Source organism: Rosa rugosa, chromosome 5, assembly GCF_958449725.1.
Source record: "Rosa rugosa chromosome 5, drRosRugo1.1, whole genome shotgun sequence".
Classification (NCBI taxonomy): Eukaryota; Viridiplantae; Streptophyta; class Magnoliopsida; order Rosales; family Rosaceae; genus Rosa; species Rosa rugosa.
The window spans coordinates 34,486,226-34,552,504 of record NC_084824.1 but is presented as its reverse complement, the minus strand read 5'-3'; the positions used below and the strand labels follow the sequence as shown (position 1 = coordinate 34,552,504).

Here is a 66,279-nt window from a genome sequence, read left to right as displayed (position 1 = left end):
TGTTGGACGCCTAACACATCTTCCTTCACTCCGTTCAGCTATCTCTCTCCCTCCGTATACGTCCATCCATTCCATAACTTTGAAATCATCAAAACCCAGAATCAAATTCATAATTCCTTTACTCTCTAAATTTCGATTCCTCTCCATTGTTCAAGCATTGAAGACAAGAAGCAAGCTCCATTATCTCCAACACCTCCTTGTCGTGGTCCTCATCAACGTCCTCCATCCTTTTGAAGTCTTTTTTTGCGTTCTTGAAGTTCTTCAAAAGTGTAACCATGTCCTTCTATCATTTGTTTTTGGTTTCTTTGTTTTGTAACGTTAAAAACAATTATACTAGCATTCTAGGTTTTTGTTTTAAATCGATGTTTCGATATTTTGTGAGAATAAAGAGTATGTTTTGATGTTTAGTTTCCAACAACCATGAAGCATGATAAACGTTTTAGGTTTCTACAGACATAAATTGCGATTTCTATATGTGATGAATTTAGATTGTTGATTTTGTGCTTCAATCCCACCGTTTATGTGTTTTGTGTTCTTTGGTTGCAAACTTAGAATATTGAGCATGTAATTGAATCCAAATTAAGATTTGCTAGCGTTCTAGGTCTTAATTGCTAAGTGGAAAACCTATAATTCCTTAGGTAAATCAATAATGAGTCTTGCATGCTTGATTAGCATTCTAACTTATGTGTTTGGCTTAAATCAGTCAAACTTTCATTGATCTTGGTGCGTTAAATATGTTTTGTTAGTGAGTAGCGTTCTATGACTAGCATTGCATGTTTAATAGAGTTAACTATGGTGCGTTCATCTAGTTAATTTAACTAAGGAAAGTAATAAGGACTTTGTATGAGTTCATCTCTGTTCTTAATTAATTTCTTTCATCTACATATTTTGATCCATGGTTTATGATTAGATTATCTGTTTTCGTGTTAATGGTTGTTAACTTCATCTTACATCTTTTCTATTCCCTACTTCTACCTTGATTCATGGTATTATATAGTTAGATTAGAATACAAAATTTAATAAATCTCTCCTTATATTGTAGTTTTTGTAAATATATACTTTGTTTTATTTTTGTACTTTGTGAATAATACTAATCTGTTTAACGTTTTTGATAGGAAGTATACCCCAATCCCCGGCTTAGAACGATACCCAGCTTACTCTAACTAGAATCTGATGCAGGCTTTTAAATTGGCACTCACTTTGAGCGTACCACCCCCTCCTTACTATGTCCTCTTGATCATGTTGACTCTTAATCCTGAACATTATATTGTGTGTGACTTTTGCTCTACATGGTTGCTTATTGGTTTTTACATCATTATTGGAGCTCATGTATATGTGAGATGAAGCCTCTTGGTTTTGTCTTTTTGTATTCATACTATATATTAATCAAGTCCATCTCTGTATAAGTTCAAAAGTTGATGCTATGATATGTGACTTTCCCCGATTCACTTTGAATGTTTAACTTTTGGTTTTTCAGGTGTTGAGGGTTGCAAGTTATTGATGCGGCTGAAATAGCCTCACAATTTAACCCTGCAAAATTGTAGTTGTCAGTATAGGATAAGCAGGGATCGTTCAATTCGGGGATTGTAGGGTACACCTACACAAAATAGTAACACAAATCCTTTTCCGAATCATAATCGAGATAATTCATAATCGATCTCCAAAAATCATCTTTGCAAGCAAATCCACGAGATAAATCGAAATCAAATTCCCGAAAACAAATCATATGCTCAAGTTATAATAAAATGATAAATAAATAGGTAAATCATTATTTCAAGAAAATAATCGCATGCATCATTACTTAAAACAAAAGTCCGTTCACAGTACTATTTAGGCGACCATGCATACAGGTTTCTCCGTCAAGTAGTAGCTCGATACGTCGCCTAGTACACAATTATATTTCATAAACAACGAGTCGCAAAATAAATACGATTCTAAAATGAAACCCTCGTAAATCAACATCTCAATTTCTTCTCGGATTCAACCCAAATGATACGTTCAAAATGAGTGTCAATTTAAACCCTGCATCGAATTGTAGTATGAGTAAGTAGGGTATCGTTCTAAGTCGGGGATTGCGGTATATTTCCTGTCAAAAACGTTAAACAAATTAGTATTATTCACAAAGTATAAAAGAAAAATAAAATAAAGTATATAATTACAAAAATTATAAGATAGGGGATTTCGAAAGTTGTATCTAAATCTAACTACTAAATATTATACAAGTGATCAAACAAATCTGAATCAAAGTAAAAGTAGATGAATGGAGGAAGTAGAGATATAATTAACAACCATTAACACATTAAACAGATTATCTAACATAATTTTCGAATCAAACATGTCATAGAAAAAAATCAATCAAGAACAAACCATGAACGCATGCATAAGATCTTTTTACTTCCCTTAATTATATTAACTAGATGAACACACCATAATTAACCCTATTAATCATGCAAAACTAGTGAGTGATCAATTCCCCAACAAAACACAATTAACGCATTAAGAACATGTGGAAGTTTGATTGATTTAAGCAAAGACAACAAGTTAGAACGCTAATCTTATCATGCAAAGCTCATTGTTGATTTACCTAAGGAATTATAGATTTTGCACTAAGGAATTATAGATTTTGCACTTAGAAATTAAGACCTAGAACGCTAGCATATCTTAATTTGGATGCAATTACATGGTTATAATTCTAATTGCGCACCAAAGAATATAAACACATAAAAGGTGGGATTGAAGCACAAAATCAACAAACAATCATGACATATTTGGAATCGAAAAGTATAATTTGAAAAACCTAAAAAAAAACATGCTTCATGGTTATTGGAAATCAATCTTTAACATCCAAACTTTAATCTAACAACAATTCGAAACATCCAAAATAACAAATCAAAAATCTGTTTTGAATTACAAGAAAAGAAAATCGAAATTAAACTAGAAAAGGACATGGTTACACTTTTGAAGATCTCAAGAACGCCAGAAAGCTTCAAAGGTGGTGGAGGATGATGATGACTACGGCAAGGAGATGTTGATGGAGCTTGATCACGGCTTCTTGACTTGAAGAGAGGATGACAAACTTTTGAGAGAGAAAAAGGGAGGATTGCGTATTTGATTCAGGGTTTGATGATTTTTTTGAGTTGTGGAAGAGATGGACGTGTATGGAGGGAGAGAGATGGCTTAATGGAGTGAAGGAATATCTTCAAAAATGTCCAACATAGGTGTGTATATATAGAGGAGCTCTAGACGTCAAACCCTAACTCTCCGTCTTCAATTCTGATTCTCCTTCCTTCTTTGTGTGGATGTAGACTTCTTTTTGAATTTTCTCATTGGTCGACATCATCATGGCTGCAATATATCCACAAAATCAGATCAAATATGGAGTAGAAACCTTCCCAAACACGTCCCAAAAGATATTAACATCCGAAACTCTCTTTATTTGCACAAAACCGATTTCCGGGAAGACTGACCTCTGTGCACTAAATTGGCCATAACTTCTTCTAGAAAACTGATATTGACGAACTGTAAAAAGGTATCGAAACTAGACATCCGTAGATTTCCAACCATATATAGATCGAAATTTTCGGATTTCTGAGCTGTTCTCGGCGCTCTGTCGAAGTTGACTGATCTGCACAGGCAGATTCCTAAAAACTCTCCCTTTTTGGGATTTCCGAAATCTTCTTGAATCTTCTGCATATTGCACGGAAAAACCAACTAGAATTGTTTTAGGATTCCTCCAAGACGTCAAGAAGGGTCTAGAAACTCATGTGCAAGTCACATGCTTCAATCTTTGGGCCAGGCTTCTCAATTGAACATTCTTGAGTCATCTTGAAGTCACAGCATCTCCTAGCACCACCAGGACTCCTAGTGTCATCAGGTTTCCTAGTTCAACTGGGACTCTATCATTTCTCATTTCCAAACACCATTTTCCCGAGCTCACTCCTAGTTGCATTAGGATTCCTACTTCAACTGAGATTCCTTCTCCTGGTAGGATTAGGAAAGCTTCATTTCTCCATTTCTGATCATTTATGCGCCTCATTTCCTCCTTGCCTTCATTTCCTTCATTTCTTGCTCTTCTTAGTTCATTTCTTGCCTTTGGAGCTCAAATGTACCTAAAAACACAAAACTAAGTCAGAAATGATATTGTTAAGAGAATAATTAAGTAAAATGTACAGAGAAATGCACTAAAAACATAGAAAATATTCGTCCGATCACCAAACTTTACCACTAACATCAATTCGTTAATTTAAAGGTTCTAGGGCAGAACAGAGAGAAATCAGACGGTCGGATTCTCATAGATCGATAACTGAAATTCTAAACTTCAGAAATTCACAATCGATATCAAACTTCTCCGATTTCCACCAAAATCATATCTACAAGTTCTTCAACTCACAATTAGTTTATCTGGCCAAAAACCAAAAATTAGAACGGGCCCTACGCGCCTCCACACACCACTAATAGTGGCCCACGCGCCGCTGGCCAACTCCGAATTGGGTCACCAAATTCCATCCACATGTTCATCTCAACAATCCTAACAACTTACTCAACTATGACAAAGCTCAATTTCAATTATATTTATCAAAATTTACCTCAAAAACCCTATTTCTTCTCACCGTCGATTCACCGTATTCCGGCAAAATTGAAGCTACCCACTAGATGGCTCGAACCACAGAGAAGAGAGCTTCAAGATAAGGGTGGTGGCTTGGGCGGAAATGGCCGAAAAATGGGGAATTGCTGGAGACCCGAAACGTCCTCTACAACTTTCATGAAGGAAATTTTCTCAAAAACTAACCCGAACAAAAAATCAACTTTTAGGGCCCATAAAAGATCGAAACAGAGTCAAAAGTAAAAGTAAATGTAGTTTATCGTCCTAAAGATTAATAAACTGGCAACTTGCGATCCGGGATGTAACAGCGGATGTGAGATGGAATGCCAATCCTCATTACAGAGTTGATGAACTGAATGAGTGCCTCGCATTCCCTGCGGGATTTGTTAACTGGGGGAACCGACTTGAAGATAACGCCGATGGGCAAAGAGTATTCTGTGGACAAAGGTCCACCTGCACCAAGCCATTAAGACACGCGTGGTTACCAAACCGCGGCTGATTATGCATAGTTTTGGATGGGTACAGTTGACATACACATGGGAAGCACGTGATAGCAATACAACCCTAAAGCCTATCTTATAATCTCTGATTGATCGATCCCTCTCTCTCATCGTTCTCCTTATCTCTCTCCTCCACCCTCGAAATTGATTCACCGGTATCAGATTGAGGTAGCAAGTTCCCGCTGCGATGGGAGGCACCTGATCGATATCCTTCTCCTTGTCATCGTCATCTCGCTCATCGATATCCTTCTTCTCCAATTTGATTCACCTCCCCTATTCGTAAATTGGAAGGTGTTGATATATGTTGTGGTTTCGAATAAGTCACTCGATTGGCGGCGGCGTATTGAGTTTGGGTAAGCTGCTTGACTATACTCTCCCAATCACAAGGTGTTCATATATTGGGGTTTCGAATTTGAAGTTAGGGTTCCAAAGTTTGAACCTTTAACCGGTAATTATCTCATCTAATTTTCAGGTGTGATTGCACCTGGCTTCTTATGTGAGTTGTTCTCAGTTCTTTTGGGCTCGGTTCTTATGTGATTTTGGTTTTCTTTGAATTGATCTCTTTGTCCCTGTTTTAGGGGTTTTCGAGTTTGGGATTTGAGTGGTTGATTGGGAGGGGTTGAAGGTGAGGTTTCGAGTTTGGCTTTTAATTGAGAGGAGAGGATATTTAGTTTTTGGGGTAAGTTGAGTTTTCGTTCTTCCAAGGTTTGATTTGTGTCCTTGTTTTATAGTTTATTGATAGGAGCATAAATGCCATGTTTATAATGTCTAACTCCTTATATTGTGCTAAGTTATTTCCTTTAACCTGATCAATTTAACTTAGTTTGTGTTTTATAGGTAAAATGGAGTCTCAAAGACCAGAAATGCTACAAGAGACGCAGAAATGAGCAGAAATAAAGGAAAATGAAGAAATGGAAGTTCTCCCAGTTTGATTAGGAAAAGAAATCCCAGTTGGAGTAGGAGTCTGAAGCTGACTTGGACTAGGAGTTCTACTTGGACAAGGAAACCCAATTCTACTCAGATAAGGAAACCTAGTGTGACAAGGAGTCCCTATTGGATAAGGATTACTCAAGAAGGTTCCGGAAGAGTCCAAAATATTTTGGCAAAAGGAAGCAGTATTTGACTAGGAAACCTACTTGCATATGGAGTTCTACTTGCACTAGGAGACCTGTGGAGGCTAGGAGAGCTAAAGGAAGGATCATGAAGCATCTAGAAGTGGCGTGAAGGACATGTGAGAGGCTTGTGACGGCAAAGAAATCCTAATTGGACACAAGTTATGCTTTAAAGTCAAATCCATTACAGATTCCGAAATCTGCCTGTGCAGATCAGTCAACTTCAACGGAGTGTCAAAAATAGCTCAGAGCTTGAAAAATTATGATCTTTATATGGTTGGAAAGCTACGGATGTCTAGTTTCCAGAGATTTTTATGGTTTGTCGATATCAATTTTCTAGAAGAAGTTATAACTGATTTAGTGCACTGGGGTCAATTCTGCTGGAAATCTGTCTTGTGCCAATGATGTCCTAAATCAACACAAACTAGGAGAACTCAAGTATGAACGAATTGGGAGAGCTTTGGGGCATCTTCCTGTATAAACCTAGTGTTTATGACATCTCATGGTGAACAATTTTCTCAACAATTTCGATTTCTCACTTGTTCTCTCTAGTTTCAGGTTTTCACAATCTTGAAGGAGCTTTGCCGTGCCATCCTCTTCCATTGCCGTGTTCTTCACTTGTTGCGACACCTTGGAGCTGCTTTGGATCTTTGGGACGTAATTAAGGGTTGTTCATATGCTCTACTATACATATATTCACGGTTTGGTGTAATTGTTAGATAGATTTTCTGCTTTGGATTTTCTATGTGTGAACCTAAACTTTTGAGTATGCTATCTTATTTTTGAATGCAATTTTGATCTTTTCATTGTTTGATGTGTTTATGTGTTCTTGATCTTGATTAGTTGCCGAATATATGGATTGTTAATCTGATTTTGTGCTTCATTACATGTTAATGATTCTCTTGGTTGCAAACATAGGAAGACTTGCATGTAACTTGCTAGTAATTAGGTTTATGCTTTGTAACCCTAATTCAAATAAGTAGTAAAGGCTTGATTTGAGTCAAAATCAGATTATGCATGGGATTTTGACTTGCTTTGAGTGCTTGGATTCGCATGTTTATCAATTCTTTCTTGAACTTAATGATTTGAAAACGAATTTTCAACGCAGTTGCTTTGATTGTGTGATGTCGGGTTTTCAAAATAGATTGTCTTGGTGCTTTGCTAATTCAATTGATTAAAGAAAGAAAGTTAAAAGGGACATTGGTTGCTTTGATCATTGTGTCTTGGTTGATGTCGTTCCTTGGTGATTAAGAAAGATTAAGATGCATGAATGGATTGATCTTGAATGGTTCTTGATAAATTATTTTCAAAATTCTTCTTTTCCCACCTATGTATATAAAAACAATTTTATTCTTTTATTTGTTTTCTGAAAATTTATATTTTGATCTTTAAAACCCCCCTAATCTTTTATGTTTTGTGTTCTTGTAAATATGTAAATCGGTTTCGGTTTTTAGTATGCATGTAAATCGTAAATAACATGTTAATAATCTGAAATATATTTTAATTTCGTGAATAGTATTTTGGTGTATTTTAGGAACATGTTTGGTGTTTTTTAGGGATTTTTGGTGGTGTTCTTTAGGGATTTTGTTTCCTACATGTATTTAATTAGTGTATGATTAGTATTCCTTGTTGTATATGGATTCCTAACTTGACTATGACTTGTAAAATGTATTCTAGTAGGAGTAGGATTTCTAAATTAGTTCTAACTTGTATTCCCTATATATTTCGAATTGTTGTCTATAAATACATATTATTTTCGTTACCTTTGTATATTCTTCTTCTCTATTTTCGTGTTACATTTAAGTACCCTGTCACGCCCCGAATTTTGAATAGTAAATTCAAATCCGAAACATGAATAATTACAATTACAAAATCCAAATCTCGAAACTTCGAGTTCATTATTACAATTCACTCTCACAAGCAATATTGTAAAGCTCAAATGAGCATAACACACCTCACAACTTACAATTGCTGTAAAACTCTAACAATTGCACTAACCGCACGATCACCGTCCTGGTTCTCCTGTCCTGTAGGAATACCCGCTACACAATTTGAATAGTGTACCGGGAGTTGCAACAACACAAAACCCGGTAAGCTTTTTACAGCCAGTATGAGTAAACAAGAAAGAATTGTTGATTTATTTCCTTACAATTATTATAACTCAACACGATCACCATAAAAGGAAGGATACTCTTGAGGCTCTCTTTTAAGAACTCATTCTTAAAAGACTCAAGTATCCTCAACACTTCTCACATAAGACCCCTCACAGTCTCAAGTAACCTCAACATTACCCTCACATCACTACTCAACAATTGGCAGACAGACTCATTATATATATATAGACCCTTATGAGTTACTCTCAATTTCCCTCATAAGGTTACCACATATATATAGACACTTATGAGTTACTCTCAATTTCACTCATAAGGTCACTCCACATTTGGCAGACAGACTAGAGCTCTAACTGAACGTAACCACTCGTCCGGCCACAGACGTGATTACGATTTAATACTATTAATAACCACCAGCCCGGTACGAGAGCGTGATTCACTAATAGATGCCATGGTCACCTCGTGACCTAGTGATCTCCACAGATCACAACAATTTATTGTTCCTCAACAATAAAACTCAATACCTCTCACAATATATTGTTTCTCAACAATAACTCAACACAACTCCAACAATACATATTATTTCACGTAATAATATATATACAGACATTCACACAGGAATGTCTAATACACCAACAATAGTTCATATGATTGCAAAATAAAGCAATTAAATATATTGGGTTCGTAGTATGAACCACGTGAGGTTTACTCACCTCTAATTCCCGTTGCGTCTTCTAAACAGCTCAACAACGATTTTACGAATCGTCCGCCAAATCAATCCGCCAATCACCTAATCAAATGTGACTTGAATTTAGCTAACAATTCCAAAACATACTTAAACGACAATCCAACGGTCGGATTCTAACTTATATAAAAATCCGACGGACGGATTCTCACGAATCGCCTCCCGAATCACTGTTTTGCAATTATACGAAGATCCAACGGTCGGATCTTCGCCCATGACCACACAAGGTCATTGGGACAGTCATACGATCAACATATCAAAACTACAAGTCCATCAGACGGTCCGATCTTCACAGATCATTAATCGAACAATCGAAATCGTTCGAAATCGTAAAATTCATAACTAAATCATACGATATCCGAAAATTGCGTATAATATATCGAAATGATCGTATTGAAATATAGAATCTAAAAATGCACAGAAACTATATTTTTGACCCCCGGAGTTGGCCGGAAAGGGCCGCCGGAGTTAGTGGCAGAGCCGCCGCCGACCACCGCCAATGGTGTCGGGGCCGGGCTGCTCCTCTTCATCTCATCAAGCCCAACCACTTTCCTAACTAGCATGAAGTCTAAAAATGACCGGAAGTGGTCGAAAATTACCTCAAGAAGAAAGAGGCCGAAATCGCCCAAAATCGCTCAAATCTGAAATTCGTCTTCCTCGGGTTGAATCGAGATGTGAAACTTGGTGAGTTTATAGAGCATGGCAAGGCGAACAAAGCCCAGTTGGTCTCCCCTCCTACCTTTGCCGGAGTTGGCTGGAATTTGAAGAAATGCATGAAAAATGGTCTGACCTTCTTTGCTTCGATTCGTTGTCTATGGTGAATGATAGGATGCAAGACATATATGAATGGAAAGCTGGTTTCAAGGCGAAGAGATTGATATCAATTTCATGGCCGTAGGTGGCCGGATGAAGTCGTGGCGACGCCGTGAAGCCAAGGCAGCGAGGAGGAGAAAAATCTGGAAATTTTCGGGTTTCCTTATTGAGAAATCTGATTTTTTGTATTTATAGAAAATTCTCAATTTTAAAATATTCATAACTTATTCATACGAACTCCAAATAATGCGTTCCACATGTCCGCGAACTCGTATCGACGAGCTCTACAACTTTCATGAAGGAAGTTTTCCCAAATTTTGAACGTATAAAAAGTCAACTTTGTTGACCCCCTAAAAACGTTCGTTTTCGAAAATAAAATCGTTCGAACTAATTCCACAACTTTTCCAAGCTTCGTACTCGCTCCTACTATCGTGAAATCATTTCTAAAAAACCATGGAATTTAATTTGGATTTTTCGGGGTATTACAATCTACCCTCCTTAAAGAAATTTCGTCCCGAAATTTGAGCGTAAGTCAATTCCTCTCGATTAAGGTTGACCTAATCATAGAATCTCCATCTTTTCCAAATCTGTAGTAATCTACAAAGCCACAATCCTTTGTATAAAAATACATTCCTAGGGCCACTAAATCCTTTCATCACAATGTAAATTCACAAAACAACTGCTCAACATCACTCCACATCAATTACACAAAATCATCACGTGGATCATCTTATAGATCCTTACATAGATCTTCACATAGATCTTCACATAGATCATCACTCTGTACTGGCATACAAGCACAGTAAACACTCCCACAAAGTGTTTCGCTACTCAATTAGCATCACGGTAAATCTCTATAGTAAAACTCAAGCATGCACCATTCTTCACAACAATAGAGATGCATCACTCAAAACAAATCATCCCCAAAAGCACGCCAATAAAATATGTCACCCAGTGACGATGACTTGGGCTTGTTCAATCCTTGGGCTAAGCATTAGGGCTGGTCAATTGGGCCGAAGAAACCGAACCATCCAAATTTCGAACCGGCCCAAACCACTTTGGGTTTAACATTTGGGCCTACTATTCGGGCCGAACAATTGGGCTTACTATTTGGGCCTACCAATCGGCCCACCAACTTCCAGCTCGGCTACGGTATGAAATTGTACATACCGTATATACGTATACATACCGTACAGATCGTGTATACGTATGCATATCGTACAACTGTATATACGTATGCATACTGTACAGACCGTATATACGTATGTATACCGTACATACCGTATATACGTCCGTATATCAAGCATATACGAGACCCAAAAATATTTGTAAGAGGTAGGGTTCGAACTCCCGACCTCAAACACGAAGGTTTTGCTCCCAACCACTGAAGCAAGAGCTGCCTTCATTAATATATGCTCACGTGTTATATTTATTATGTCATAAGCGACATAAATAAAATAACGGGGGAGGCAAGGTTCGAAACCTCAACCTGCCGCACGAAACCTTTGTCCCCCAACCACTGGAGCACAAGCTGTGCTTAATATAATGTGTACAAATTTTATACTTATTATGTCATAAACGAACATAATAAAAATAAACAAGAGGCGAGGTTCGAACCTCAGACCTCTTGTACACGAACTGTACACTCAACCACTCGAGCACGGCTGCTCACGTTATTATCCATACCAATCCTTTTATTTAAACCAACTGTTTCAACTGTTTCAACAATTCGGCCCAAAACATCCAAGACTGTTGCAGAAACCCAGCCCAACGTATCCAAAACTGTTACAGAAATCCGGCCCAACTCATCCAAAACTGTTTCAGAAACTCGGCCCATCATGTCCAAAACTGTTTCTGAAACTCGGCCCATCAGGCCTCCACCCACAGCTACAGTGATGCCTTGATCCGAGACAGGCCCAAGTACGGCCCACTTGTGTCACGGCTTATCCCTTCCGTGATTTACGGCAGTCAAATCTGCTTTCGGCTAAAGCTGTCTGCCACAGCATCTCGAGGTTCGGCCTGTCCCCTTACACGCTCTCCACGCGCCAACAACTTTTCCGGGTTTTCGGATGACTTTAATCCAACGCGTGGATTCAAATTCTGAGATCGTTCATCCAACGGTGGAGATCTGCTCACCTTGTTCTATAAATAGGTGCATTCTGGGGAAAAACTGTTCACTCCAAAAGAAAAGAAATTTTCTTCCGAGCTCAAGCCTTTCTCTCTCAACTCTTCAGCCTTTCTCTTCTCAAATCCTTTCTTCATCAATTTCAATCCTTCTCTTCTGATCTTCTCTCCCATCTAGTTGATTCAATCCCATCTTTCCTCTGAACTTTCAGATCTTCAATCTTTTCCTCCAAATCTTCAATCCTTCTTTCTCAGATCTTTTCTTCCATTTGAAGATTCGATCTCATCTTTCCTCTGAGAATCTCAGATCTCCAATCACCAGTTCAACAACTCCAATCCTTCTAACAAAATCTCCCTCAAACACTAAACCATGTATTCCTCGATTTCCACATCCTCTCACCCCATGACCCAAGAGCCACGAACTCTGCAACTAATGGAGCTCCAAACCCCGCAACAAATGGAACCACAACAACAGCAACCAACAGAGGAGGGAGGAAACACCCAAGCAGCTGGAAGTAGTGCCAACATGGATTTCTGGCGAAGCCGTACCAGGTGGATTCCTACTCCAGAACAAATAAGAATCCTCAAGGATCTTTACTACGTCAAGGGATTTAAGTGCCCAACTACAGAGCAGATCCACGAGATCTGTCTCCAGCTGAACCAGTATGGGTATGTTGAGGGTAAGAACATTTACTTTTGGTTCCAGAACGTCAGGGCTCGAGAGAAGCAGATGAATAGGTGTAATCAGGCTGCTCCAGTGCCCATGAGAACTAGTTCTCTTGGTACTGGTAGATCCATTGATCTCAATTTTGGGTCCACTGGTTCTACTGGTGCTGGTGGATCCATCGACATCAATTTTGGGCCAGCTGGTGGATCCATTGACATCAATTTTGGGTCCACTAGTTCTACTGATGATGGTAGATCCATTGATCTCAACTTTGGTTCCACCTATTCTACTGGTAATGAAGGATTTCTTGATTTAAATTCTGTTTCATATTCTTCCTCACACTTCAACACTAATACTAGTACAACTCTTTTGGCACAACAGGAGGACAAACATCCCTGCAACAACGAGGAGGAGATCACCAGGAGGTTCAAACTCTTCCTCTGTTCCCCGTGCACGGCGAGGACGTCTTTGGTAACCTGAAGGCTACTTCCGAGGAAGGTAGCGCTTTTGGTTACTATTCTGGTGGCTCAGGCGGTTACCACAGTGGCTCAAACGTTTCTCTTGAGCTCAGCCTCAACCCATCCGGAGCTGCTGACTAGGCTTAGTATAGCATAGTCCTCGTTTCCCTTTTTGTAATATAAAATCAATAAGATTGTGTGCATGTTTTCTTTTTCTTTTTTTGTTTAACCACAACAACACCAAGGATCGAACCTTGGTCACTTAATACTCATTTCAAAACCATCGAGACTCTGCTGCACACATCTTTCAAAATGATTTATCACAAACAATCATTCAAAACCTAGCAATCAATTAAGTCACACAGAGGTCAAGCTAGTATCCTCTGAGTCAAACCAAACACAATAATTTCGTCGCTAGAATTAGGGATTAATAAAGCTAAACACTTCCTGAGTTAGCTAGGAAAAACCCACATCTTTAGAGTTACACTTACAACTCTAAAAAAAATCTCGATCACTCCATCTATCAATTGCTTCAACAAGCAATATGTACCATCTTAGCATCCACTAATCGATACTGGTACCACACTCAGTATCTCACCCACGAATCACCTCACTGCTCATTTGGTGGTAAGTCAACATCTAGTGGGTCAAAATTCTGTGATTATAGCACTTCACACTAACCACGTCATAATCCATAATCTGTCCTCACAACAGTATCTGGCCTCATAAATTAGTTATACAACCCTAGCACTCCTAGAGTTGAAAACAACGTTATTACCTAAGCTCATACATCAACACAATGTCTCTTCACAGTCAATCCTATCACGAGGTCATATCAATCTTCCCATAAGTCAACCATACACAAAATCCATCATAGTAACAACGAATTATGCATTACTACTCAACAATAGTCAGTGAACCAGCACTCCACAATAATTTCCAATACCATCCGCAGATCTCAAACCACACCCCGACATTTAGCTAATATATAGTAGCTATCCTAAACACCAAACAACTGTGCATGAATGAATGCTCCATTATAACACAATTCCATCACTAAGCAACCAATAACTGCTAAGTATTCTTCAACTCAAAACATCTGCATATCCAACTAATGGAAAGTATCACAACTACTAGTCAAATACTCGTAACGACTTTAGATACAAGCATTGGTCAAACACCATGACCCCAACAACCAACGACTACAATGCACATAAGGATACTGTTTTTCGTGAAAACCATCCTCAATAACTCCACCAGAGTTTAATCCAAAGGTTCCCATTCCTCAAAGGTGATAACTCAAAGAAGCTACACAAGCTCCACCACTTCACTTACAAAGTCAACCTATGCCATGATCACTTGACATACTACCCTTATTAAAGGTAACATAAGTATCTCCCAAATTACATCACTACACTCGAACACCAATATAGTCTTGAGAATTCTGTCTCATAATCTCTCACACTCCTATCATCTTGAGTTGGTGAGATCAATTCTCTTTTCAACTATTCCTAGGGTCTCAATCTCTTTCACCATTTCAACCCAAGAATAACATCCATCACATCAACTACAGGTAGACTAGGCAACTCAACCTCTAATGCCTCCACCTCATCCTCAACTGTCTCCATAGAAAGGTCATGTCCCTACATCAGACTCGACCTCTACCTCACCGACTCATCAGAGTTAAATCCAGAGGTTCCTATTCCTCGAAGATCACAACTCGCGGAAACTAAACTTATTCTAATACGAACTTAGTAGACAACTCTACCGTCCTACGGACTTACACGTTGTCTAGACCCCATACTAAGACATACCCAATGATTTTACCAGTACCGAAGAGTATATGATGGGGATCCGCTGCAAACGGGCCATCACTCGGGAGGTACTGATTATCACCAAATATGTACCTTACGCTCTGATACCAAACTGTCACGCCCCGAATTTTGAATAGTAAATTCAAATCCGAAACATGAATAATTACAATTACAAAATCCAAATCTCGAAACTTCGAGTTCATTATTACAATTCACTCTCACAAGCAATATTGTAAAGCTCAAATGAGCATAACACACCTCACAACTTACAATTGCTGTAAAACTCTAACAATTGCACTAACCGCACGATCACCGTCCTGGTTCTCCTGTCCTGTAGGAATACCCGCTACACAATTTGAATAGTGTACCGGGAGTTGCAACAACACAAAACCCGGTAAGCTTTTTACAGCCAGTATGAGTAAACAAGAAAGAATTGTTGATTTATTTCCTTACAATTATTATAACTCAACACGATCACCATAAAAGGAAGGATACTCTTGAGGCTCTCTTTTAAGAACTCATTCTTAAAAGACTCAAGTATCCTCAACACTTCTCACATAAGACCCCTCACAGTCTCAAGTAACCTCAACATTACCCTCACATCACTACTCAACAATTGGCAGACAGACTCATTATATATATATAGACCCTTATGAGTTACTCTCAATTTCCCTCATAAGGTTACCACATATATATAGACACTTATGAGTTACTCTCAATTTCACTCATAAGGTCACTCCACATTTGGCAGACAGACTAGAGCTCTAACTGAACGTAACCACTCGTCCGGCCACAGACGTGATTACGATTTAATACTATTAATAACCACCAGCCCGGTACGAGAGCGTGATTCACTAATAGATGCCATGGTCACCTCGTGACCTAGTGATCTCCACAGATCACAACAATTTATTGTTCCTCAACAATAAAACTCAACACCTCTCACAATATATTGTTTCTCAACAATAACTCAACACAACTCCAACAATACATATTATTTCACGTAATAATATATATACAGACATTCACACAGGAATGTCTAATACACCAACAATAGTTCATATGATTGCAAAATAAAGCAATTAAATATATTGGGTTCGTAATATGAACCACGTGAGGTTTACTCACCTCTAATTCCCGTTGCGTCTTCTAAACAGCTCAACAACGATTTTACGAATCGTCCGCCAAATCAATCCGCCAATCACCTAATCAAATGTGACTTGAATTTAGCTAACAATTCCAAAACATACTTAAACGACAATCCAACGGTCGGATTCTAACTTATATAAAAATCCGACGGACGGATTCTCACGAATCGCCTCCCGAATCACTGTTTTGCAATTATACGAAGATCCAACGGTCGGATCTTCGCCCATGACCACACAAGGTCATTGGGACAGTCATACGATCAACATATCAAAACTACAAGTCCATCAGACGGTCCGATCTTCACAGATCATTAATCGAACAATCGAAATCGTTCGAAATCGTAAAATTCATAACTAAATCATACGATATCCGAAAATTGCGTATAATATATCGAAATGATTGTATTGAAATATAGAATCTAAAAATGCACAGAAACTATATTTTTGACCCCCGGAGTTGGCCGGAAAGGGCCGCCGGAGTTAGTGGCAGAGCCGCCGCCGACCACCGCCAATGGTGTCGGGGCCGGGCTGCTCCTCTTCATCTCATCAAGCCCAACCACTTTCCTAACTAGCATGAAGTCTAAAAATGACCGGAAGTGGTCGAAAATTACCTCAAGAAGAAAGAGGCCGAAATCGCCCAAAATCGCTCAAATCTGAAATTCGTCTTCCTCGGGTTGAATCGAGATGTGAAACTTGGTGAGTTTATAGAGCATGGCAAGGCGAACAAAGCCCAGTTGGTCTCCCCTCCTACCTTTGCCGGAGTTGGCTGGAATTTGAAGAAATGCATGAAAAATGGTCTGACCTTCTTTGCTTCGATTCGTTGTCTATGGTGAATGATAGGATGCAAGACATATATGAATGGAAAGCTGGTTTCAAGGCGAAGAGATTGATATCAATTTCATGGCCATAGGTGGCCGGATGAAGTCGTGGCGACGCCGTGAAGCCAAGGCAGCGAGGAGGAGAAAAATCTGGAAATTTTCGGGTTTCCTTATTGAGAAATCTGATTTTTTGTATTTATAGAAAATTCTCAATTTTAAAATATTCATAACTTATTCATACGAACTCCAAATAATGCGTTCCACATGTCCGCGAACTCGTATCGACGAGCTCTACAACTTTCATGAAGGAAGTTTTCCCAAATTTTGAACGTATAAAAAGTCAACTTTGTTGACCCCCTAAAAACGTTCGTTTTCGAAAATAAAATCGTTCGAACTAATTCCACAACTTTTCCAAGCTTCGTACTCGCTCCTACTATCGTGAAATCATTTCTAAAAAACCATGGAATTTAATTTGGATTTTTCGGGGTATTACAGTCCTTATCAACGGTAAAGTCACAAAAATGGCTTCCTACCGTAAAGCTGCAAAGGCACTACCTCCACTCCAGCCCCGATTATCCTAACCTGCAGGATTAACCCCTACACCGTTTGAATAGTGTACCGGGTTGTCACACAACAAACCCTGTAAGCTTTTGCAAGCCTGTATGAGTAACTCAAAATAGTTAACACAACTCACACCAGAAATAAGGAAAACAACTCACGCTTTGATTCCTTAAAAACACGAAATAAAGGAGAATAACTCACACTTTAATTTCCTGTCAAATCGAAATAAAAGAAAGCAACTTACACCTTGGTTCCTTTTAAAACGAAACATAGAAACCAACACATTCCTTGGTTTCTATCAAATGTGACATAGAAAACAACTCACACTTTGAATTCTATCAATCGTACCATAGAAAGCAACTCACACTCGATTTCTATCAAAATAACATAGAAAGCAACTCACACTTGATTTCTATCCATTGTACCATAATCGTACCATAGAAAGCAACTCACACTCGATTTCTATCAAAATAACATAGAAAGCAACTCACACTTGATTTCTATCAATTATACCATAATCGTACCATAGAAAACAACTCACACCTTGATTTCTATCAAAATAACATAGAAAGCAACTCACACTTGATTTCTATCAAAATAACATAGAAGCAACTCACACCTTGTTCCCTAAAAGCACGTAATGTCATGAGTTATCAATAACCAGTTCCCGTTACCCCATGAATTACCTATATGGCAGACAGATTAGAGTTCTATCTAAAACGTAACCACTCGTCCGGCCAAAGGCGTGATTACCTACTGATAATCACACAGATTTCCGTGGGTCATCACACAGATAGCAAGTATCCTACAAATCATCACACAGATTTCGCGGGTCATCACACAGATAGCAATTATCCTCCAGATCATCACACAAATTCCACGGGTCATCACATAGATAGTAATCATGACAAAGATTCATCACACAAATTTCAACGATTCATTACACAAATCGCAACGCTTTTCAAAACAATCGAAATCAACATTTCCATAATCATTGTTTTCAGAAAAGCCATAACACAAAACAATAAAAAGCATCAATTCATGCATATTGTTTTCATATCCAAATCTCAACGCCTTTCAAAACAAATCGAATCAACAATTCCACAATCATTTGTTTTCCGAAAAGCCATAACCCAAAACAATAAAAAGAATCAATTCATGCATATTGTTTTCACACCCAAATCTCAACGCCTTTCAAAACAAATCGAATCAACAATTCCACAATCATTTGTTTTCAGAAAAGCCATAACCCAAAACAATAAAAAGCATCATTTCATGCATATTGTTTTCATAAATCCACAAACCACCAAAACATATATATTTTACGTAAATATATATATACCTAGTCATTCGCTCTGGAATGCCTACTAATACCAACTATAGTTTATAGTTACTAAATAACTCTCAAAACGATAAAGGTATTCCGTTCATTAATGAACCTTGTGAGATTACTCACCTTGAAATTCCCGTTGCGTCTTCAATACAAAAAGAAACAGCCTAACCACCAACTAACCGTCCAAGAATACTTCGTCAAGTACCTAAGGAACGTACAGCCTTGATTCAGTCAATGAAACACAAGGAATAACGTTCGAAACCCTAAATCGAACCAAAATTCCCAAAGTTACGCCAATCGAGGAGAAACCACATCCGAGACTTCCCAAAGTCTCCGGAATACTTCCATAATCGATAAGTCCAATTCACAAGTCGATCGGATGCTTGGATCCTCACGGATCGAATAAATCAACCAGTATGAAACCGTAAAAATCATAACAATTCCATTCGAACTCCAAAATTTACATATTATATATCGAAACGCTCGTATCAATGAGTAGAACATATATAATACCAGAAACAGTCCCCTAGATGGCCAGAACGCCGCCACCGGCCAAAACTCATTATTTCCCAAAACTCCCAACATCAAAAATGTTCATCTAAGCATGCTTGTGAATTTTCATAACTAGCTCGAAGTCAGAAAACAAGCATCAAGGGTCGAAAACTACCTCGCAAGCCGTGGATCACTGTTCAATCCGAGTTGAACCAAGTTTCACGTGAATCGATCCAAACAACCACCAAGGATCGATCAAGGAAGCTGCTCTGAGCTCAACCAAGACGAATTGAAGCCTCGCTGACGTTGGAGATCGGAGAACCGATTGGGTCCCAATACACCAAACTTCGCCACCTTCTAGCGCCACCACCACCGAGAATCGCTGCTAGAGGATACCAGAGAGATGACCGAAGCAAGGAGACGAACTGATCTGGAGAGTTTCGTCGCTGGAGCTCGCCGGAAAAAACGGGGTTGGATCTCTGGGTTCGGGTCGGGTCAGACGCGGGTGAGGAGAGAGAACGGAGAGTTTCTAAGTTTCCGGTTTTGGAAACTTCAGAAAATAAAAATGGAAATTTCCGATATATAGAACTTTCCAAATTTTCAAACGCTCATAACTTTCTCATACGAACTCCGATTCTCGTGTTCTACATGTCCACGAACTCGTACCGACGTACTCTACAACTTTTATGAAGGAAGTTTTCGGAGAATCCTGACGAATAAAAAGTCAACCTTTGCAACCCCCCTAAAACCATATTCTTCGAATAAAAATCAATCTAAAACACTTCCGCTCCGTCCACGAGTAGCGAGTATAATCATCCAAACATCAAAATGAAAGAGTAGCGAGTATATCCAAGAGTAGCGAGTATAATCATTGGTAAATAAGACATAGTAGCGAAACCCAGGAACATAAAGAACAGGGGACATCCAAACATCAAAATGAATTAAATCAAAATGAGTGACAGAACAATGTTCGCAAGACGAAATGGAATGTCTAATTGATTTAGCCAAAGCACAATGACTACAATCTTTATTGAATAAACTAGGGGAGGGTGTGGGTCGGGCCGGCTTGGTTTTGGGCCCAACCCGAGTTCGACCCACATTGATCGGTTAGGCTAAAATTTGGACCGAAAACTATTTTATAATGGACTGGGCCGACGTATTTGGGTTACCCGAATTTTCAGTTCGGCCCGGTGCGGTTTCGGTGTTTGTTGGCGACTGTGGCGCTGTGCAGAACTGCAGATCGAAGGCGGGTTGAAGGTCGGCATTGTGCAGATCAAAGGTCGAAGGCTGAAGGTTGGGCTCGACGTTGTGCAAATAGAAGGCTTTGCGCAGAAGTGTAGATCGAAGGCTTTGTGCAGAAGTGCAGATCGAAGTCGAAGGTTGGGCTCGACGTTGTGCAGGTCAGCGTCTTTGTTAGGCGGCTTGGTTGGCGGCGTTGGTCTCGTTGGTCGGCAGCTGTGAGAGGGTCGTTTGAGTCTAGACCCGAGAGAGATGAGAACCCGAGAGAGAGATGTCACACCCCGAATTTTGAATAAATAAATTCAAATCCGAAACGCAAAAACTCAACAATCACAAGAAGACACTTAGAAATTTTTTTCAATTAAATCAAGCAACTAAACAAACTGAGCTAACAATGTCAATACCGACTCGTACTTTAGAGTCACATATTACATTCCGAGAGTTTACCAATTAAACTGAATAACAATTCAATAAGTAAACGCACCCACCACACTCACTACACAGCGGAAGACTTAAAACTAAGAGTACCATTCGACGTCCACGCTACCCAACGTAAACCTCAGCTTCGACGACGATTAATCGATATTCTAACCTGCACAATAACCCCTACACCATAGAATAGTGCACCGGGAATGAACAAAACAAACCCGGTAAGCTTTTTAAGCCCGTATGATTAAACTCAAATAAAGTGACTCACGTCACGCATGCTTATAATTTCTCAACTCGTGAGATAAATTAAAGCAACAACATTTAACTCCACAAAACACAACCAAACATATAATCACACTAGGTAACAATTAGTAATCCCTGCATCGAAAGTTTAGTTCAGGAGATCACCAAAGTCACCCAATTCAAACTATAGTAATCCCTGCGTCGAATTTTAGTTCAGGAGATTACAATCAAACCAATCAATTGAATCAAACAATATAATTCATATTATCTCAACTCACCCATAATATGAAAATCAAGTCCCTCTTGGACATCAAAAGAAAGAAACCACTTGAAACTCTCTTTTAAAAATGTGTACTCAAGGGCACGGTAACACAAAGTTATCCCCCAAGCAGTACAATGTACCCAAGAGCACGATAATGCGAAGTTATCCCCCAAACCGTACATTTGGCAGACAGACTAGAGCTCTAACTGAATTGTAACCTGACACCTCGGCCGAGGTTCAAGTATACAATATATGTGCCTCGATCACCAATGTGACAAAAGGTCCTCAGACCGAACATTTAAAAGTCCACATGACCCAAAATGTTACACTCAACCCAAGATACTCTTTAACACAATCACATCAATCAATCACATGATATATTGCATTTCCGAAAAGAGTAAATGCTCAGAATTATTATCCAAATAATTCACAAATCATACGCATATCACCACGTCATGTCATCAACATATATATATGCCACGTAAATATATATATACGTAGTCATTCACGCAGGAATGACCACTAATACCAACTATAGTTCACACATTTTAAAACCAAGAAATTCATTTTATACTTAAATTCATTTTTTTACCTGGGAGCCGTAGCCCAATGAACCGTAGTCGATCGAGTTCATATTATTTCAAACAAAGCATTAAATTTGAAAACGATTTACAATTATCACACAATTCCAACAATTAATTAGTTCGGTTCGTAAATGAACCATGTAAGATTTACTCACCTCAAAATCCCGCTGCGTCTTCTCACCGCAGATAAGAACTCAAATACGCTCCGTCAATCACCTAAGTACAATACGATCCTAACTTAGTCCACAAATCGAAAACGATTATATTTCGAACTCCCATTTGCCCTAAAATTCTGAAAGTAATGCCGATTGAGGTGAAACTTCATCCAAGACCACTCGAGGTCTCTGGAATACTTATACGATCAATCTATCAAAATTTCAAGTCAACAGGATGGCCGAATCCTCATGGATCAAAAAACAATCGAACCGTGAACCCTAAAACGCTAAAATTCACAACTTAAGCATGTGATCACCAAAATTACCTTATAATATATCAAAACGACCGTATCGATGCGTAGATGAATAATATGAAAACAGAACACAAAAATAAGGTCGGACGCGCTGCCACAAGCCACCACAAGCGGCGGTCAGTGAGTGGTCAATGGTGGCGGTCAACGCCGGGTCAACCACCTTCGATGCAAAAGTCGTTAACTACAAACTTGTTCAAAATGAAGGGATGATCAACTTTCATACCTGGAGCTAAGTGAAATTCGGTCTAGATTGTCCTAAATCAAGCTTGGAAGTTGGATTAATCTCGTCCGTCTGATCAGATTCCAGATCGAATCAAGACCATCGAAAAAGTCAAACCTTGATCTAGCGCTCTACACCCCAAATCGTGATGCAAGGCCTATATGGGGATGATCAGGGGAGGAAGACAACCTAAAACCGGGGAAGATCGGCCCGTGCAACGCCGGCGTGGAGAAGAACCGGCCCGGTCGGGTTTGGGGCTCGGTGAAGGGCTTCGATCCAACCCTGCGTGCGGCGGCGGTGCAAGGCGATTTCAGGGAGCGGCTGGGTGGCTCGAGGCGAGCTCGGCGAGGGCCGGGTTGTGGGGAGGACGCGCGACGGCGCCGCTGGCGTCGGGTCGAGCGGGTCTGCAGCGTGGGAGAGGAGAGAGAACGGAGAGTTTTGGGGAGGAAAATATAAAAAGAGGAAAAATTTGGGATTTATGAATAAATCCGGATTTTTCTCATATTTATAGAAATTTCCCAAATTTTCAATCCTTCATAACTTCTTCATACGTACTCTGATTTTCGCATTCCACATATGCACGAACTCGTATCGACGCACTCTACGACTTTCGTGAAGGAAGTTTTCACAGAATCCTAACGTATAAAAATTCAACCATCGCACCCCCCCTAAAACCATACTTTTCGAATAAATAATCGTCCGAAATACTACCGCTCCATCCACGAACCATGAAATTGTATCAACGAACTCTTTCATAATTCCCGAAGTATTTAGGAATTAATTACGAATTTTTGGGGTATTACAAGAGATTAGGGTTTTCTTGAGAGGAATCAGGTACAATAGATTTTATGTGCAACCTGATTGCATCCAATGAGAATTCGACAACTAATTTAAATAAAAAATAATGTTAATTTAAATAAAAATTAAATAATTAATTATTCGGCCGGTACGGTTCTGTCCAGTCGGTTCAGAGGCTGAACCCGGTCCCGAACCGGAAAAATCCGGTCCGGTTCGGAATAGAGAGTTTTTCTATTGTATTTCGCCCGGTTCGGTCTCCGATCCGGTTTTCCGGGCCTATTCGGCAGGTTTTACACATCCGGATCGGTTTATGCCCAGCCCTAGAATAAACGAAAAGGAAAATCTAATAAGGAACTAGAAGCTAGAGTGCTGATCACGTTATTGGATGGGTGTTCAAGACGATGATGCCAAAGAGAGGACCATGGAAATAAAAGCGGTTTTGGAAAGAGGTGAAAGGTTTAGAAAGATGGGATAAGACCATCATTACATGGACATCGAAATAGAATAGCACCGTAAGTCACGGATAACAAAGCCCCAAGGAAATAAGGTAATATTGACAAGAAAATCATTAGTAAACTAAGTAGACAAGAGATTTTTACGAATTGAAGAACCTGAAGAACATCAGAGAAGCAAAAGGTAAAAGATCCAGAGGAAAAGGAAACAATATTAGACTGAGTGATGGGAAGAGTATCACCATTACCAACAACAACTTGATCAGTAGGTGAGTAATTGGTAGACAAAGTGAAGGAGCGTGCAGCATGATTCATATGGTTGTTAGCGCCTGAATCAAGATACCAATTTGGATCAGAAGAGAAAGCAACATGCATGATGTTAAACATACGTGCTTAGGGGCACTTTGAGTAAATATGACCATATTGACGACAATTCTAGCATTGCACAGGTGGACAAGAGATGGGAGGAGGCCCCAAAATCCTTGGAGAAGTCGGTGATGGACGGTGGTCGCATATGAGGTACTGACCAGGCCCACGATTCTGGAACGACTATTGTTGGTTGAAGCACGCACCTCTAGAACCACGTGAAGAACGATAAGGAATATGGAAGGATATGGAAGGTTTTCAGTTATGTTATTACTACACTCTAATTGTAGATGTCAGTTACAATCCTTCCATATTCTTCTATAATTAGAATTAAGTAGGATTGAATCCATCATGAATGGGATAACTCTCGAATATACTTCTTGTACTCTTTCCATTCTTTTGAGTGGTTGATCTCTCTGCAATCTGTAATCATGAAGCATATATATTTGTTATTCAAACTAACAAATCTCTTTAACTTTTGTAGCACTCTGTTTCATAGTTTGCTCATCAAAATGAAGCATTTTGGTACATACATGGCTGAAATTCCGCAATGTATACCAAGGATCCAATATTAATCCCTCTCTAACTGCTTCAGTCTTCTTGTAAACGCTTTCAAGAGGCTGCCAGAGTGTATGGCATTGATGATCATCCTGGTGGAGGCTAGCTTAATGCAACTTCTTGATTCATATCATCCACCACTTCTTTTCAATCTTACGCACCCTCATTTTCTCTTCTTTGCCATAACTGTTACTCTCCATCATTCTCTACTTTGACTCATTTGCCGTACCGGAAATCCTTCTCCTACCTACAACCACCGTTGGCCATCACCATGGTGCTCCACCCCAAAGGCGATGCTTACCTCGTGTAATGACCTGGATTTTCATATTAATTTCTTATAATTTTCTCGAGATTAATAAAGTCCAGTTAGTACAAATTATTGTTTTAGTGCCTTGTTCTTATGTTAATTGTGAAATAGAAATTATTTTGAACGAATAAATTGCTCAGAACTCTTCGCTCCAAGGGTTGAATTTACGATTTTGTGAAAACTTCCTTCACATAAATAGTAGAGCGCGTCGATACTAGTTCGTGAACATGCAGGACGCGAAAATCGGAGTTCGTATGAAAAAGTTATGGTCAACATAAGTTAAATACTTTTTTTTGCAAATTTAGTATAAATAGAAAAAAATTAGAAACATATAAAAAAAAACCCAGGTTTCCAAATCCGAAAACCTCGATCCTTCTCTCTCTCTCTCTCTCTCTCTCTCTCTCTCTCTCTCTCTCTCTCTCTCTCAGCCGCCAACTAGACCCAATTTCATTTTTCGGCCATATCTCTGCCATCTGGCCACCAATCGCCACTAGCCCCATTCGAACCGCCTCTTCCTTCTCTTTCAATCTGTGGTGGTGCAAGGCGAATAGCCGCCTGGACGACGTAATAAGGCAGAAAGCGTGGTGCCTGCGCTGTTTCGGATCTGTTGTGAGTTCTCCACTTTCCAACCACCTCTAGCTGTGCCACCGGTCAGGTTTTGAATCCCTTGAAACGTACATCAATCCCTCCAAGTAGCTTGAATCAATTTGCAACGAGAAAGAAGAATCTAACAAAATTGAATTTTAGGGTATTTCCGAATTCTTGAACTTTCAAGGTAAATTCATGCAAATCCTTTCGTTTCTAGACTTCATTGTAGTTATGAAAGTTGTTGGGCTTGTTGTTGTGAAGATTTTGGCATAGGTTTCATGACCAAGTTTAGGGGTTGTCAGCGGCACGTTTTATGCTTCTATTTTCTTTGTTGTGTCCTACTCATTGATACAAGCGTGTTGATATATTATGGGGTCATGTTGTGATCGTTTGAAGCATGTTAGGTTTAGCATCGTTTCGGTTTACTCAATTTGCGATCCATGAGGATCCGACTGTTAGATCGTCGTATAATTGTGAGAAATTGATCCTAGAAGCGTTCCGAGACCTTGGGAGGTCTCGGAGGAGTCTTATCTCGATTGACGAAATCTTCGATTTTTTGTTCAAGTGCTGGGTTCGAACCATAACCGCTTTCGTTAATCGTGTACAAAGTTGAGACCTTATTTTACTTAGGTGATTGACGGAGAGTGTTCTGCACTTTATCTCGGCTGTGAGAGAAGACGCAGTAGGACATTGAGTTGAGTAAATCTCACGAGGTTCATTTATGAACAGAGTTCCCTTTATTGTTTCAGTTTAATCGCGAAATTATTTTCTGGAAATAAATATTTATTTTAAATTATACGAACTTGATCATCTACAGTTCATAGGTAAGTTAAAATGAGGTTTTATTATAAAAATGATTTTCTCGAGTTTTGCGATTGTGGACTGCTAGTTGGTATTAGTGACATTCCTGAGTGGATGACTACGTGTTTGTGTGTGTGTGTTTGTGTATTTACGCGAAATATATATCTTGATGGTGTAGCATTGTGATAAGTATAATAATTGTGATTTTATTCATGTTTTTTTTTTTTTTTTGAGAAATTTACTCTTTTCGGGAATGTGATGTATCATGCAATTGTTGATTTATATTGTGTTGAAAGAGTACTTTGAGTTTTGGTGTAGCATTTTGGGTCATGTGGGATCTTTTTAAATGTTTTCTTATATGAGGAGACCTGGTGTCACAGTTATAACTGAGGCAAGTATATCGGGAACCATGCCTTTGGTCGGGTGAGTAGTTACGATCAGTTAGAGCTTTAGTCTATTTGCCAACGTACTAGTATAGGAGTAACTTGTGTTATTAGGACTCATGAGTACACATTTTTAAAAGAGAGTTTCGAGTGTATTCTTTCTTTTGTTGTCTAAGAGGGACATGGGTTTCATATTTGAAATGTGTGATTATTCACTAGAGTTGAAAGGGTGTTTGGTGGACTTAATTGTTGGTTGCTTTAATTTATTCTTAAATTGAGAAAATTATAAGTATGTGTGGTTGAGTCATTTCAGTTGAGTTTACTTGTTGGGTGCATCACGAGTATGAAAACTATGTGCAAATTTGTGTTTGATGTGCCATACTCCCAAGTATAGGAGGTCGAGTTTTAGTAAGGGGAAAGTGAGAGTATCGTACCCAAAAGATTGAGTAACTCTATCCTAGCTAGATCACCGTGAAAAAAAACCTACAAAAACACATGCGACTCTATCTTTTTGCAAATTAATAGTCTCGGCCCTTTGGAAGCCAAAACTATCAATAATGATATTTATAATGGTAAAGTGGTGAATCGGCTTAGTTGATTTTAATTATTTATAAGGGAAATTTTTGCAAACAGTACACCAAGTAAAGGCCACTAATAATTCTTATACATCAAGTTCCAAACCAAACATTTCGGTACACGAAATCTGAAACTCGACCCACTATCAGTACACGACGTCAATTTTTGATACCAAAATGTCCATTATGCCCTCAGTTCTTTTTTTTTTAATAAATTTTTTTTTCTGTTATTTTTTTTCCTTCGTTTTTTCTGTTTTTTTTTTCCTTCATTTTTTCTGTTTTTTTTTCCTTCATTTTTTCTGTTATTTTTTTTTCCTTCGTTTTTGCTGTTTTTTTTTTCTATTATTTTTTTCCTTCATTTTTTCTGTTATTTTTTTCTATTATTTTTTTTCCTTCATTTTTTCTGTTATTTTTTTCTTCCTTCGTTTTTTTTTTCCTTCGTTTTTATCTCTTTTTTTTTTTTCACATGACTAAATATTGGCTGAGTTACAAATATAAGCTGTAGAACCATAAATCTCACCAATTGGAGGGCAAGGGCGGCGTTGGAAGCGAGGGAGTGAGCGTGGAGGTGAGGAAGGCGGCGTTGGAAGTGAGTGAGTGAGCCTGGAAGAAGGAAGAAGAAAGAGATAAAAAGGAAGGAAAAAAAATAATAGAAAAAAAATAACAGAAAAAACGAAGGAAAAAAAAATTAACAGAAAAAAAGAAGGAAAAAAATAATAGAAAAAAATAACAGAAAAAACCAAGGAAAAAAAATAACAGAAAAAAAGAAGGAAAAAAAATAATAGAAAAAAAAATATTATTAAAAAAAAAAAACTGAGGGCATAACAGACATTTTGGTGTCAAAAATTGACGTCGTGTACTGATAGTGGGTCGAGTTTCAGATTTCGTGTACCGAAATGTTTGGTTTGAAACTTTATGTATAAGAATTATTAGTGACATTTACTTTGTGTACTGTTTGCGAAATTTTCCCTATTTATAAAGTAAACTAAGTTGCACAAAAATAAACTAAGCTGATAAAAACAAAATATAATAGAGACTTTGATCAATGAGATAAATAGGTTGTAAGGCATCACACCTAAACTCCTTTATGACAAATCTAAGTAACCAAATCTAACATGCTCATACCAAGATGGAATCCCCCTCGGTTCTCTTGATTATCGAGTAACCAAGAAACAATTATACTAGAGAATGTATTTAAGCTACACCTTGATTATCGGACATAACTCTCCTACAAACCTCTTAGTTTCTACCTATTCCTTGATTATCGGACACAAGTAGACCTATGTAAATGCAAGCTAAGATCCCTTTATCGGACACCTAAGCCACATCCACATGATAAGCCCAATTGTAAGGACCCAAGCAACCTTATTTGATTATCACAAGATTACCATTTCTACATTTGCAACATGCTTTAGTTTAATAAGTTTGTCAAGCCTAGCATACTTCCATGAAATTATCAACACTTACCAATCTTAGGTGACAAATCTAAGATGCATATTAAATTTAACTACATAGTTTGTACACAAATTCGGCTAGGGCTAAACTCTAGCCCCAAATTTATTCTACTCACAACTCATGGAAATATACATAAAAGCTTTAAAAGAGTAATACATCATAAAAAGAAAGATGGTGAGAAAAAGTCACAATACCCACAGGTTTGGTGTGTCAATACCAAACCGAGATGAATCAATCCCCCCCCCCCCCCCCCCACAAGCTTTCTAGATGCAAACCAAGAAGATGTGATGCTTCAAAGTATAGTATTTTCGGTTTCCTCAAACCCAAAACACTATACAAATCTACAAACACAAAGAGAAGATGAAGAACAAGGCTTTATGAATATATCCACAAGTGTGATTGATCAAAAGGTATAGAATCTCCGGTTTTGATTATCAACCAAAGATGCTATACCTCTCTCTCTACACAAAGGCTAAACAAAACTACCTAAACTACCTAAAATATGAACTAAGAAGAGTGGAGAGGAAATGAAGAGAGGAAGAAGATGAAATGGATGAAGGAATAGATGAAAAACGTCCAAATGAGGGGATGGTGTTTCTATAGGCCAAAAGTGATGAATGGAGGGTGGAGATCAAAGGAAATGAAGGGCTAGATGTGATTGACAAATGTGTAAGCACAAAATGTGGATCTAATCTTTAACTCCACATTAAAATGACCTACAAAGCCCATAGATATTATAGACCCCCGTACTTTTTCTTATTTATTTTAATTTGTCGTATAACGTATGAAACTATGTATTCGTATGGTACACAAGTATTCATGCTTAGGTTAAGACTTTGAGGCCATTTAAAGGATTAAGAAATTTAGAGAAAATCCAATTTGGGTCTAGAAAAGTATTTTTAAAATATCGAGGCTTAGGACAAGCCTGGAAAATTTTCCCGAAAGGATTCAATGAAGTATCGGGGAAATAAGGATGTTTGAAGAGGTAATTTCGGAATGGGCTTAAGGAAAATTAAGGGGAAAATGAAATAGGAGCAGCTCAAGCCCATTGACCCAAAAGGAGGGGCATATTCGACTTTTCGCACTCATTAATTGGGAGAGGTATTTAAGCATCTCATTCTCTCAAAACCCTAGCCTCTTCCTCATTTTCTCACTTCTCACTCTCTCTCTTCAGCTCTCCCTCTCTCTCATCTGTCCCCTTCTCTCTCCGGAAGCCGCCGGACGTCGCCGCACCGCCGCCGTCGCCGGAACCCCATCATTCACTAAAATTTCCAGATTTTCTTCTCTTCATCCCCTCTTTCCATTTCTCCAACCAAAATCAAGAAATTTGGCCATTTAATCCTCCAAAAACCCTAGAACCCGAAGCTAAAATTGGGGCTTTTGTGATTTCTTCTTTCCAAGCTTATATCAAGGTAATATCCCTCCTAATCTAGCCTCTATTCCTTCGGTCTATACATCTTTCTTCCTAAATTCGAGTTTTGGTTTTGATTTGTGATTTTGTTTGCATGAATCCGATTTCTCCTTAAACCATGAAGCTAGGCTACCGGTTTGGCAAGGATTTGTGGTAAGGATCTACCCATGCAACCTTGTTTTCGAGTTTTTGGTTGTGATATTGATGTTGGACGGATTTGTAGGTGAAGAAGGCCAAGGAGGAGGAATAGGCAGTGAGTTTTGAAGAAGAAAGGGTAAGGAATGGGTTTTGGACAAACCCTAGAATTTTTGGAATTTATTTGGTTGATTTTGATTTTTGTGGAGCTATTGTTGTTGTTGGAAAATTGTGAAAATTAGATGTTTGAGGAGGATTTAATTAGTAGAATTTTATTAGCCTAGTTTTCTAAGTGTTGGAATTTTGTGTTGAATATTTTGGTGAATTGTTGTTGTGTATTTTGGCCAAAAGAAAAAGAAAAGGATGAAGAAAAGGAAATGGCTTTATTTTTTGGAAGAAAATAAAGAAAATGAAGAAAAGAGTAAAAGTTGGATTAAATGAGTTTTTATCTTGATAAAGTGGTAAAAAGTGAAGAAGGTGAAAGTAAAGGTAAATTCGGTAAAAAGGAGGTTAAAGGTAAAAGTGAAAGTGTGGAGGTAAAAGTTTTGGTAAAAGTAAAAAGGTGAAAAAGGAGAAGTAAATAGATAAAAGGAAAAGTAAAACTTTATTTATAATTATTTACTTATTTATTTTTAATAAATAAGAAATAATGGTAAATAAAGGAATATTTGGTCAAAAGTCAGAAGTCAAAGTCAAAGGTCAAAAGTTGACCGACCTCATAAAACGTGAGGATCGACTCGACTTTGGTCGCTCGGATGGGTGATAGTTTAGTGGAGCAATAAGGACGTTTTTCCTTTTTAAGAAAGAAGTTAGTTTCCCAAATTGGTAAAGGTTGAAAGAAATAATTAATGGCCTCATTGAAATAAAAAGGATTAGTATGCGCGATTACTTAAAGTTGATCATGATGTTTACCTGGATAATTACTTACAAACTAATTAATGGTTTAGGAAACACAATCATTAAGGAAGCTTAAGCGGAAAGCATCAGAGTGTGGAATACGCCAGCATTTTCCAGGTAGGGTGAGTTGTCCCTTCCCTGTTAGAGGCTTTTCTATATGTGGAATGCTCTAGTATAATATTATGTTGCCTGCAAGTATGTTTTTGGTTGTTCATTAGTCGATGCCTCGTGATACATGTGTTTTCAGAACTGATAATTGTTGATTACGAAAACCGAGGCTAGACTTGCATGTTGAGATACTGTGCCCTTTGTATGTTTGTGTTTGTGACCTGAAAGTGAATGGGACCTAAACGCGTAGATTCCTTGGGATCCCACGTTGTCGATAACCGTGAACCTCCGGAGGGGGCTGTGCTCCTATGTTTGTCAAGGAAAGGTAAATACAGACAGTGAACCAGTCATAGGAGACTCAGAGCCAGGAAATGGACACTTTCGCTACTTGTAGTCACAAGGACTACAGAGTAGTTGGCTGGTTCTCGAATTCAGGACGAACCAGATCGGTCACCGATTTATTTTACTTTAGCCGGCAGGTAAGTATCTCGGAGCTCCAAGTTGTGTGAAGCATGCTGCATATGATTTCCTGAAACGAAACAACTATGATTGTTTTTGTTTGCATTTGTTTTACTTGATTTTACAAATGCGCGCAATCTATACTCTAGTAGCTATGTTTTACCTATTAGATTTCAATAAGGTTGGGTCGGCCCCTATTGGGCTAGCGAGGACGAAATGCTCACCCCTACATTTCAGGTTACAACGAGGTCATTCCGGACGATTTGGATTAGAAGTGGGTCGTTGGCCGAGTCCGTGTGTTGTTGTTCCTGTTGCTTGAAGTTCTTCCCATTTGGTACTCTATCGATTTACTAGCTTCTCTTTCCATGTTGAACTCTGTGAGGTCCGCCTACCTGGGAGCGCGCCTCACCCCTTTGTTTTATTGTTATTGTTGAACTCCTTTCATTTCGGTTATGATGTAAGCCCTAAGGCATCACAGTGCACTTGCCCACTTTATTTTGTTGCATTCCAGACTTGTTGATTTAAATGTTGGGTTGTTGATTTAAAGTCTTTTCTTAAAAGTTTTCTTGGTCTCCATTTTCCCAAAATTTGCATTTTCAACAGGTCTTGTAGTATTAAGTTGGTAGGTCTACGGTACGTCTACGACGTATCGAGCTCCTATTGGCTTAATATTACGGCGCTGAAAGGGTTTCAATCTCCTGGTGATCTTCTCCTCTTTGTTCCATGAAAGTTTGTTCTACATTCATGTCAAAGAAAGTAGAACTAGTTCCCCCTCTAGCTGAGATTGAACAATCCCTAGCACTCTTCTCCATGTTCATAGATCCGGCCATAACCACCATAGTTCCCCATCTGCCCGTTAAAAGCAATCATCACACCAGCGGAAGAAGCAGAAGCAGGTGCAGAAGATCCAAAGTTAATATACTGATCCTCATGTTTCCAATTGGTAACATTGTCATCACCAACAAGCCCTGATCTTTGCATGGGCACATGAACATCCGAAGTGGACTTCTTCTTCTGCTTCTCCCGAGCCCTTTGGTTCACGAACCAATAATAGACATTCTTGAACTCGATCTTGCCGTACCATTTCAGCTGGAGACAGATCCTCTGAACCTGCTCTATAGTTGGGGACCTAACTCCCTTGCTGTAGAAAAGCTCCTTGAGGATTCTTATATGATCTGTAGTGGGAATCCACCTAGTACTGCTCTTCTTGCGAAGCATGTTAGCACTACTCCCGGCTGCTTTGTTGCTTCCTCCATCCTCTGTTGGTTGCTGGGTTTGTGGTTCCATTGGTGATGGGTTGAGAGAATGTGAGAATTGAAGAGTGGTGATGATGAGTAATTAAGAAGGGATTATTGGCGCGTGGGGGAACCGAACGGTTTTCGAGGAAGTAACTGTTCCATTTTTCAATATTATCTTCTCACTGTGGAATTAACCGAACGGTTTTCGAGGAGGTAACTGTTCTATTCACGAGATTATTTTTCACGACCGTTGTTTTTCAACGAGTGATTAATGCCTTAAATCTCGGGAAAAAAGGGACTAGCAGTATGTGAGGAGCGGTTTTCGAGGAGGTAACTATTCTTTTCAAGTGATTATTTTTCACGACCGTCGTTTTTCAACGAGTGATTAGTGCCTTAAATCTCGGAAAAGAAGGAATTATTGGCGCTAAGAGTTTTGAGTTGGGAGCCAGCAAGTGGATCTAAAAGATACATATTTTCTCAAAACCCTGGCCGCGAGGCTCTTTTTACGTGGAGCATATTTTAAAAGTTCATATTATTTTCAATATACAACTATGGGGGCCTATATTTGGGGCCTTGCGAGACACGTTGACTCAGCTTCTCACGGATATTTGATTATCAGGATAAGAAAATATTATTGTATTCATAAAGTGGCTTTGCGGCCAAAAGCAGTACATTCATTACAAAGCCAAAAGTGCCTAGAATACAAAACAGGAATCTTCGGATATCTTCTGAATCTTTTCTCAATTGGAAGCAGTTATGGAATCCAACGTCGGGTTGAGCCGCGGCCCCTTTACATGGAAGCGGTAGAGGAATACAACATAGGCTTGACCAACACCATTATCCATGAGAAGAGGAGACTCCAGTGAAAGAAAATGGAGCCTCCAAGCCCCCTCAATTGGAAGAAGCTATGGAATCCAACGTCGGGTTGAGCCGTGCCATTATCTCCTAGAGGGGGCAGAGAGTGAAGGAACCAAATATCAGCTTGAGTCTCTGCACCCCCTCTAGCCTTGGTAACCACCATTAGTTGGACGTGAAGTATAGGAACAGCCATTCTGTAGCTTGAACCCATTCCTTCAAAGAGCCCATCCCTTCTCATCCCTCCAAGATTCTATCAAGAAGAGAAAGGGGGAGAAGGAGGTGAGAACCAAAGCCCCTTCCATCTGGAGGGCACAACACGGGCCGGGTCCAGAAGGAAGGAAACAGAGGAGGAAAGACGAACCACAGAGTGGCCTTCCTCCCTCTCCCTGTTTCGCTCCGTGTGTGGGATTCTAACAAAGATGATCTCGCATGATCGTAGATCCCACACTTGGAGCCCCCTCGCGCTTCTAAACCAATCTGAAGCCTGGCATTGTCGTTGCAGGATTCCAGAAGGACGAAACAAGGGGTTGCCTAAGATTACGCCATAAGGCCTAACCTAGGCTTAAGATTACGCCATAAAGCCTAAAATTTAGAGGCTAAAGGTCATTTCATGATGGGAAGATTTGTGAAGAATGAGAAAAAGAAGCAAGGACTGAAAGGCCATTTTTTGAATATTTCAGAAAAGTTGTTGTGAGTATTCCCTTCCCGAAATACAACTATTTATAGGGACTTCAGGCAAATCCCCACCCTTGGATGAAGCTCAATTTCAAAACTGATGTCAGTAAATCGAGATTAGTGATTCCAAATCTCGGGAAAAAAAGGACTAGCAGCATGTGAGGAGCGGTTTTTGAGGAGTTAGCTATTATTAGAGGATCAATAGCATGTGAGGAGACCGAACGGTTTTCGAGGGGGCCTACAGAGATTGGCCCGCAAGGGGGCCTACAGAGATTGGCCCGCAAAGCTCAATTTCAAACAAAGTTCCTCCACGCGGAGGTTCGCTGCAATAGCACTAGCTTCTGCCAGAGTGGCCCGTTCTCTGACACGGGCCAGGTTGCGGCCCATTTCTTCAGAAGCAGCGAGAGGTTCATCAAGTTGGGCTTCTTCTGCAGCAATTGCATTTTCAACAAAGGCTAAACTGATAGGAACATTTTAATGCGACGTTTTAACTGCATTTCCCTACATTTTCTGCGTTATTTCCTTAATAAAACTCTGTTTAAGAAAGTTTCCATTCTTCGATTGGGAAAGTTCCTATTTGTAGAAAGTTTCTATTTTGTAGTTTCTATTTTTCATTTTTGGAAAGTTTCCATTTTCAGTTTAGGAAAGTTGCCATTTTTCATTTTAGGAAAGTTTCTATTTTTCATTAACGGTTTCTATTTTCAGGACCTCGGAGCTAAAAAGTGGAAATGAACTCACGAAATGAAAGAGGAGCTTGCAAACGTTAAGGGGAGCAAAAATGAGACACAAAGAGCCACAGAAATGAGCAGAAATGAAGAAAAGAAGTTTTCCTGCTTCAACCAGGAAACCCTGCGAAAAGGAGGAGAGCTTACCAAGCAAGTTTCCAACACAACAATGAAAAGGAAATGGAAAAATGAAGTGTCATGACGTTGGAAGGTGACAAGGCTTGAAGTTGAAGCAACAAGGCCCAAGAACTCTCAAGACTTTGTGGATTTTCGGCAATTGGATCAAAGCCCACTAAAGGCCCATGGAATTAGGGTTTGTGACGCAAAGAATAAACCCTAGGAAGCTTTGCCGTGAAAATACAAAGAGGGAGAGAGAATTGGCGTGAAAATCAAGCAAGAACCAAGAAGATTTCGGCAAGACATTTTCTAGGGCAATTTTTAAGGAAAGCAAAAGTATGGAGACCAAGAAAAGTGCTAAAAGGTGTCTAGATACATTCCTAAAATCCCTAAAGGTAGTTTGGCCGAAATAAAAGAGAGAAAATCAGAATATTATCAAGGAATTTCGGCAATATTATTTAGGGAGGTATTTTGGAGAATTTTGTGATTGGTTGGACCACATCATAGGGCTTACTTGGCAAGCAGCTATCATTGGAGGAAACTATGTGGAATTTTCAGATTAATTCCATGGATTTATTAAAGGTTTACACGGCTTGGAGACCAAGGCATGCCATCCCCTATATATACTCCCTCATTCTAGACGTCTAGGGTTCCCAATTTTACACTTTCACACTTTAGAAAAAAATCAGAAAACCATTTGTTGTCGTGAGCATCTTCATCCCTCTCTCCATCCTCTAGTCATCTCCACGGGTTCAAGCAAGGCCAAGGGAGAAGAAGAGCCGTGAGCATCCATCATCCATCACCATCCTTGAAGCTTGCTTTTGAGATTCAAGAGATCACAACGTTAATCATTCGTTCTCATCATCATCCACGGTGTAATCCGATTCTCCTTTGTAACCTTTGCTTTGAATTTCGTTGGTTATGAACTAGTTGACATATATGTTTGAACAAGTATTAATTTCTGGAATTTTTATGATTAAATGAGAATTTTTGATTCATATATTGTAATTCTTGGTTGCGTATGTGAGTTTGTTTGATTAAATTTGCTTGATAGATATCCTTTGTGTGTTAATCTTGTGTGGTTCAAAACATATAGGGTTTATGCATAATTGTTGCTAAGTTTAAGAACATAAATCAACTTTTTGTTTTGTGTAAACTTGAATCAAAGTAGTAAAGGTTTTGGACAAAGATCGAATTTAATTGAAGAGAATTGCAATTAGGTGGACTTTTCCATACTAAGTTGTACACTTGAGTTGATAGCCTTTCTCTATGTGTAATGCGTTAAACATGTTATGATTATCTAACTTTTTAGAGCTTGAATGCATGTTTGATAGGATTGATCTAGGTGCTTTCACTTAGGTTAATTAGCATTGAAAAGTAAAATATGGGATATCGTTTGATTTCTAACGTTTCACATGATCAACTCCTTTCTCATGACTTAGATGAACAATATTAGAATTGAATCAAATTTGATTATAAGTTTCGGTTTTGATCTTTGTTTCTCTCATTACATTCTTGTGTTTATGTTTTTGCATTTTAATTGTTTTACTTACTTAGTTTTATTTTCGAAAAACCAAAAACAAAATCCCCCCTTTTTTCGTGTAAAATGTGTTTATTTGTAAATATCTTTGTAAATAATTGCCTTTGTATTTTTGTTGACAGGTGTACCCTCAATCCCCGGAATAGAACGATCCCTATTTACTATATACTAACGATGACATTTTCAAGGTTAAATTATGCGCTTGCTTTTAGCGTATCATAAACCGGTATAGAGGTCCTCGATCTGAAGTTTGAAGTCGGACCTTTGGATTTGTAGTTCCCGCAGGCAGATGGTTCGCTCATTTAAAATACCGCGAGAGATGTCCATTTCTCGAGAAAGGCTATTCAAAGCCTCTCGAGTGTCGTGAGCCTGGGCGTTCGCGGCCGGTTGAAGTTGGCGGGCCCTACCAAGTTCATTCAGCAGATCGTCAATAGCACTAAATTGCTGCAGGGTCAATGCCTTCTCCTGGCGAAGATACCTTAGAGCTTCCAAGACTCGTGGGAGGATGTCAGTCTCCAATACCCGAGGACCCAGATGTTCATGAAGCACCATCTTAGCCTCATCCACAGCAGAAGGAGGAGTTATCTCCAACACCCTCATCAATCTCTCGAATCTGGTAGGAGGAGGAGGCGGCGGAGGCGCCACAGGATCACGAACCACCAATGCAAAAGGGTGGACAGCTTCCTCAATTTCTTCATCTTCAACAGGTTGGTCTGTCCCTTCAGCCGCAGGAGAATCTGGAAACTCAACTCGCGGCTCACCATGGGCAAGTGGAGCAGATTCAAGCACAGAGCCCTCGGCTTCGACGGTTGTCTCATTTATTCGCGAGACTTGGGGGGCACCACCACCGTCAATATCATTTTCTATCTCTGGGGCGACTGTCCCGCCGATAGGACCCCCAGCGTTTGCAGCCACCTCCTCAGTACAAACAGAATCCTGGTCAGATTCAGAAATGTCAGAGAGCGGGGTTGGATCAAAAAGGGAAATGGAAAGCATTGGCCAATAGTGGCTTACCTCTCGAGTTGTCGGGTCAATATCTGGTACGTGGTCACCAAGAGAAAGAAGCCCCGCCTCATTCACCTCTTGGACCTCTAGTGCCGCGAGAATCTATGTCGTCATCAGTTCCTCATAAACGGCAGAAGTCTCAGAGTGGCTTTCCACGCTTTCATCCTTCGAGGAGTCGTCATCAGAGATCGTTATTAGAATGGTAGGACCTTACAGATGCTCTGTAGATGTGGGAGACGGAAGAGGCGCCACGGGGTTAGTTGATGCTTGAACTAGCAAGAGAGTTGGATCTTCTGCAGTGGCTGAGGGTCCAGCCTCGCTCAGGCGAGAGGGATCAATGGTCCTTTGACGGACCTGTCAAAAGATACATAGTGAAAATCCTGCCCAGATTCTAAAATTTAAATAGGATAAGACGGGGCCGGAGTTTACCAATCGCATTCCCAGAGGTTCGTCATCTTCAAAACTCTCTTCGACGAATTGAGCTCGATCGCGTTTGCAAGTAAAGACAGCAGTGGCCTGTACAAGAAAAGAGTCATAACTCAAAAGAGGGGAAGCACCAAATATACAAGTTTGGGATCGTTCTTAACCAAATTACCTCAGTGGGATCTTCATCATGCGAAGACTCTCCCTCAGAAGTCTCCTCTGCTATTGCCTTTTGTTTCCCGGCCTGAACAGAGGCTGTCCTGCTCCGGGTAGTTTGCTGCAAAACACACTCTGGAATAAGAACGGGAAAATCAACACAAGGAAAAGGAATGGTGAAGAAAGACAAAAACTTACTGTTGCCCTAGGCTCGTGGATTTGTATCCCTGGACGCGATGAGCGAGAAGGTAGAATAGGTCGTGGGGGTTGTGCTGCCGTTGGAGAAGCGCTCAAGAATCTTGCGGTCCTCCGGACCAGGACTACTCATGCCACGAAAGATCAGGACGAAGAGTTCGTCATGTGGCGGGTCCCAACAGTTCACGGACACTTCTTTCCACCAATCAGCATAATCATCGTCTACATCGTTGAGGGGGTACAGCGCTCTGACCCAAGGGGGAATCACTATCAAAGTAAACCAACTTTGAAAGGGGGCAGACCCAGGTGGGGCTAATCTCCGCCAAGAGGTGTAGTAATTGGCAGAATCAACTAGAGGCCAGGGTACCAACTGGGCCAACCCAAATTGGCGAGCAAAGTGGTTAGGGGCATAGAGCTCATAACTTACGCGGTGTGAGCCCCCGAAAATTTTGTTTAATTTTTAGAATGTAATTTTTCGCCAATAAGATTTTTCCGCAAGGTAATTTAAGTGAAGGAATTTATTTTGGAAATTATTTTGGTATCGAGACCACCTATTGGGCTGACGATTTAAGTTTGGGCCGAGATTCTTCTATTTGGGCCTAGAAGGTTAGCGAAGTTTAGTGAAGCGACCTTTTGTTGAAGTTTCGAAGATGATAAATTGAGTTGTAACAGAGTCTTGGATTTTGGATTTTTACGAAATCGAGTTTTGGGCCTAGGACGAAGTCGAGGAGTAACTTAGGAAGTTTCCGACGAAAAACGAATAAAAGTTACGAGCCCGAAAACCTGAAAGTGATCAGCAGGGAGTATTATGTAATTTGACGCGAGGATAAATTCGACATTTCTCACGCGCTAGTATAAATAGAAAACTTGGGAAAACCCTAGCCTCATTTCTCTTCCTCTCTCCCCTCTCGGCCGCATCTCTCCCTTTCTCCCCCGACCTCTCACTCTCTTCTCCTTCCCTCTGCAAACGCCGGAAACCCAATCTCCGGCCACCACCTCATGTCACCGCCACCACCAATCGAACCTACATCCAAATCGGACCCAAGCCCGAGCCTCAGCATCGACATGCATCGCCGGCAGCCTCTACACTCGCCAACCCATGACCGCGACGCCACTGTTCCTCGAGCCTCGTCGATTTCCGGCCTTCATTCCAACACTCCGCCGCCACCTACGAGCTCGGGGTAGGCTGTTAAGCATCACCCCAAAGCCTCGTCGCTAACCCGAAGCTGGAGGACACCGCACGCACCCGCGCCGGCGATCTGGGCTTCTGCAAAACTAGGGATACCGCCTCCGGCCACGATTGAACGAAGCCACCACCTCGAAGAAGCTTAGGGCTGCACGAACCGCCTTAACCCCTTAGTCCCAACTTCTGACTTTGACCGGAGCCACCCAGCACCGCCGTGAGAGCCACCGGCTTACCTTTTTCGTCTGGTAAGCTATATTTTGTCCTCTCCCTTTGGATAATACCATGAGACGTTGAGAATCGAAAAACCTAATTTTCTGTTGTCCAAATTGGATTGTATGAGGTTGGAGAGTCTGCGTTTTGGGTTTGAAGAGGAGAGCCTGGAGCTGAGGTTTCGATTGAGTCACCCTTGAAGAAGAAATGGTAAGGACACTCTGCAGTTTCTGTTTTGGATACGAAAGTTGGTGATGGGTTGATTATTGATTTTGTTCTACATGTTAGGGGTTCGAATGGTGTTTTGGTACAGCCATGTTAAAACGGCTTCTAGTTTGGGAGAGAAGATTGGTAAGGGCCTGGTTTGGTGATCTTGGAATTGTTGTGGTTGAATTGAACAAATTGTGAATTCATGGTGAATTAAGCATGTTGTAAGATGATTGGAAAATGGATTAAATGGAGGTTGAATTGAGGTGACTTTTTATTTTGTGTTAAATGCTTAAACAGTTTGGTAATTGAGATTGGATCAATTTTACTAAGTAAACTAGATGCTGTGATTGATGTTAATATTGAGAAGCAGTTGGTCAAGAAAATAGTGGATCCCTTATGATTTAAGTTATTCGATTAAAGTAAAGGAAATAATTACAATTAAAGTGTTTTCTTAGTTACCATACCCCGGAATTTGGGAATGGTAAATTATCCTTTGTTTTCTTATCGAAAGAGTACTAAACAAAGAAAGGTTAAATGAGTGGAGCCGAACTATGCTTAATGGACACAAGTGTTAAGTTTGATCACCATATCCCAAATGATCAAATGATACATCATTTGGATTGTTTGGGAATGGGTACTAAATTTTATCTACTAAAAGAAATTCCTTCAAGCATAAGTTCTAGATCATTGTTTTGATCAAAAGATAATTCGATGGACTTAAAGAGAATTAAATGAATGCTTTGGTTGCTCGGTTAATTGGTTATAGTGACGTCAAGTTACTCACTGGTTTAATTTTATTATAAAGGGCCCGAGCATGTGCACTTGGATTTGGATAAAGGATCGAAAGTCGGGAACGAACCCGAATGTGGGCAAGCACTCCAATTCCAGGTAGGGTGAGCTGTCCCTTCCTTGTTAGAGGCTTTTCGTTATATGTGGAATGCTCTAGTATAATATTATGTTGCCTGCAAGTACGTTTTTGGTTGTTCATTAGTCGATGCCTCGTGATACATGTGTTTTCAGAACTGATAATTGCAAATTGTGAAAACCGAGGCTAGACTTGCATGTTGAGATACTGTACCCTTGTATGTGTGTACTTGTGACCTGAAAGTGAATGGGACCTAGACGCGTAGATTCCTAGGGATCCCACGGTGTCGATAACCGTGAACCTCCGGAGGGGGCCGTGCTCCTATGTTTGTCGAGAAAAAAAAGTGAGTATAGACAGTGAACCAGTCATAGGAGACTCAGGGCCAGGAAATGGACACTTTCGCTACTTGTAGTCGGAAGTACTACAGAGTAGTTGGCCGGTTCTCGTACTTAGGACGAACCAGGTCGGTCACGGATTTATTTTACTTTAGCCGGCAGGTAAGTATCTCGGAGCTCCAAGTGTGTGAAGCATACTGCACATGTTTTATGAAAGAAAACAAATGTTTGTGGTTGCCACTTTTCTTAAAGCATTTTTCGATAAACGTGCACAATATTATGTAGTAAATATTTTCAAGTATATTATTTTTCAAACCTAGCATGGTTGGGTCGGCCCCTACTGGGCATGCGAGGACGAAAGCTCACCCCTACTATAGTGTGCAGGTTTCGAGCATGTGGTCGGGAAGCGTACAGGGGAGGCACATGGCACGGCTTGGCGCATTTCTCTTTAGTTTTATCAAAAGAAGGTTTTGGTCCTTAATCGGATTTTGTAGTAGCTTGTTTATTTACTTTTTATTTATTTCCTACTCGTTTACAAAAATTCCGGGAGGCCCGTAACCCTGGGGCGCGTCTCCCATACTTGTCGTTACTTAGAGATGTGTTTTATTTTCCAAATTGGGCTCCGATTGCAAGCCCAAAACCCTTAGCCCATTTCGAATTCCGCTTTTGAAAATGTGTTGTTAGGTTGCTAGAATGATTTGTCCAAGAAAGTGTTTTGTAAACCAACAACCTAAACTCAAAAGGCCTTGCGGTTTCGGGTTGATGAGCTATCGAGATGCCATTCGTGACATGTTGATTCCTCATTGGCTCGGAGTCGCGGCGCTGTGGGACCCCCTCTCGGGTCACCACACGCGGTCGGTGGCAAGATGAATATCCAAGCAGGAGATGGCGCGACGAAAGCCCAGGAGGGCTCTTTCGCTATGATCCCGTCCACTGTGCAGAAAGCCATCATCAGGGGAGGAGGGAATCGCCTAGAAAGGACTATTTTTGGGTCCGGCATCTCTCCCAGCAAGTACAAGTAAATAAAACACTCGGAGTAGGGTGGAGCTCGATACCTTACGTTGCGGCAAAGCCAGTTCCCCAAAAGGGAATCAACTGGAGGTTCCTTTGGAATATCACCGCGACGGAAGAGAGAGAAATAAATCTGCAGCCAAAAGGCAAGGATCCAGAAGGGGCCACTAATGTCAGTATCAAATAGGCGCATTATAGCTCTATAAAGGGAGCGATATAACGCACCCAATACAGGTTGCCCAAGGCCAACGCAAATACCATTGTAGAGAGCAGTGGCCAGAGAATTCCAGGGCCCAGTAGGTTTGTTGGAAGAAGTGCAAAAGATAAATTTGCAAAGCCAGAATTCCAAAAATGCGATACCTCATGTATGGTCACGCTGGGTGCAGTAATAGTCGCGCCAGGATGGGTAGGATCTGTTGTGATGCCCTCGACCAGCCATATCCATTCTCAAAGAAAATTGAATGCCATCAAACTGACCATGCACATAGGGGTCAAAGTCAATGGGCAACCCCGTGATGGTAAGAACATCCAGTAGAGTTATGCTCATCTGCCCAAACTAGAAATCGAATGTATTGCTGGAGGTGTTCTAGAAGCAAAGAGCGGCGGCTAGCGGTGCAGGGCTAGTATTATCGGGAAGACAGAAGCATAGATCGATGGTTTGGGTGATACCCACCGCATCCCATCAGGCCAAATCTCTCGCTCGGACATCCTGATACCAAACATTTTCCTCGGGAGCGACGGTAGGCCAGTAGCCCACTTTCCTCCTTGGTCCCCAACTGCTAAAATCACCAGGCAGCTGCCGAAGAGCCGCTATGGGACGGCAGATGGGAAGTCCATAATAGGCCATAGCATCATCTGGCAAACGATCGCGAGGTGTGGGACCCAGACTCGCTTGACTATCACTGCCACCAAAGCCCATAAGTCAACTTCTCTCCTCTTCGGTCTGACTACTACATCGAACACTCATGTTAGTCCGCCAGGTGAATGCGGCTTTCTCAGTGATTTCATCTGCCTGATCGATAACGAATGGTTTCTTGGATGCCATTTCTAGGTCGCAAGGAACACTTCTCCATTACACCTTGATTTATAGCTCAGATATTTTAGGAGATTAATTTATTAGCTGGGCCAGTAAGTGGCCCTAGTTGATAATTAATGAATCATTATTCCATCTTGAGAATCGCATCTAAGGCGACAGTGAAGATACTTCTCCAATACACCTTAATTTATAGCTCAAATATTTTTGGAGATTAATTTATTAGTTGGGCCAGTGAGTGGCCCTAGTTGATAATTAATGAATCATTATTCCATCTTGAGAATCGCATCTAAGGCGACAGTGAAGATATTCCACCTTTTCCTACCACCGCAGGGCCAACATAGTGGCCTGATGTTTTTTAAATAAAACATGGTTAAAACCGATGCGGTTTTAGATGCTAAAGTTGCAGCAAAATATGGTGGTTTCACTTGGTCACACGTCATGATGACGATAGCCATGATCCAATCATCCTCTTTGGCATAAGACTCGCGAAGGATTAAATGAAAGCAAACAGTTTGCTATTTTGCATCTTATTTCGCCAAGTACTATAGGCCTTGATCTAGCCAGGAAAGCGGCTCCAACACCTACATTTGAGAAAATCAACAGAGAGCCAGCAAACAAGGCAGATACTTGTTGCTATACACATGGCGAAGCTACCACCAAGGAAGAGAAGGATCCTCATTCGCGATCAAAAGCAGTCTCCTTCGCATGGGGGGCACGCTAAAGTTTTGATTGCCTACAACCTGCCCAAGTTTCGCTAGATCCATAGGGGGCAATAAAGTTGGCAAAGGAAGCGTCAGTTCATGACAAAGGCGCGTATTTCAGATTATGGCATTCAAGCTTTATGGCCTATTTAGAAGCCTATATGGAAACAGTCAAGCCAATACAAGTGGCTTTGCAGCGACAACATTATAAGAGTAGTGCTGATTCAAGACCTCTTCAGTCAAGATGAAGACCTTTGACTTCGAGGTCTGGGGGGCAATGTTTGGACCCAAAATGAGCATTTTGGTCTGACAAGACACGTCTTGGAGAAATTGAGCCAATGTCAGTGGCTCAAGCTATATATTGTCGACAAGTTCGAAATATATATTTAGAGGCTAAATAAAGACTACTATGGAAGCATGGAAGCATGAAAGCATGAAAAGTCAACTTTAGCACATTTTCCTACTTCTGCTAGGAGAAACCGAGCTAAACAAGGAAGGAGGGGCGGCAGACTAACCAAACGAAATTCAAATAAGCTGAAACTTTCCAGATTAAATCTAGAAAGCCCAATGATCATTTCTTATGAAGAGTCCCAGAGCTAGTTTTGAGTGGAAGGCCTTAAAACAATCAGTCCAATTTTCTGCAGAAGCAAAACTGGAAAACTGGACCTGTAAGAGGTCCAGCAGCGTTTCCGGCCCAACCACTATATCAAAACACTACAAGGAAAACCCCCATTAGAGACAAAATTGTTTTGTCGCCAATTAGTACAATTTTGTCACTAACTAGTATGGGTGACAAAATGATTTTGTCGCTAAATTTGTCTCTAATACAGCGTGACAGATTCTCATTAGTGACAAAAGGTAAATTTTGTCACCAAAAAAGATCATAGACAAAATCTTGTTCGTCTCTAATTTCCTCCATAGTTGTCTCCCTTGCTGTCTACCTTGCTGTCTAGAATTCCCGGGAATTCATGATATATGGCGGGAAATTGACTGGATCCCAAATATAATATTTTCTTCTTCAGTTTTTATTAAATTAAATAACTGAAACATAATCGAAACCAACAACCAATTAAAAACCAAAAAAAGAAAGAGCATTATAGAACACAATTAAACTTCTTTTATTAGATTAAAAAAGAATTTTATATTGTACCCATCATAGTAAATAGAACATTCGACTAAAAACAAAACAATTGTATTCAAACTTCATCTCCCTCTTTGCTCAACAAAGCCTCGTCTCACAAAAGTGTGTCTATGATTAATCATGCAACCTCACAGAAACACACTTGTTCGTTAGTGTCACTCATCTATCCTCATGTGAGATCCTTGTTATAGCTGAAGAGAAGCCAGGTCGTAAGCACACATTCGAAGAAATGCCCATGTCACAAATGGCAAGTACTTAGGATATCTCTGAAATAAACAAGGTAACAAACAGTTACAATTTACTCATGGTAAAAAGGAACAAATTCAAGACATCATTGAACTTTACACGAAAGTTATTAGGCATAATCAGAGAAACAATGGAGGAAATTGTACATAACTAAATAGGTGGGAGAAAAAAAAAAGCAAGAAGAACAAGAAGAAAAAAAACATCTCAATTAGAGTCTGCAGGCAATCCAAATCAATGAATCATAATTAGTTAAAAATGCTTGTTTATTTATTATTTAATGGTGTCCTAACATACAGCCAAAATGACAATGGTTCAGTAAGATGAGTGACCTGGAAAATGTGTGCAGAGAAGGCTGATGCATGAGAGCTTTTCCTTAAAACGATATGCATACCGCTTCAATTGAAGCGTGTAGAACCAAGTGCCTGTCAATATAGACAAGAAAACCTATAAATTAAAAACCTGCCAAATTAACTTTAGATTCTTTTATCTACAATAGCAGATTTTTGCCCCATGGATGAACAAACATGAATAGGTTCAGCCTACAGTCTAATGAGTAAACTTTCACCCAATCGATTCAAAAAATGCTACGAACCATATAACTACTAATTAATAAGACAAGGGTGGGACTACAAAAGACAAACACATTGTTTTAGTTCCTAGTGATGCCCAGTGAACAACAAACAAAGGCAATCTGATAATGTCAAAACACAAAAGTTTGAGTACCTTTTGTTGGGTAGCTGGGATCTTCTGTCCTTTAGATTAGAACAACAAATTCAAGTTGGCTCTGCACAAGCATTTGCCAAAATTAATTAAAAATATTTACATAAACAACTAAGAAATTCTTATGAAAGAATGTTCTATTAAGATTCTTACCGATTCAGTTTAGACATCTAATTCAATTTAGGAACAAAGTGCTCTGTTCATACAACAAACACCACAAACTAGGTATAAATTAAACATGCCTATGTGAAATTGTATATTAAACTAGCTACAATCTGTATCTTCTAAACTTCTAAAATGCCCATGTGATTTGTTTATGAATTAAACATAAAATCAGAGTTTTCATAACAAAACTGAGATAAAAGCATGAAAAAGAATTAACAGCGATCAACTTTTATCAGCACCATCAACATAAAGAATTCCAGTTAAGCTAAGAGATGGTCACCCAAAAAGCTACAGTTCTTACAGAAGTAACAAAAGCTTTGGCTCCCTTAGATTTATCCAGAGTGGAACTGTGAGAAGTGTCCACATTACTAATGCCATCATATGACTGAGGATGAATCCCCTCGCCAAAGCCAATAGGACTTTTCATATAAACTGCATAAAGATCCCAATTTGGGTGAAATTTATGATTTTCAGTTACATGGTCTCAAAAATTTTGTTCATGAATGAAGAATGATAAGAGTTACCTGAAGTGGATACATCATCGTCCTGCTCAGTTGCTCTAGAACACACAATTGACAGACTGTCAACCACGGCACCACCTACAATCCAAATTCAATGAATACAAATATGTAAAATCAGGGATGGCTATCCCACTGTTAGCTAGAACAGCAAATTGAAGGAAAGAGAAGGGAAAGACCTGTGCGGTGGCGAAGAACAAGATGGTGAATACAGTGAGGCCTACTCCATTTTGGGGCTGGGGATCGTGATGAAACCCTAGCTGAGTCGAATTTCAGGGGAATGCGAATGCCGTTGTTGATGACGGAAGCCCCGCCCATGGCTAAGAGGAAGAGAATTGGTGCCAAATTCAAATGGGAAAGAGGAAGAGTAACCTCGTGTTGTAAATTACTTCCCGGTAACATGGCCCATCCCCGCACTTCAATTGATAGCAACACTGTGATCCCTAGAAAACCTAGAAAGAAAACAGAATCAAAATTTGATTTGGGGCTCCAGACCATCCCACCAAAATATACCCAAACTAAATCAAATGGCACAATAACAAAACTACAATTGACGAATATGAGCGAGGAAAGGAGAAAACAATGGCAATATCATTTTCCATGGAGGTTGATTTCTGGTGGAGGCCGAGGCTGAGCGTCAGAGAGCAGGCGAGCAGTTGAGACGAGAGAGAGGAAGACGTGATGAGTGGGGAGCACCTGTTCAACTATTTTACTTATTTTCTAAACACCAGCACCGGACGACGTCGTATTCTTTTCCGCTTTCAGTGACAAAAATAGTTGTCCCCCATTTTCATAATTTTGTCTCCGAAAAAACAGTGAATTATGTTTCTTTAAAAGACAAAATTTTAGCGACAATATCAATATATTGTCACCCATGAGAGGTTAAGGAGATGAAATCTAGGTTTGTCACAAATAGTTTTGTCTCTAAATGGGTAATTTCTTGTAGTGAAAGCTCTGAAATTTTACCAGGGTGATCTACACTCATAGTGGAACATTTTTTATGAAGAAGTCACGGTCAAAATCTGAATGGTTGATGGAGATATAATTGAAGGAATAAAGGAGCAGAAAGTGCTTCCTTATCTCCAAAATTCATCATTCCTTATCTCCAATTATGCCTCCTTATCTCCTTATCTCCGAAATTCATCATTCTTTATCTCCAATTATGCTTCCTTATCTCCAAAATTCATCATTTCTTATCTCCAATTAATGATCCACTATCATTTGTTTAATACTAAACACTTTGGCATGGTAGCCTATAAATAGATGATACAATGAAACACTTAAACAGACAATTCACAACAACAATCTCTAAGATTATCCAAACCTCTCTAGAGCAACCCTCTCCTTCTCTTACCGGTAGTCATACTCCAGTCCTAGTCTCCTCACGAGCCGACTGTTAGTGCTACCAAACCTTCCAGCCAAGCTAAAGTCACGCTTTAGCAAGTTCTCCTCACTTCCTAGTAGTTCTCGCTCTGCTCGATCTACAACATCGAGTATCGATTGTGATTTTGAAGAAGCTCAGCAAAAGTCCTCGCCACGAGGCACAAAGAATCCCACGACGAGGTTGGTGCTCTCCTCGTCCACAATCGCTTGAAAGAAGTCAGGTCAAAGGACACCCCCGACGACCACACCCGAACGGTGCTGGCACGCTCGCGCAGAAAAGAGACTGTTGACCAGCTGTAACAAAATTGGAGCCAAACAATGGTATACCCATTCAGGTCGCCACAGATATTTTGGTGGAGAAGAAAAAGTAAGGGTAGAAGAGTCATTGGGAGACAAAGGTGTAAGATGTAAGAGGAGGACCACTTGTCATCTTTCAAATTTTGAATTTTAAAATAACATACACCTAAAGTCTTCCCACCTAAGCTCTCTAACCCTAGTCAACAGCTGTTCCATGCTCTCTACACATGTCCTTGGCTGGAAATGGTTGGAAATTCGGCATTGACCTCCATTGACCCATTTTTTTGTCCGTTTGCGCACTTTCTTCTCCTTTCTTCCTTCAATTGAATCTCCACCGAGACTTCGGAATTGGCCTTCTGTTTCTTCATACCAAATGTTCATCCATATGTGTAGACCATCCTGGTAAAATTTCAGAGCTTAATTCATCGTTGTTTGGCAGGAAATGCTACCGGAATCCGTACAGATCCGGCTTTGCAGTTTTCATCTTCTAGTGCAGAAACTTGGATCGATCTTTTGATGGTCTTCCACTCAGAACTAACTCTTTAACTCTTCATAGTAAATGATCATTAGGATGTCTAGAATGGATCTGGAAAGTTTCAACTCATTTGGAGTTCGTTTGGTCAGGCTGCTGCCCCTCCTTCCTTGTCTAGCTTGCTTTCTCCTAGCTAGAGTAGGAAAACATGCTAAGGTTGACTTTTTAGTGCATTTCCATGCTTCTCTATTGTTTCCTAGCATGGTAAGAAAAACATAATAAATAAACATAAATAAACACAAAGGTTAAGCAAAAGTGCAAGATTAGGGGAATATTTACTAGGTAATTATGGACCTAACATTACTCATACGAGCTTAAAAAGCTTACCAGGTTTGTAGTTGCAACCCGGTGCACTATTCCATTGTGTTGGGGTTACTCTTGCAGGTCAGGGTGACTAGGGTTGAGACCGCGGATTGTTGTTGCAGCAGTGTTAGGTTCAAAACCTATTTTGTTATTTTACTATTGTTTTGTAGTGTGCTCTTAGAGAGCGTTTACATTTTACTTTGATGTTTCCGAGCTTTTGTGAACACGTTGTAATGTAATATTTGACTCTAGAGAACGAGTCGGTATTGATATTTGTGGGTTCAGTTTATTTTTGTTTCTTAGTTTAAATAAAAAAAATTCTAAGCATTTTGGCTATTTGTTGAGTTATCGCGTTTCGGATTTGAATTTTCTTTATTCAAAATTCGGGGCGTGACACCTCGATTTCTATTTTTTTTACTTTATAAAGTCTAATTCAGACAGTTTGATAGCAGAAATTTGGGTTAATGAGGTGATTTATACCATTGATTCGAACAAAAGGGAGGTCAAGAAAGGTTAGGGCTTCCCGATTTTGCGGAGTTTGTTTGTTTTGGTTGGGGTAGTGATGAAACTAGTGATTTAAAATAAAATGAAGTACAGATTTTTGAGATTTGAGGCTGAATTTAGAGAGGAAATCGGTGAGGTTGGGGAAGGTGGTGGTTGGTCGAGAAGAGAAGGCTTTGACCCAGAGATTGGAGTTTGAGATTTGAGTTTTTAGGGTTTCGGTTGAGGTTCATCTTTTCTGGGTTTGGATTGGGGTTCAATTTTTCTTGGTAAAAGTCCTATTCTAGCCGCCATTATATAGATAATGGCATATGGACTGATGAGGTTATTAACATCATATACAAATAATTTTTTTGGGTTATAAGTTCGTGTACTAAAGTTTATGATTTGTAACTTTATGTATAGAACAGAAATGCATAAAAAACTTATTTTTAGAAGAATTTTTCCCGTTACGATATTTCATATTCCCTATCAAGATCGACCTGAATATCATTACTTTTGATCCAAGTAATGAACTGAATTTCATTTACTTCTTATATATTTTTCTATTGAATCCATTCTTCGTACCCCTTTGGGCCCCATGTGTAGTTGTGTACAAAGAAAAAGTAATAATAAATTTCTAATTTCAATCAAGCGTACCAATTCGAGCTCTCTTTATTTTATTATCTTATAAAAAAAGAATACGTGGACTACAGAATAGGAGGTAGTCCTCTCCTTTCATGGCTATACCATGCATGATATATCAGTACATATCATTTTTGAGAGAGAAGAGATTGATGTTATATGTTTTTTTAGGCTAGCTGCACTTTTATTAATTTATTCCACAATTAATTAGTTAACATGTTTAGCAATAGAGATTGTCACCCGGAGAAACATTAAGTTGGGTGCAGTAGTCATTATAATAGTTGACGCGAGCTTGAACTTTGTCCGGAGCTTTGCCATCACATTCCACGTCACCGTTGATGGCTCGAGTTGTGGCTCCGAATCCTTGGCCTATAACGGAGTGCACATTGGTCATCCAAAACCACAAGCCCGTTTTGAACGCCACCACGGGGTCTGTAGCCACCGTTTCGGGGGAGTTCAGGCCGTCAAAGCCAATGGCACTTCCGGCAGCTCCGTAATTGTAGTTCCAGGTGAGCTGGAGTGGTCCACGCCCGTAGTACTGCTTGTTGGGGTTGCATGGGTACTCTGTTTTACTCGTGTCGCAGTAGATGTCCTTCTTTATCTCTTCTATGTAGCAAAAATCTGCATCCATCATTAAAAAATGCTCTCATTAGTACGTACATATGGAATTATGTATAGTGATAATTAGTGCATACTATATGTATTAATTCAGTAGACTACAATTCACCTAGCCTTCTTCTACTAGAGTATTATTATCCAAGTACAGATGTGATTTTGTTTTGCAGTAATTGTATTTATAAGATATGCTAGCAACATGGATGTTGAGAAAATGATGATATACTTACGGCCAGTCTCATGCGTGACGTGAGCAAACAGCGCTGCAACTTCCCGCTTATTGTCATCAGCGGAACCGGTGGTACCGAAATCACCATAAGAACCGAGGGCATCGAGAAAAGCCTGTCTGGTGTAGAAGCTCTTTCCGGCACAGTCAGCACCAGCCTGATTAATAATCCCGTTAAAGAAGTCAGTGGTCACAATATCTGCCACCGAGCCACCGTTAGTAGTTGGTGTCGGTGTGGGGGTGGTAGTACAAGGACCTTCTTTACAACCCTTGCCGCAATAGGCATCGCCGGTGCCACAGTAACCAAATTCGCTGCAACACAGGCCTGCGGCACACCCGCAGTCTTGAGCTATTGCAATTTGGGCTACAAATGCTAAGCCTAGGATGGTGAAGAAAAGGGACTTCGTCCTAATTGTAACTTGGAAAGCCATCTTTAACTGTGATCTCTCTTTTGATATGTGTATAGAATGAGGTATAGAGCTAATTAAGACGATGGTCGAATTGGGTATTTATAAGGCAGATATGCATGGCATGGACGATTGAGTACCAGTTAATTAGAAATGGTCATTAATTGGCACATGTCGACCGGGACAACTTACAATTTGGTTTATTGAAATTTCTGTGTTTCAGGTTTGACTTAGACTTTTAAAGGTTCAACGTACAATTTGGTGTATGTCTCGATTCCAATTTACAAATAAGATTAAAGATAGATAGATTATTCCATTGATTATTATAGTTAGTTTATCAACCTCACGACCCTCTTTTCTTTTTGTGCAAACGTCCACAAATCCACTATTGACACTACATTTCTGTTTTAAATATGTACTATTCATTCTGATCTCTTGCCTATTATCACCCTTGATATATGTACCTTAACCTAGAGTATTACTAAGATGGATATCAACTATGGTATTCTTCAAGGGGTTGCAGGCAAGCTCCGGTGGGTGGTGTTTCCAATTAAATATGAATAAAAATATAATTGATTATGACCTTTCTATTTAAAAGGGTACGTGTTCTATTTCCAATAGTACGTGTCCCTCGCAAGAGCCTTCTAGATTACAAACTATATAGGAACGCCGGAAGGTGCTTTAATCTTTTGCTTCTAACGTGTTGATCAACGAAATAGCAGGGACTTTATTGTTATAATAAGTGACAACGGTTACTAATTGTTACACAGGTTAAATTAAATAGTTTTTACATATTATCAAAGTAACGGAAGAGGCTGGAATGCGCATGATGTAACTTACAGCCTAGACACACGTTAACGTCCGGGTCGATTTGGACACTTCAATGGCGCTAAACGACAGAGAATGTTAACATGGTAAATAGATTTTCACTGGGGAAACCTCTCTCACGTGACAAACAGTAGATCGTCTTCATTCTTCAATTACTCATCTACTCCTCGTCGGTTCAGAATATTGGTTTATGCATAAGGTAATTTTCCTCAAATTCAAAGCGCTTGGTTTGCCATTCCAATTCCCCTTCATCTCTAAATTGTGGGTTGAGTCAATTTGTCTTGGCTTAGTTAATTGAATGTAGCGATCAAAGGCCTCAACCCTTATGTCTTCGTTTCTATTAACTCATCATTATTTGAATGTTCTACTGGGTCCATTATATTCTTATTTGCTTCCAACTCAGATTTCTATATTAAATAGCATCATGGTTCCGAGATTATGATAATGTAAGCATCAAACAACTAGGTGTGGACACTATTAACGGATCTATTACCAATCTTTTCTGGGAATTGAATTAAAGAAAATTAGAATATAAAAAATTGGCATCACTGGAATCCCAAATTCCATTCTACCAGATGAAACTCAGAGCAACACAAAGTTTATAACTACTTAGAGCCCAGATTGGTTCAGATTTAATACGTAGAGCCGTTTCATCTCGTCGTCGACAGGCAAATGGTCTTGCCGGACTCCGTTTCATCAATACCTTGAATGCTTCACGTCTACATGAACTGAATGATCAGATCCTTGAGTTATTTTGCTTCACGCCTACATGAGCTGAATGCTTCAATACCAGAACAAGCTAGTCCATCACAAGGTAAAGGCAGGTTCCATTCTCGAGTACAAGACTGACTTTTGTCGGTTTGTAGGAAATATCATATTGTCAAATTTTTAATCGACATATGTATTTGGTGTACAGCATTTAGGATCGTATAAATTACCTAGATGATGACTTTTTCAGTAACTCATTTAAGGGGCAGATCATTATAAAGACTTGTTTCTATTAAAAAAAAAATTAAAAATAAAGAAGTATTTTCCTAGTCCCAGACTTGAGAATAACCAGCAAATTAAGGAAGGCAAGAAGCAGTACAGTACGTATATATTGCCATGTTGAATTGTTGATCATGTTTTTGGAAAGGTAATCAAACAAGAGTAATGCTAGAGCCTAGATGCATGAATCACTTTTTCATTCTTAATTATGTATCCAAGGTATCCCAGCTGCACCCAATTAAATGAATTAATTATGGACCAGACATGAGGAGAATGAGTCTTCTGTTTCAGTCAATGAAGAATGTTCTTGTTTGTGCCCCCATGAATACTCCAAAATAATTAAAGGTCGACTTGGTTCAAGGTTCAATAGACTGATTAGTCGTTATAAAAAAATAGACCGACTAGTTTTTTTTTTTTTTTTTTTTTGAATAACCGACTAGTTTATTATTCAACTTGGTTGGGACGATGGGCCATGCCGTCCTGGAGACCAAAATCAGTTTGGCAGCCTAGCTATAGTAGTTTAATCAACAGCGCGGCAACATCCACATTAAACAAGAATCAAAGAATTTATAAGCAAACGTGGGAGTGTGGGGACGGCTACAGAATTATAGCGGCATGCAATTTTCCATTTGAGAATGACAACTATAAAGAACCATTGCAACCATTTTGTTTGGCGACAAAACCAGTTGGCTTGCAAACTGTCTCTTTTGAGCGTGTGATTGCGCAGGCGTGCCAGCACCGTGGGGTGCAGTCGTCGGGGTAGTCCCTTGACCTGACTTCTTCTTCAAGCGACCGTGGACGAGGAGAGCACCAACCTCATCACGGGGTTCTTCTCTAGCCTTCCGGAGAAGGACTTCTTGCCTTACTGGGTAAGGGCTTTGGTTGTGGTCTCTTGCGTTCACCAAATCGATACTTAGTGTTGTAGACTAAGCAGAGCAATCACTGGGAAGTTGGGAGAAGCACGGGGTTGCGCTAAAGCGTGACTCTAGCTTCGCTGGGTGCGAGGGCGTTACCCTTGCTTCGCTGGAAGTAACAGTGGCGGTTGCGCTTACAGTCGGCTCACTGGGAGACTGGGACTGGAAGTACGGTCGCCGGGTTGATCTGGTGATGCTAGCAGTCGGCTCGCTGGGAGACTGGGACTGTATCGCGGTCACCGGGGTTCAACGAGGTTGAAGGTGGCTGGGAGGCTTTGTAATCGCTGGGATTGACTGATTTGAGAGAGGTCTTTAATCTGTCCTTGAAACCTGGTATATATACCTAGGGTTTCGACCATTCCTTGTCGTAGAAGGATTATTGACTGGAGTTTCCTAGTCAATCTCTATTACTTGATTCCAATAGGACTTCGCTCTCCTCATGGATTCCGGAATAGGCGGAGTTGTAACCCAAAACCAAGTATGTTTATTTTTGGGCCGCAGGTGTCGGCCCGCTGCGCTAGATCCACTGAAGGATATTGCCAAAATTACTTTTGGGCTCAAACACATTTCATGCACTAAAAATCACCTGTCTCTATGATGGCTATGTTTGGTATGGCTGGGCTTCTCAGAAAAGCTGATTTCTGCTTATTTCTGAGAATAAGTGGCTGAAAAGCAAAGTAGCTGAGTGTTTGGTAAATTGGCTTTTTGTAAGTGCTGTCAGTGACAAAAGCAGTGTCAAAGTGTTTGGTAAACTCAAACTGGCTTGTGCTTTTTATTTGTGGAATGACCAAATTGGATATAAGAGATTATTTTGCCTTGATTGTTTAGTAATATAAAGTTGTTCAAATGCTCTTGTTATCATCTTAATCTTTATTATGCCGTGATAAATTTTTGTTAATTTTTAATTTTTATAAATCACAGTGACCATATGATTAATATTAGATAACCGAATTCTAGTTTTTTAGTTCATTTTACCTAATGCACAATAATAATCAATTGGAAATCAAATTGAATGCAAACCATGATCAATATTTGTACCAAAAGCCTTGTGATACATCAATTTATCAAGTACTGAATTTAAGGAACATTTTATTGCATTCATACATTTCAATTTTCAAGTTTCCTAGCTAAGTTTTACATGATGAAAGATAATATAACTTGCTGCGTTGCTTGGTATTCCGCTTGATCTCCCAATGACTCTGAATTAATACCAGCTGCAGCAACATACATATCAAGTTTTCCTATTGTTATTCCAGTTCCAAGAACTCCAAGGTCACCTATCCAGTAGGAAAAGAAACCAAGAGACTTTTAGTATAAAACAAAGGAAAATGAAGGATAATGAAGGAACAATCAAAAACGGAACTGCAGAATGAAGGAACAAGCATAACCATACATGTTACATAGCTATTTACATTCTGGAATTTATATATGTAGTACAAAATTCATTTTTTTTGTAGAATCAAATATTACAAAAACTATTATTATTAAATGGAGTCTACCCCTTACGGGTACTATTGTTATTAAAATACTCTGGGTGCTTCTTCATATTATCATATACATACATGTTAGACTGGTATATTAAAAGGTAAAATTCCACTGGTGGCCAACAGACCATGCTAACAAATTGGATAAAGAATGGAAAGATATGCTTCTAGCTCAGGACAAGATATGGGACCAGAATTCTATCCCAAAAAAAAAAAAAGATATGGGACCAGAATGGGTTTCATGATCTCGTAAGAAAGCAGTTAGGAGTTAGGACTTAGGAGCATCTGATCTATCAGGTTTTGCAAATGGAGCAACGGTAGCAGAGAAACTAAGGTTTGAGCAAATCATGACCAATAACAAACTAAGCAACTGGCAGGAGCAAATCCTAATCTTGCAGCAGTGTGTAAATTATCATCAAGACCAGTAACAAACAAAGTAACCAGCAGGAGCAAATCCTAATCTTGCAGCACAGAGAGTGAAAATTATCATCAATCTATAGCTCTAACTAATCAAGTGAAATAAAAACAACAAGCAACCAGTACGGAGAGTGAGAACAGAGAGTAAATTCCAATCTATACAGCTGAATCTAATCTTGCATCACAGAGTGTATAATCCCAATCTATAACTGTTGCATAACCATGATGTTGAGATCAGTATCCAAAACCAGAAGGCAACAGTTCCCAAAATTAACACTCCTCAGTTCCAAAATCACAGTTCCAACTTAAATATCTACTTACATGGGTCTATACCAATGGCAGAATATCAACATCTCAAACATTTAAAAGCATCACAACAGTCTTTTGTGTCTGTGCTAGAAATAGAAACAAAAGGGCCGGGGATCAACACCAATCAACACAAGTGAAAAGGGTCCAGAAAATTCACCAAATTAAACAAAATCGAACTCAACTCACTGATATCAAATGATACAAGGACGCTGGCAGTACTCAAATCATAGGCCTTCATCAAAATCATTGAAATTTGAAACTGAAATAGATAAAAAAAAACTAACCTGAATCAAATCGCCAAGCAGCCTTGCTTGAGTGAGGCTTCGATTTCCAACCCAAAATCGTGATGACACTATGCCAAAAAATGCTTCAGACGACAGACCATATCTGTCGTCTGATGAAGTAAAAATCTGTTGTCTAAGTGGCTGCCGTCTCTAAGCCATTCAGACGACAGATATTCTCCGTCGTTGATCATGCATTCAGACAACAGATTCAGTTTAAGGTACTGTCGTCTGAAGTACCTAATATTGAAGAATCGGAGTCTATCTGTCGTCTGAAACACCATACCACTACATATTAATGTTGTTGGAAATTCACTTCATCAACGGATTCAAAAAATAATTGTCGATGTAGTTAATGTAAGATGACAGAGTTTTTGTTGTTTCTGTCGTTTGATTGAACCAATATTAAGCTTAGCTGATGCTTCTGTCGTCTGATTTGAAGAACAATGACAGTTATATGTTGACTGATTTCGTATGCAACAACATAATTCTGTTGTTTGAAGTTGGTAGAAACAACATATCAACCACCTACTTCTGTTGTCTGAGAGCTCTTTGAACTCTACTTTTCTGTTGTTTGAACGTGGTAGAAACAACATATCAACACCTACTTCTGTTGTCTGAGAGCTATTTGAACTCTACTTTTCTGTTGTTTGAATGTGGTAGAAACAACATATCAATCACCTACTTCTGTTGTCTGAGAGCTCTTTGAACTCTACTTTTCTGTTGTTTGAACTTGGTAGAAACAACATATGATCATTTGTTTCTGTTGTTTCTATTTTCTTGATACAACATAAATTGTGCTGTATTTTCTTGATACAACATAAACCTGCATATATCTGTTGCCTTTCAACCATTTTAACATCAGTCATTTACAATCATCAAAACCATAAAATTGGACTAAAATCAGCATTGAAAATGATGGCTTCGTTTCATTAATTGCATCAACATCATCCAAAATACAATCCATAGTTCCAACTCTAAACCTAGCCAACAGTTACATTATGATCAAGAGAACCAAAAAACCATCTTATCTCGATCATTTACCTAGTGCACCAAGTCAAAAACCTATAAGGTAAAGAAAGAGTAGCTAGACAGAGCAACTGCATGCATAATTTAAGTTCATCAACACTTTCCATCAGTTATATATGAATGCACAAAAGCAGTTCCAAGTGCTACTCATCTACCTTAAACAGAACCAAAATTCGAACTGTATAACATGATTTGCCCATTCAGCTCGAACCACATCATGATGCCTTCTCTTCTTTTGAGCATTCTTTTGCAATTTCCTTAAGGCCTTGTTAGTTTGTTCATCAAAGATCGACTTCTTCATTGTTGAAACCATCTGTACATTCACAAAATGGAAAGAAACAACGAATGACTTTTATGAAATATATAACAACAAAGGCCAACTCAGTTATAGGAAAAAGGAAACAAAACAAGAGTTAATCACCACGAACATTGAGTAGCAAATAGAGCGTCATCGTAGTCCAGAACATGAAGAAAGAAAAGGTTGGCAATAGCACATGATTCCCACAACCACCTTAAAGTCATCTTCTAATGATCTTTTGTTATATTTTTGAAAATTAAATTTGCGTCCAGGTGCTAAATGAACCTATAATAACAGACCAGACAATCAGCTTGATAAAAATACCACATTACCTGCAAGGCTATATAATTACTCACTACCATCATTAACAATATGGAACACTATGTATTGAAATGAAACAAAAGAGATGCTAAAATAACTTCAACACTCGGAAGAAAATTAAAGCAAGCAATAAGTAATATTAGTTGGACAGAAACTAACATTAGTTCAAAACATGATTTACCTGCAAGGGTATCTAAAGTGCCTCAATATTGCAACAACAGCCAACCCCTGGAACAAAATTCATTGAGAAACTAGATGAAACATCTAAGCATGGTCAAGCATGCAGTATCTAGAACAAAATTCCCAGTGTATAAACATGAAAGTATAAGGTGTTAAAGGCAAATAGCAGAACAAATATTGATTGACCTCATTAATTGAACCTTTAGATTTGAGAACAGATTTATAAATACTGCAAGTAAACATCAAGCATGGTCAGCCTGAAAAAGTCCTTATAAAGTTATAAGTATTGTTTAAAGTAGTGACTGACAATCATAAATAATTAAACAAACAATAGTAACTATTTATATATATATATATATATATGTGTGTGTGTGTGTGTGTGTGTGTGTTTATGAAGCATATCTAAAGATTTAGTTTCCAAATGGCTTTACTCAATAAAACACAGAACTCCAAATATTATAATAAACAAAACTACCTCCTCTGTCATGGCTAGAAGCATCTGCCGTAGGTCATCTGCTTTTACATCTTGTACAGAATCATGTTCATCCCTACATTTCAACTTTCCCAACTTTGAAACCTACACACAAAGGAGAAGAACATTGAACAGCTGCTTTCCCAAATTAATTGGCAGGTTTGAGAAACAGACTAGGAGCTACGAAAATAGATATATGTTAGATATAATAATAATTATAATAAAAGTACCAACATCACAACAATAGATACAAAAAGGAACCTTAGTCTCTCCTTCTACAATATGGCGAACAGTAGCACCAAACTCCTCATTCAACAAAATATGCCAATATATGCTAGGGTATAAACTGTACACAACATGTAAAGTTATGCATTTTGCCTTGCAAAACTGTTTTCAATGTAGAAAATGGAACATCATATCGGAATATCAATTTGCAAAACCGTTAACCCCAAATGTTACATTAGAACAAGCATAAGCTTCTATTGAAAATTAAATGCAGAAATCCATATAAAACACATTGCATACATTAACGTGCATAACTTAACCTCTAAATGTAGCTATAGAAGATGCACATATAAACAAATTTCCAATGCTACAAGACTACAGCAGAAACCCTGCAATGAAATTCAAGTAAACCAACCAAATTGAAGCACATCAATGCATTTCATAGCATATAATAATCAAGCAACAAAGACCAAAAAGACTCAACCTCACCTCCGTCTTCTTCCTCTGCATCTTCTTCATCTGTCCCTCCTTCGACCTCTGCATCTCCTTCATCAGTCCTTCCTTCATCAGACAAAGAAGAAAACCTAAATCCCTAATTTGGAAAGAAAGTGGAATCCTGTACAAAAACAGATCTGAGAAAAGCATGACAAGGAATTGGCGAACTGAAGGCTTGGATTCTTCGCAAGTCTTAATTGGTAGTTAACTCATTGTTACTATTATCTGTAAACAATTTCAACAAATGTAATTTAACTTGATATTCAATTCTGGGCAGCCTATTTAATTTTATTTTGTTTCTTAACAATATCTAACAATCATTACTTAGAGCTATCTTCAATAAACAAAGAAAAAGATATTGGAATCTAAAATGACACGGAAAACAGAAACCGAAATAAACCGAAAAGTGATCGTATCAAAAAAAATCCCCAGGAAAGTGAAAAGTTAACATACCGGAAAAGTTAACATTATTTTAGTTCTAAAGCAAGAAACTAAACATTATCAATTGAATTCATAGGAGGAGAGTAGTACATTGACCATAGACAAACTAGAGGCTACCAATACGATGACATAAAATAGCAAAACCCAACAATAGTTGGAAGTCACCGAGTAACAGAACATTCAACCTAGTAGCAAGGAAGTTGTCAAGAGTCATAACTATAATCTGATTGAATTGCAAAAAATGAAAAGGAATGTCGTTTTACTAAGCAGAGAAGAATCTTGAGAGCTATATTAAACTGTGTCCTAACCATAAAATTAGTTGGGAATCACAAGTTCACTGGACTCAGAACTATAAGATGGTATAAGAAAATGCTGAAAAAAGCTTAGAACATATAGCTCAAATGTTAAAAATACTAATAATGCAACGCACATACACAACTTTCTGACAATCTTTCATGAATACTTCAGTGAATCAAAATTTCCATTCGCATAATCTTTACCAAAATAATATTCACTGACACATAAGTTCTGTGATTAAACATCCCAACCAATCCATGGAAGTGACTGCATGATATGAATGCAGGACCACACACAGCTGATAGTAAATGTAATAACTAGCTATCTCTGGTCTGCAGGTTAATTAGTTCTTATCCTGAGAATGCCCCACTTGAGCAAGGAGCCTCCAGGAAGCAAGGAAAACTTATATTTCTAGTGAGAATCACTGCAAGAGGAGAAGTGAGAAGGAAAAGATTCGCTAAAGAAAGCTAAAAGCTAATTAAAGAATCATGATTGAGCAATTACATAAGTGTACTCAACTGTTCTGGAAAAAGTTGAGACAATGTGAGACTTGAAGAAAGTCCATTGGGAATCGTGCCTAGCTCTAAATGAGTTGATGTAAGCTTCTCTGACAAATTGAGTAATTGTGAGTGGAAGGTAGGAGAAGACTTTTGGCAATTTCCATTTTTACCGTCTGGTCTCTATCCTCTTGCTTCCACATAAATATTCCTCTGGTTAATAATGGAGTTTTAGACTGGTATCCTGGAAATTGAGTCCATACCAGAAGTGCTGATAAATCAAATTTAAATATCTACGTTCTAGATGAGAATCTAACATATCAACATAATCAATGTCTATTTTGGTTATACTAGAGGATGAACTTCCCCATCACAAAAACTAGTACTTATACAGGAAGAGAAATAATGGGACACAAAACATGAGGATAACCAATAATTTAAATAACAAGATGAAAGTGATAGAGGGAACAAGAACAAACACACATTATACTTTCTGAAGAGAGGTGCATAATTGGAGCCCACTCGGTAGGCTTAATAATCTCTGAACACCAATAATTGATATTAGATTATTACATATCATTACCTACAATTGCTTAAGAGAGTTGCAGTAGTCGAGCCCAACTAGGCTTGATAATCTCTCACACGATCTGATGATATCCAATCTCCAGAGAGACGGCATGCACTGCGTGATTGGAATTGATATCAGATTAGGGCAATCCCTTATGCACAAGTGCTGAAGAGAGGTGCAGTTATCGAGCCCAATTCTAGGCTTGATAATCCCTGACAACTCTGGATGTTCAATTCACGGAGACTGAGAGATACGATGCCAGGTGTGAGACCCAACTCCTAAATTAGAGTAAGACCCAACTCTATTTCAGTCACCCACATCTCTAAATCGATAGAAGCCCAAACACCCAAACCTAATTGCAAAGGACATTAGCAAAAACACCCAAATCAATATCCCAAGAGAACCCTAAAACCCAAAACAAATCAAATTTGAAACCCTAAAATGATTGAAGAAAGAGGCTTACCATCCAACAGTAGTGAATCAATACTTCGGAATCGTTCGTGAAATTGAAGAACTCAACCAAAACCCAAGTTAGCTGGAGGAGAGGTTGAAGAAGAATCTTTTGTGTCCAAAACCTAGCTTGGGCGGTGCGTCTCTAGCTTCCGTCTCTTCTGGGGAAGAAGAACCTCTCATGGTTTTGAGATGAGAGGAATGAATGGATCTGATAGTGAGGTAAAAAAGAGATGTTTTGATTTTTTCACTGGGTACGGGAAAGCACGGGGTGAGAGGCTGCTTTGGTTGTTGGTTTGTACTTTGTAGACCGATACAAGAGAGCAGTGATGGAGGAAGAGCAGCGAAGAAGAGGAGCTGCTAGGTCGGGCGAGGGAAAACTAAGAATAAACGAAGACGGTGAGCTTTTTCATTTTTCCACCAAGTGGTGGAACGCGGGGTCTAGGTCAGAAGAAGAGGGACTTGTAGTTAGGCCAAAAAACTGTTTTTGTCCACACAAGGAGAAATAACTTTTCCATTTACTCAGACAACAGAATCTGTTGTCTGAATTTTCTAAATTATAACAAACTTGAAAAAGTTGAATTGGTGTTGATTTTGATACCATTTAGACGACATAAATAGTTAGCTCTGTTGTCTGAAGACGTTCAAAAAAATCAGACAACAGAAAAAACGTCTTCTGTCGTCTGAGGGGTATGGTATGAAGCATTTTTTGACATAGTGTGAAAGGCTAGATAAGGCGGTGTCAGAGGGAGAGAGATTGATTGGGCGTCTGTGATAAGAGATTGATGCAGCATCTGTGATGAGAGGGAGAGAGATTGCAGCGGAATCATCTATCAAGACGGGTTTCATGGCAATCAAGTAATTGCCTCAACCAATGGAGGATAGAGACCGGTATTTTGAAAATTTCATTAATCTACAGTAACACCCGCTACAGTGATTTCCGGGCTTCTGGCTTTTAAAAGCTAGGGTTCGGCTGCTTCTGCTTTTGGACAGAAGCCACAGCAGCTAGCTTCTGGAGAAAGCTGATGAGAAGTTGGCTTACCAAACACTTATGGGTCTTGTGCTTGTAAGCAGGGGAGCTAAAAAGCCCCCCCAAACATAGCCATATGTGTGTGTGTATATATGGAGAGCCGTTTAGAAGCAGGCGTCTGCAACTCAGAAAAAGAGCGGACGTCACTCTTCCGTGCTGCATCAAGCGCTGACGGGCAGCGCTGCTCGTGCCTGACAGAAACAGGCCACGATGTCGATCCTCTTTTTGCTGCTGGACTTGTCGATAAAGGGTTCGAAGTCGACCTTGATGGTGCTTCTATGGTTTCAGGCGAGCTCGTCGCGCATCGATCGCTGAGAATCCGATCACCTTCGCCTTTGCGTTGAAGGCTAAGCCGTCCGGGTTGTCCAGAGCCTTCGTCCGGCAAAAAAAACACCGCCATCGATGCCTGATCGAGACCGAAGGAGCGACGTCCGCACTTTTTCTAGGTTACGGACATCCTCTTTTGATCGGTCCTATATATATATATATATATATATATATATATATATATATATATATATAGACACGGAGCCGTTCGAGAGCGGACGTCCGCAACCCAGAAAAAGTGCGGACGTCGCTGCTTCGGCCTCGATCGAGCGGCGACGGCGCGGCGCGGCGCGGCTTGCCGGAGGGAGGTCCTGTGATGCCCCGGAATTTCGTATTTATTTTCCGAGGATTTTCCGGAAATTAAATTGTGGTTATCGGACGGTTTCGTGGCTCGTGGATGGAGTGGAAGTATTTCGGACGAATTTTTATTCGGAAAGTATGACTTTAGGGGGTTTGCAAAGGTTGACTTTTGAAGTGTTGAGATTCTCCAAAAACTTCCTTCACGAAAGTTGTAGAGCGCATCGATACGAGTTCGTGGACATGCGGAACGCGAGAATCGGAGTTCGTATGAAGAAGTTATGAGCTTCGGAAAAACTTTCTATTTTGGTATAAAAGGACAAAAATTTCCGGAAATTGCAAAGAAGGCCAGGTTTCCATTTTGGGAAACCCAGCTCTCCCGAGCCCGGTTTCGCCCCTCCAATTCGCCGGCGTCGTTCTCCCTCCTCCGGCCAACAATCGACGCGATTCCAATGGGAATCCTGCTCGCCTCAGTCCCCTCTACACGTCTGTGCTGTTGGTTCGTCGTGGGAAGCACCGTAGGCGGCGCTGCAAGGCCGAGAAGAAGCCGCTTCGGGGATGAAATCGCCTTGATCGGAGTCGGAGATTCCGGCCAGCTTTGCCGGTGGTTCTTGAGGGCTTTTGGAGCTTGGAGGACGTTGATGCTTCCCACAAGGTGGCTTGCATCGATTCAACTCGTGGAGGCTGAATTTTGGAATTGAAATTCTAGGGTTTCAATCGGTCCGGTTTGTTCTAAGGTAAAAGTCGATCGATTGGTTTATAATTGGACTTTGTTGTAGTTATGAAAGTTGAAATTGGGGTTGAGATGAAGAACTTTGGTGTTGGAAGTTTTGTCAAATTCCGAGTTTGGTTTGGCGGCGGTGCCGCCACTGTGGTGGTGTTTTCTGGTGGTTTCCGGCCACCTCAGGGATAGTTTCTGTTCCTGAGTTCGATCTACTCGTCGATACGAGCATTTCGATATATTGTTTGTAATTTTTGGAGATCGTATGAGCATGTTGTGATTTTTACGGTTTCAGACCGTTCGATGTTTCGATCCGTGAGGATTTAAGCATCGGATCGACTTGTGGCTTGGACACATCGATCGTGGAAGTGTTCCGGAGACTTTGGGAGGTCTCGGATGTGGTTTCGCCTCGATTGGCGTCACCTTGGGAATTTTGGTTCGATTTAAGGTTTCGAACGTTATTCCTTGTGATTCGTTAACTGAATCAGAGTTGTGTTTCCTTAGGTACTTGACGAAGTATTCTTTGGACGGTTATTGTGATTAACTGCTTTGTTCTGTATTGAAGACGCAGAGGGAGTTTCGAGGTGAGTAATCTCACAAGGTTCATTATGAACGGAATTACCATTATTGTTTTGGCGTTAATTATTTAACTGCAAACTATAGTTGGTATTAGTAGGCATTCCTGAGCGAATGACTACGTATATATATATTTACGTGAAATATATATATTCTTGTGGATGATGTGTGATGAATAATATGTATGATGGTGTTCATATTATTGTTGAATGCGACTTTTCATTGAAACAATATTGTGGAAAAAGATGTTTTCTATTGTTTGAAAAGTATTGAGTTTTGATGTGACATTTTGGAGTCAAGCGTGACTCATTTTAAATGTATTGGTCCTTGTACCAAGGGTCACAGATGGTGAGCAGGGATGGGGAAAGCCGGAACTAGATGGTCGTAACGTTTTTAGGTCAGGTATGACTTACTTAACGTTGACTTGAGACCAGATGGGGTCTGAAAAGCATGGGTCGTAGATGGTGACCAACGGTTGGTTCTAAGACCAGATGGGGTCTGAAGACCAAGTGTCACAGATGGTGATAGGTCGCAGATGGTGACCAAAGGTTGATTCCGAGAGCAGACGGGGTCTGAATGATTATAGGTCACAGATGGTGACAGGTCGCAGATAGTGACCAAGGCATGAAATAG

At 39.6% G+C, this 66,279-nt stretch overlaps 2 protein-coding genes and 4 long non-coding RNA genes across 16 annotated transcripts; 2 read left to right on the top strand and 4 right to left on the bottom strand.

Moving 5' to 3' along the window:
* Nucleotides 1-8,032: 8,032 nt before the first annotated feature.
* LOC133713010 (uncharacterized) lies at nt 8,033-10,111 on the bottom strand. Its single transcript, XR_009847705.1, has 3 exons — nt 9,671-10,111; nt 9,040-9,116; nt 8,033-8,257 (listed from the first exon to the last, which is right to left on the bottom strand). It is a non-coding gene; the product is annotated as an uncharacterized LOC133713010 (long non-coding RNA).
* A 4,951-nt stretch (nt 10,112-15,062) lies between these two features.
* Nucleotides 15,063-17,122, bottom strand: LOC133712668 (uncharacterized). Its single transcript, XR_009847540.1, has 3 exons — nt 16,707-17,122; nt 16,076-16,152; nt 15,063-15,293 (listed from the first exon to the last, which is right to left on the bottom strand). It is a non-coding gene; the product is annotated as an uncharacterized LOC133712668 (long non-coding RNA).
* A 13,057-nt stretch (nt 17,123-30,179) lies between these two features.
* Nucleotides 30,180-32,564, top strand: LOC133712859 (uncharacterized). 2 transcript variants are annotated; one of them, XR_009847633.1, is made up of 5 exons: nt 30,180-30,440; nt 30,568-30,592; nt 30,663-30,713; nt 31,522-31,588; nt 32,276-32,564. It is a non-coding gene; the product is annotated as an uncharacterized LOC133712859 (long non-coding RNA). The 2 variants fall into 2 exon arrangements; XR_009847634.1 differs by having other exon boundaries at nt 30,564-30,592.
* Nucleotides 32,565-41,377: 8,813 nt separating this feature from the next.
* Nucleotides 41,378-42,418, top strand: LOC133707727 (uncharacterized). The gene is made up of 2 exons (XR_009845255.1): nt 41,378-41,464; nt 42,154-42,418. It is a non-coding gene; the product is annotated as an uncharacterized LOC133707727 (long non-coding RNA).
* An 8,523-nt stretch (nt 42,419-50,941) lies between these two features.
* On the bottom strand, nt 50,942-52,278 carry LOC133710488 (endochitinase EP3-like). Its single transcript, XM_062136561.1, has 2 exons — nt 51,800-52,278; nt 50,942-51,575 (listed from the first exon to the last, which is right to left on the bottom strand). Exons 1-2 carry the CDS (start codon nt 52,224-52,226, stop codon nt 51,175-51,177), a joined length of 828 nt encoding a protein of 275 aa, XP_061992545.1. The 5' UTR covers nt 52,227-52,278; the 3' UTR covers nt 50,942-51,174.
* Nucleotides 52,279-58,314: 6,036 nt separating this feature from the next.
* Nucleotides 58,315-63,114, bottom strand: LOC133708232 (putative GTP diphosphokinase RSH1, chloroplastic). Of its 10 annotated transcripts, none has more exons than XR_009845676.1 (6): nt 62,709-63,114; nt 60,437-62,597; nt 59,726-59,827; nt 59,252-59,479; nt 58,873-59,034; nt 58,315-58,764 (listed from the first exon to the last, which is right to left on the bottom strand). XR_009845676.1 is itself a non-coding variant. In XM_062133693.1 (6 exons), the coding sequence occupies exons 3-6, from the start codon at nt 60,512-60,514 to the stop codon at nt 58,749-58,751; spliced, it is 243 nt and encodes an 80-aa protein (XP_061989677.1). In that variant the 5' UTR covers nt 60,515-60,563; nt 62,261-62,597; nt 62,709-63,114; the 3' UTR covers nt 58,315-58,748. The 10 variants fall into 10 exon arrangements, 5 of the variants coding, with proteins under 5 accessions (XP_061989677.1, XP_061989678.1, XP_061989679.1 ...); XR_009845673.1 differs by having other exon boundaries at nt 58,880-59,034; XR_009845674.1 differs by having other exon boundaries at nt 58,880-59,034; nt 59,252-59,298.
* Nucleotides 63,115-66,279: the final 3,165 nt, after the last annotated feature.

What these genes read in the sequence shown, in the direction of transcription:
- LOC133710488 (XM_062136561.1), bottom strand. Translation starts at nt 52,226, where the DNA reads ATGGCTTTCCAAGTTACAATTAGGACGAAGTCCCTTTTCTTCACCATC. An exon ending in CGTCACGCATGAGACTGGCC is followed by an intron (nt 51,576 to 51,799) that starts GTAAGTATATCA and finishes TGATGGATGCAG; the next exon opens with ATTTTTGCTACATAGAAGAG.
- LOC133708232 (XM_062133691.1), bottom strand. Translation starts at nt 60,592, where the DNA reads ATGCTTTTCTCAGATCTGTTTTTGTACAGGATTCCACTTTCTTTCCAA. An exon ending in TGCAGAGGAAGAAGACGGAG is followed by an intron (nt 59,828 to 60,436) that starts GTGAGGTTGAGT and finishes CTTTGTGTGTAG; the next exon opens with GTTTCAAAGTTGGGAAAGTT. An exon ending in TTCTAGCCATGACAGAGGAG is followed by an intron (nt 59,299 to 59,725) that starts GTAGTTTTGTTT and finishes ATTTTGTTCCAG; the next exon opens with GGGTTGGCTGTTGTTGCAAT.